Below are 72,089 nucleotides of genomic sequence, written 5' to 3'. Positions count from 1 at the left end.
TATGTGATTCTGACGGAGAGCCCTTCCGAGAACCTAGCTCTACAGCTCCAGCAGGACAATTCTCAAAAAAAAAACTTAAAAGATTAAGAGATTTAAAATTTTAAAAATGAAATGCTTTCAAAATTTTAAAATTTTGTTATAAAACAAAATGAAAAATTAGAATCAATAAATTTAATAATAGCTAGCTAGCCCAACACAATTAGACTGAAACATGTAGTTTTTAGGAAATTCCATCCTCGTGAACCGCATCACCAAACACCTAAAAGTAGTTTAGATGCATGTTATATCTATTTATTTCTGTAGCTAATATATTTTCATCTACTCAATAGTATAGATTATCTGTATTCCCTACTTTATAGTCCAATTTACTCTGCCTTAACATTATCCATGTATGCTAAAAATAATTTATGTTTGTGTTCTACCTCCATCTATCTTTGCTTGATTTTTTTTTCCTTTTATTACTTCATCTTAAAACAGATTCATACTAACACTCACTAACACAGTAAATTGCATATTCTCTCATATACACTTACAATCTCTTCCATTCTAAAAGTACAAACGCTCGTGACTTTCGCGATTACACAAACCAGATAACAAACGCGAACATGCAATTGCAATCATCGACACATACACCCGCGATCTTTCCAACATTAAAACACCCCGGTAATTAAGTGAATGTTTTTGCACGCGGTCTCAAGCATTAACATACCGCTCGCGCGATCATGAATCACTGCCGTCCAGAAGTCTCTACTTTCGATCCTAGCAGTCTAGCATCATGCCTTCTCTTTGACCATTAAAAAAATAACGCTCATATACAGTGCTGTTCGAAATAATAGCAGCGCTAGTGTTTTTTTTTTCGAGTATGGTGATTTTGATTTGAATGTTTTTCATATTCGCATCGTGTATAGTGATAAAAATTCAGTTCCTGGTGGTCGTCTAACCTATTAACGCCTACCTTTCGATTTTAATAATACCACTTTACTACCATCAGCTCACCAAATGGTACGCCACTTTTCGACGGTCCACTTGGCGCGAAATTCGACAAAGTTCAGATGATTGTGAAGGGGCCGTATTTTGAGTAGTGGTACTTTTCTCGGACTTCCTGCGTGTAAATTTGTCGTAATCAATCGTTTTCTACTCGTTGACGTTGCAATAAAATGTTTCAGGTCTTTCTAGAATTCTCTCAAAGACATAAACCAATATTATTTTGCCATCCGACTCACCAGTTTGTTAAGTTTGAGCGGATGATGTTCGCTATCTACCGCTAGTTTCACGTTTGTTTGTCCAGTGCGATTCATTGTGTATGTTTGTGACAGAACACTGTAAAAGTTCCTGAACTTCACGGTATGTTTTGCCACTAGCATTCAATCGTTTGATGATATTTCGCTCCTCGGCTGTACAGTGCCTCGAACGACCCATTTTCGTAAAATACTACAATATGCAAACTTATAATTTCGGGTTAACTATAAGCGTAGGAATATTATTCCGAACAAAATAGATTGACTCAACTGAAAATCTTGGAAACTTTAGCGACTTGAAAACCTTTTGTGGTAGCGCTGCTAATTTTGCTAACAGCTTTATATCGACTTTCTTCCAAAATGACAGCTGTGTTTCGTAAACAATAAGCCAATGGTTCCAAATGGTGGCGTGTTCTACTCTTCGTACTATAGGTCACTTACAACAACATATAATGTTATTGGAGAATAGAACGTATGGGAGTATTTTACATTAAACTCGAAAAATATTTGGGCTGCTATTTTTTCGAACAGCGCTGTATACTAGACAACACGTTCTATGGCGACAAGGCCGGAAACTCTAGTGATATGGGAGAACTCACTCACTCTAGCATCTGAACCCGTACACTGAAAGTATCAGATTCACGGTACGCGCAATCATCTAAACATAAACGCTAACATACGAATAGGCGTATGGTTATAAAATCGAATTTATACACGCGAAGTTACACATACGCGCAAACACGTTAATATACAAATGCTTGAGCCCTTCGCGATCATCCACACAACCTATACCCACCTTCTCACAAACAATAACATCCCAGTGATAAGGCGAACGTCGCAGCACTTAGAAATTTTCAAACGTTGTCTCAAACGTGAACCTACAAAATCCTGCGCTCACGTCAGCATGAATCGGTCACTTCCGGAAGTCTTTATTCTCAGTACCAGCAGTCTAGGCACATTCCTTCAATTGGACCCTCGACAATATCTCCAGTATCATTTATGAAGACAACTGAGCCTCTGATACTATTTGCGTATAAACCGCATAACACAGTCACTATTTTAGCATGCAGCGGGGTCTCTAGGATCTGGATGCTCCTCACATTACATAGGCGTAGCATTACGCTGGATAAAGACTAGCCATCTCAATCGTTTGTTTACCATTTATCTGTCAGCGTCATTCCAATCGAGCACGAGACCTGTCAAAAGCACTCAAGCAGAATAAAATCGCATCGAATTCTTTTCGAACGAGGGCCATAATCAGGTCCCTTACTCGATTCGAATGACACTGATAGATAAATGATAAACAAACGATACAGATGGTGAGTCTTTATCTAGAGGGATTCATCTAGAGGGATTGCAAAGAAAAATGAAGTAATTAAAAAAGAATTACGATCGTATGCCAACTCAGTTGCAGAAAAACACCCTTTATAACTGTTTTGTAGAAAAAACAAACAAAATTAACGCATCATAATTTTTTTTTTGTTTCATTCGTCAATACGTCAATTTGATGACTATCTTGAGTATTCGGCAAATGCAAATCAGATTGCAAAGGTTCAAACGATACACTGTCGCCATCGTACATTGACAGATTTAGGGATTATGATGAATTCAAATGAGTAAACTGTAAGCATATCTAATCAGTATACAACATTTATTTATTCATGCCTAATTTATCCTCACGCATTTCGTTAAAAGGTAAATTGCAGGTAAACCCGCTTAAACATGCAACACACGCCCGCACACACACAAATGCGTGACAGGTGACGTGGGGGCCGCAGCGACAGGAAGGACAGAAGTCCAGGGGCTTAACGACCCCCTAGGTGACTGGGCTCGTAGAATCTATCAATTCGATGATCGCCTCGTTTCTATGAAAACAGTGGCCCTAGCTGACAAAAGCTGGTCTCGTCCGGTGAATGTATGCAACCTGGAAACCCCAGACACGACAGAATGAGAGTTTCAGGCATTTTCAATGCACGGCTAGTGACCTCAAAAAATATCGAAGTTATATTTTCTCCCTTTCATAAGCTGAATGGATTGACAGTATTCCCAAATGCATCAAGGAATATTATATGTATCAGTTTGTATAAAATTGATTAATCAAGTATCAACAAATAGGGTAGATGACCTTGTCCATCTTATTAGTCAGTATGTCGTTCTATTTCATTGATAAATCTTCCAGTAATTGAATTGCGCTAATTACGAAAATCTTCGCTTCGTTCCTAAGAAGCAGTACAATGAAAAATCTGGACTGAAACTACTAACTACTCTTTGAGTTAATGCGTTGAATAGAGATAACTGATACTGCTACAACTAATGTGTTCAAAAGCATGGTATGAATATAGGTCTTAAGAAGAATTAAGGCACAGCAACCCTACTACTAGTTTAATCGTGATTTTGCATTTAAAGTGTCAAGTTTTTTTTTCAAATTGCGTGCTTTTTAAATTATCTTATGATTAACCCAAATTTTAACTAGTAGTATTTACAGTAATTGCATGGTGTATGGAATACTAAGGTTTGTTATGTGGTGTATGTTATGAGTAGTACATCCATCTAACCTTTACTAAATCAATGACTAATTAATAATGCGTTTTTTCTTTTGCTGTTTCTTTTTCGGAAACACTCGAAAGGACACCGGAATGTAAAAACTACTGCACGTATGCCTACGACTGTCATATCGCAATCATAAAACGTTCCGGCGATTAAGTTCACGTTAGCACTTGTGCTTTTATAAACGCGGTCTCAAGTATGATTGCACAAACGCGCATTCCAACGCGGTCACGTCCGGAAGCCCTAGCCTAGGTTCAGCCTTCGGTTGGTCGGATCTCAAAAAAGTCACTCTTGTATACAAGACTAACGGGCTGGCAGATAACATGGGTAGTTCCACCTACATGAAAATAACCGAATGAATAATTCGGATACTTCCAACTCGAAATTTTGGAATCAACATCAAATTTGAAATATGCTACGCATGCGTCTGACGCACACAATGTGCACGTCTGAATTTTCGACGTACGACGATGTCATTTGTACAAGCGCATCGCAAGTGATTGTAATGCAATCGCCAGTATTGTGAAACTGCGACAAAGCTCTAGTAATAGACTGGTGCCCACCCTAGGCTTCTCTGGTGTTATGCCGGCCCTGCAAGACTATACGTTTCACAGCGACGTTGCCGGGAACCCTAATGATAAGGGGAAACACATTCTCTTCTAGCATCAGCAGCGTATGTTAAAAACTAAGCATTGGAATCACGGCCCGCGCGAAAATTACGTCGATGGAGAAAAATTTCAAACTGGATCCAAATCTACAGCCACTGATCGAAGATAGATCTGTGAAGAAACCTGGGACTACATCTTGATAAATACAGACCTGCAGGTTTCTTCACGTGGATCTCTTGAAAGAGAGGAGCAACGTATTAAGGTAAGCACTCGTATTGCTATATAGGATTTTCGATGCATGTGCACCGGTCTAGTGGAGTGCACTAGTTTTCCACTTTCTAGGAGAAGTGTCAATGGAACATACCCAGTTTTCTGCTAGAAAGTGCAAAAATGGTGCAGTTCCAGTGCACTCCACTACACCGGTGTTAATGAATCGAAAATCCCACTTATCCACGCACAAACACGCTATCTCTCATACAAACATGTGCGACCCGACGAACTAGATTTACTAGATTACGCATATTACTTAGTTTTTTTTTCTTGATTAAGCACGATTCAGGCGATACTTTCAACTTCCGTCAACAAAAAATAACGTTAACGTCACCACACCGTTCCGTCAGGGTAAGTTGAATGCGTTTATTCACACGTTCCACACGTCAAAACGCTTGGTGTCGTTAATGTTATGTGACTATTCGCAATTAACTGCGTGTAACTAATTTTGACGTTCCGGTGACATGCTGTACCGCAGACGGAAGTCTCACGTATCGTGTAAGTCGTATTTTAAATCTCCATTTTCCATCTCCCAGCTTGTCTAGTCAACTAAACAAAATGTATAGATCAAAAAAACAATTTCAATTTTTAAAATGCTTTAGTAATGTATCCAACTGTTATTTCTCTTTACAGTGGGCATAATCGTCAACACAAGCAAGTCCAAATCTTCTTCAAATTGACATCGTTCTGTATACACTGGAAACACTCATCTTCGAATACAACGCAAGAGTAAATGTATGCATTATTTAACATGTTTGATTCATTATTAAGAGTCTTGAGGGACAATAGACGATCATGCTATTGACGAACAAAAATTCTTTAATATACCATGGTTGTTAAAAATTAAATAACCATAAGGGTCAATCATAAATTACGTAACGCGAAAATTCCCCCCATGTAATAAATTGTCACAAATACCCGGTCAAACCATTCGGAATTTGATTCGGAATCTTGAATGGAGTCATTATGGATTCCAAATCAAATGCAACAACCGATTCTGAGTCGGAATCGGTTGTTGCATTTGATTTGGAATCCATAATGACTCCATTCAGAAATCCGAACCGGTTCCGGAATGAGTTTAACTGGGTATCTCTACTCTGCTCCCTCTCCTATTACGTAACAAATCCTTTAAAAATGTTTTTCTTCGGTAAAAACATGTTACGTGAGGTTCTAGCTTACTCCCATATGTCACAACTTGTCACACCGTCCTAAAAGCGTTACGTAATTTATGAATGGTCCCTAAACAAACCTTAGCGGACCCTACACGGGACAAGAATATTGTCAATAAAAATATTGTCAAGACTGCTTCAATACGTCAATGCCATTTGATTTCTACATGATCAATATTTTTAAGATACCCTTACACGATCAATATATTGATCAATAATCGATTTATTGACAATTGTCATCCCTTCACTGCGGAGTCAAAAATGGCAAGGCTTTCAAGAAGACTGAATAGATTAGACTTAATTTTCCGGCAAAAAAAATACGTCGTGCATACAACCAAAAATAATATCCCTCAAGTGATTCGTATTGATGAATTGAATTGAAGTAATTGATGCTTGTATTTGACAGAGCTGGTATTTCTATAATTTGTTATTTTCTTCATTTGCAGGCATCTTTGAGAGGAAGGATATTGCAAGTGGAATAAGACTGATTTTTTCGGAGCTGTTTTATAGCGTCACCAACCGGTATAAGATGCCGTTAGAAACCTGCATTGCATCCATCAAGGTGTTGGAATTAATCGATAGCGACATTTGCTTTGCATTTGACGAGCTACGGTTACCACAGAACGTGAGCACCATTAAACTGCATATGAGAGCCTCTTATTGTTTAGTTTCTCTTTCGCTAATTACTAGATAGCCTTTCTGTTCTATGGACAATAGGGTAGCTACAACAATTATCGTACTTCGATATCTTCTAGAAAATTATTGAAAAGTTCCTTTAATGATGATGTAATTATCGAAATTAAAAGAGTCCCCCATATACAGATAGGTACCCCAGATAAGCATGTTTATTTTGTTCCTTCACTGATACTGCAGTGGTGTAACACCTAGTACAACATATTTTTTAGCTTTTGTTTTGAAATTAATCAAATTACATTCCTATCAATTGACTGTTTATCTACAAGGCAAGGACTTTTATGAGTTTTCATGATAGTATGTTTACAAGATACATAATAAAAACCAACGTAGGTGTTATTGCATCTCAGGTCAAAAATCTTTGAACAGAATGTAAAATTCGGTAGAATTCCCAATATTCTCATTCTTGTTTACGACGAATGCGAGTTTCTGGTTCGTATTCTCGTTTGCGAGAGGAAACTTCAATGCGCTTACTATTCGTTCGAACGAATCGCGCATTCGTCGTAAACAAGGGCCCTATTCTCACAGTCACATCACCTAGTGAATATAAGAAAATTTCTTTTTAGTCACCAAGTGACGTGACTGTGAGCATAGGGCCCCAAGAGTAAGGGTGAAAACTTTGAAAATAAAAGAAAGCAGTTTTGCCCAAGTCGACGTAAAAATCATTACGAAAAGCAATCAGCAGAAAGATTCAATAGAAAATAGTGAAACTGATAATTTTCCAAGTTTTCTTAGTTGAAACTTACCAATATAAATAAAAATGCAGGATAACACAATTGAATGGAGTAATTCTTTGTAAGTTCTAATAATAAAAATAGTGGTGTGAATATCACATTTCAATATTTATTCTTGTGTTTCCGAGTCATCTACAGTATTATTGGCCTGATCTTCCACAGCATTGTTGACCTCTTCGTTGTCTTTAGCTTTGGCCAGTTTTTCTGCTACCTTTTTTTTGTTATGATTTTTCTTAAATTTTTTGAAAAATGGCGGGTTAGATTGCTGTACGTTTCCGTAGAATGGTTGAGGGCGAGCGCCGTATACAGCAAATGGGTTCAGCGTTGGTGGCAAATGGTTGCCACAAAACGGACAGTACTAAACGAAAATAAAACAAATTAATGAAAAAATTCACATACTTAAGCACTACTTGCACCTTTCCGATCAGTGACGGTTTAGTACCGTGCAGCAGATCGGATAGGTGTAAATTGTGCTTAAGAATGTAAATACACACTTGAGTAACTTACAGTGTACCCTGAATTCATCGTGGGATTTGTTGAACTTCCTGTCGGGTCTTCCTATCGTATCGGGCCTTCCTTCCTGTTGATTAGGGGCGCCTTCCTTTCTGTTGATTGGGGGCTTCGTTACTGTTGGTTAGGGGCACCTTCCTTCCTGTTGGTTGAGGGCGTCTTCCTTCCTGTTGGTTGAGGGCGCCTTCCTTCCTGTTGGTTGGGGGCGCCTTCCTTTCTGTTGATTGGGGGCTTCGTTACTGTTGGTTAGGGACACCTTCCTGTAGGTTGAGGGCTTCTTCCTTCCTTTTGGTTGAGGGCGTCTTCCTTCCTGTTGGTTGAGGGCGTCTTCCTTCCTGTTGGTTGAGGGCGCTTTCCTTCCTGTTGGTTGGGGGCGCCTTCCTTCTTGTTGGTTGGGGGCGTCTTCCTTCCTGTTGGCTTGAGCCTTCCTTGCTGTTGGTTGAGGGCGGTTGGAGTCTTCCTTCTTGGCTGGTTTTTGCTGGACGATTTGTTTAGCTATTCAAAGATTCAAATAAACTGATGCTGCTTCAATGAAACTGTGCTACATTTATACTGGTTCCAATGGCATGCGATTCAAGGAAGCATGCGGAGTGGGGGATTTTTTTCACTATGTACTTGTTCGGAAATATGTGTTAGGTGAGCGAGTCGAACGAATATTATTGTTGCGACCAATACATTGTGGTGGGAGTTGAGGATGCTGAAGCAGTATGAAGAATCGATCTATCAATGTATTGTTTTCCATGTATATATATATATATATATAAGTGTCATTCAAATCGTAAACGAGAGCTGGCCAAACAAATGAGTTAAAGGCAGTCGTTCGACAGAGAAGGGGCAAGTGGTTCGGTGCTCTGTTCTTTTGATCGTGTTGGTGTGTAAAACGGTGTTGGTAAAACGTTCGGCAGCACTTTTTATTCCTTTCAGCTTTGCCAATCAAATATCCCTAAATTTTTTCCACTCCACCAATACTTTTGAATATTGACTGGAGCTACTACTGAGCGTGCCGCTCTATGCCGAACCAAATCTGTTCCAAGTACATATAGACCAGTGCTAGAGAATTCCAACTAGATTTTTTACCCGATAGTCAAGCAGAACACGCTTATACATATATGAACTCGACAAGTCACCTGCAGATTGAGTTTTTTCTTTCTCTCCACTGATGAGTAAAGCATTAACGCATTTTGCTTTGTACGTAGCTTTCCGGTGATGTACGCATCCGGTGTATGTGTGTATGTAGGTACAAGGAGAACGTCAGATATGCAATGATTGAATGTTTTCTATCTCTGTTTCGTTTATTCTGTTGAGGTGTATAGGCAGCTTCTAGAACGTACTGTGAGTCTGGAATAAGTTATGTTACTCCGGAGCAAAAAGATACTTGCTCGTTCTTACTCCGGTTTGCTACCAGAAGAAGAGAGTACAGGAATGATTTTCTCTCTGTTTGGTCCGGAATACTTCCGATTTCTCTTGGTACTGGTTCAAATCATTTATCTTATAAGAACCAACTTTATTATTGTACGTTTCATTGGAGACGAGCCATTCAATCATTTTGATGCGACGAAGTGACATGGCGCATTTGATAATAATTAAATGCTCAAAAACGTCGAAAAATATGTATTACTCAAGTTTAATGTGTGCTAATTATTTCTAGAGAAAATTTTCAATAGGACGTAAGTAACATTGAGAGCCTCTCTTTGTTTACTTTCTCTTTCGTTTATTACGACGTCACTATAACACTTTGCACTAATTTTCCAGTACATATCGAAAGCCGATGGTTTTTATTAGAATATTATGCAAAAAGTAGAGTAGTAAATGTTGAAATGGCCGAGTAATGAACAGAAGAGAAAGACCCCAAAGAGAATCTCTCATTGTTACTTACGTCCTATTGTAAATTTTCTCTAGATTTACTTTAACTGAATTTGTCAATGAAACTGACTGATATGTTTGCTTCTAAAGTTTCAGGTTTTGGTATGTTTTATTTACAATAATATTTTCATACACAATTGCACCACCTTTTATTTAAGTGTCATTCTTCCCATAACAAATACATTGCAACGAATCGTGCGCCGAATAGCGCTACGAATCTTGCTGCGACGAAAAACAATCATCGCGTCTCCTTTGGCAAAGTACGGACAACATTTAATTCATTCGTGATATACTTTATATCCATCGTACTTATTGTATTCATTTGAATAATAAAATAAATAATTAAAATCATTTTAATGTAGCAAGCGGAAAGTATTTTAAAAAATCTCCACATAATGGGTTTTATGTGCATTAAATGTACATTTATTTAGTTCATTTGCTTTAGTCTTAGGTTTCGCAAAGCACGCTTCTTCGTTTTACATTTTAAATACTTTAACGCGGTGAAGTATATTTTTTTTTTTTGTAATTATAATTTTATTGAATACAGTAGTCTGTTGGTTTACACCTAGTATCAGGACAAGGAAATATTCTTCGGATATAAGTTAGTTGATGCGTACCTTACGCTGGAGACGTAAAACTTCATACATTTTGAAGGAAAATTAGTCTCATGAAAAACTGCATAAAAAGGTTACATTTTTCTGCTTTTTCTCAAGGCTCGTGTGGCACTTCCCTATAGACTTATCCAGCAGGTTGCGCCGCTTTTCTGTTTAAATTGGGAGGCAAACAAAACTTTTACACGACGAATTGGTTGGCAAACAAACCGCTTCTTAGCTTGAGGGGAGGGCGGTAGTGTAAACATGTGTGATCTCAATGTGCGTATTTTAAACGTCAGATATTACAATGTTAATGGTCATTTTGTGTCTCTTATAAAGCTTAACTAGAGTATTGATAAAATATTGAACGAGTAATGAAGAAAAAACGTATTAACTATGTACATGTCAATCGGATAACGAGAATAGCAGTAGTTAATCGCGTTATGTCGATCCTTTCGCAAAATTACAACAATACAACCCATCATTATACAGACGGAGACGATCGATTCCATCCTTCTATATGGCTTCAGAATCTGGGTTACCACCAGGGATGCCACATTGGAATCTGTGTTTCGGTCAAAACAATCTTTACCATCTGTGATGACTAAAACAGAAAAAAATCTGTGATAAATTTCCAGAAAATCTGTGAAAAATCACAATATTTTCGAAAATCTGGAAATCTGTGAAATTTTCTTCTAAATGCCAGATTTATGCAAAAAATCTGTAACATTACAGACAAATCTGGGATACGATAATCCCGGTTACCATCATCTCTCTTCCTCAGACAGTCAACGAATGATGAGAACTGATCCACTCAAGTAACACTGTATTAGCGATATATAACTTCAAGATTGCAATATGCTGTACTAGAAGCTAGCGAACGCAGTCACCGCCACCAGGGTGCGAATACGTGTAGTATGATAGGTAAACTTTTCATTATGGAAGCTTTTCTATAGATGAGCTTTTTAGTAAGTGGAATATATTTCTACTCAATTAATATTAAAATCAATTTCTCAGCACCCGGGCTTTTCCTGGAATAACCAACTATACCAGGAGATAGCTAAAAGTATGTGCAATCGACTAGACGATATCCGGTTACTGGACAATTTTTGTGGCTCACTCAAAATTAAAAATATTTGAGCCAATATCATTCAGTATGACAAGCAAACTTTTTGGTAAGGAAGCTTTTTGGTAGATAAATTATAATTCTACTAATAAATTAATTTCTCAGCACCCGGCCTTTTCCTGGAATAACCAACTATACCAGGAGATAGCTAAAAGTATGTGCAATCGACTAGACGATATCCGGTTACTGGACAATTTTGTGGCTCACTCAAAATTAAAAATATTTGAGCCAATATCATTCAGTATGACAAGCAAACTTTTTGGTAAGGAAGCTTTTTGGTAGATGAGCTTTTTGGTAGATAAATTATAATTCTACTAATAAATTAATTTCTCAGCACCAGGCCTTTTCCTGGAATAACCAACTATACCAGGAGATAGCTAAAAGTATGTGCAATCGACTAGACGGTATCCGGTTAATGGACAATTTTGTGGCTCACTCAAAATTAAAAATATTTGAGCCAATATCATTCAGTATGACAAGCAAACTTTTTGGTGAGGAAGCTTTTTGGTAGATGAGCTTTTTGGTAGATAAATTATAATTCTACTAATAAATTAATTTCTCAGCACCCGGCCTTTTCCTGGAATAACCAACTATACCAGGAGATAGCTAAAAGTATGTGCAACCGACTAGACGGTATCCGGTTACTGGACAATTTTTGTGGCTCACTCAAAATTAAAAATATTTGAGCCAATATCATTCAGTATGACAAGCAAACTTTTTGGTAAGGAAGCTTTTTGGTAGATAAATTATAATTCTACTAATAAATTAATTTCTCAGCACCCGGCCTTTTCCTGGAATAACCAACTATACCAGGAGATAGCTAAAAGTATGTGCAATCGACTAGACGATATCCGGTTACTGGACAATTTTGTGGCTCACTCAAAATTAAAAATATTTGAGCCAATATCATTCAGTATGACAAGCAAACTTTTTGGTAAAGAAGCTTTTTGGTAGATGAGCTTTTTGGTAGATAAATTATAATTCTACTAATAAATTAATTTCTCAGCACCCGGCCTTTTCCTGGAATAACCAACTATACCAGGAGATAGCTAAAAGTATGTGCAATCGACTAGACGGTATCCGGTTAATGGACAATTTTGTGGCTCACTCAAAATTAAAAATATTTGAGCAAATATCATTCAGTATGACAAGCAAACTTTTTGGTAAGGAAGCTTTTTGGTAGATGAGCTTTTTGGTAGATAAATTATAATTCTACTAATAAATTAATTTCTCAGCACCCGGCCTTTTCCTGGAATAACCAACTATACCAGGAGATAGCTAAAAGTATGTGCAATCGACTAGACGGTATCCGGTTAATGGACAATTTTGTGGCTCACTCAAAATTAAAAATATTTGAGCCAATATCATTCAGTATGACAAGCAAACTTTTTGGTAAGGAAGCTTTTTGGTAGATAAATTATAATTCTACTAATAAATTAATTTCTCAGCACCCGGCCTTTTCCTGGAATAACCAACTATACCAGGAGATAGCTAAAAGTATGTGCAATCGACTAGACGGTATCCGGTTAATGGACAATTTTGTGGCTCACTCAAAATTAAAAATATTTGAGCCAATATCATTCAGTATGACAAGCAAACTTTTTGGTAAGGAAGCTTTTTGGTAGATAAATTATAATTCTACTAATAAATTAATTTCTCAGCACCCGGCCTTTTCCTGGAATAACCAACTATACCAGGAGATAGCTAAAAGTATGTGCAATCGACTAGACGATATCCGGTTACTGGACAATTTTTGTGGCTCACTCAAAATTAAAAATATTTGAGCCAATATCATTCAGTATGACAAGCAAACTTTTTGGTAAGGAAGCTTTTTGGTAGATAAATTATAATTCTACTAATAAATTAATTTCTCAGCACCCGGCCTTTTCCTGGAATAACCAACTATACCAGGAGATAGCTAAAAGTATGTGCAATCGACTAGACGATATCCGGTTACTGGACAATTTTGTGGCTCACTCAAAATTAAAAATATTTGAGCCAATATCATTCAGTATGACAAGCAAACTTTTTGGTAAAGAAGCTTTTTGGTAGATGAGCTTTTTGGTAGATAAATTATAATTCTACTAATAAATTAATTTCTCAGCACCCGGCCTTTTCCTGGAATAACCAACTATACCAGGAGATAGCTAAAAGTATGTGCAATCGACTAGACGGTATCCGGTTAATGGACAATTTTGTGGCTCACTCAAAATTAAAAATATTTGAGCAAATATCATTCAGTATGACAAGCAAACTTTTTGGTAAGGAAGCTTTTTGGTAGATGAGCTTTTTGGTAGATAAATTATAATTCTACTAATAAATTAATTTCTCAGCACCCGGCCTTTTCCTGGAATAACCAACTATACCAGGAGATAGCTAAAAGTATGTGCAATCGACTAGACGGTATCCGGTTAATGGACAATTTTGTGGCTCACTCAAAATTAAAAATATTTGAGCCAATATCATTCAGTATGACAAGCAAACTTTTTGGTAAGGAAGCTTTTTGGTAGATAAATTATAATTCTACTAATAAATTAATTTCTCAGCACCCGGCCTTTTCCTGGAATAACCAACTATACCAGGAGATAGCTAAAAGTATGTGCAATCGACTAGACGATATCCGGTTACTGGACAATTTTTGTGGCTCACTCAAAATTAAAAATATTTGAGCCAATATCATTCAGTATGACAAGCAAACTTTTTGGTAAGGAAGCTTTTTGGTAGATGAGCTTTTTGGTAGATAAATTATAATTCTACTAATAAATTAATTTCTCAGCACCCGGCCTTTTCCTGGAATAACCAACTATACCAGGAGATAGCTAAAAGTATGTGCAACCGACTAGACGGTATCCGGTTAATGGACAATTTTGTGGCTCACTCAAAATTAAAAAATATTTGAGCCAATATCATTCAGTATGACAAGCAAACTTTTTGGTAAGGAAACTTTTTGGTAGATAAATTATAATTCTACTAATAAATTAATTTCTCAGCACCCGGCCTTTTCCTGGAATAACCAACCATACCAGGAGATAGCTAAAAGTATGTGCAATCGACTAGACGATATCCGGTTACTGGACAATTTTGTGGCTCACTCAAAATTAAAAATATTTGAGCCAATATCATTCAGTATGACAAGCAAACTTTTTGGTAAGGAAACTTTTTGGTAGATAAATTATAATTCTACTAATAAATTAATTTCTCAGCACCCGGCCTTTTCCTGGAATAACCAACTATACCAGGAGATAGCTAAAAGTATGTGCAATCGACTAGACGGTATCCGGTTAATGGACAATTTTGTGGCTCACTCAAAATTAAAAATATTTGAGCCAATATCATTCAGTATGACAAGCAAACTTTTTGGTAAGGAAGCTTTTTGGTAGATGAGCTTTTTGGTAGATAAATTATAATTCTACTAATAAATTAATTTCTCAGCACCCGGCCTTTTCCTGGAATAACCAACTATACCAGGAGATAGCTAAAAGTATGTGCAACCGACTAGACGGTATCCGGTTAATGGACAATTTTGTGGCTCACTCAAAATTAAAAATATTTGAGCCAATATCATTCAGTATGACAAGCAAACTTTTTGGTAAGGAAACTTTTTGGTAGATAAATTATAATTCTACTAATAAATTAATTTCTCAGCACCCGGCCTTTTCCTGGAATAACCAACCATACCAGGAGATAGCTAAAAGTATGTGCAATCGACTAGACGATATCCGGTTACTGGACAATATTGTGGCTCACTCAAAATTAAAAATATTTGAGCCAATATCATTCAGTATGACAAGCAAACTTTTTGGTAGATGAGCTTTTTGGTAGATAAATTATAATTCTACTAATAAATTAATTTCTCAGCACCCGGCCTTTTCCTGGAATAACCAACTATACCAGGAGATAGCTAAAAGTATGTGCAATCGACTAGACGATATCCGGTTACTGGACAATTTTGTGGCTCACTCAAAATTTAAAATATTTGAGCCAATATCATTCAGTATGACAAGCAAACTTTTTGGTAAGGAAGCTTTTTGGTAGATAAATTATAATTCTACTAATAAATTAATTTCTCAGCACCCGGCCTTTTCCTGGAATAACCAACTATACCAGGAGATAGCTAAAAGTATGTGCAATCGACTAGACGGTATCCGGTTAATGGACAATTTTGTGGTTCACTCAAAATTAAAAATATTTGAGCCAATATCATTCAGTATGACAAGCAAACTTTTTGGTAAGGAAGCTTTTTGGTAGATGAGCTTTTTGGTAGATAAATTATAATTCTACTAATAAATTAATTTCTCAGCACCCGGCCTTTTCCTGGAATAACCAACTATACCAGGAGATAGCTGAAAGTATGTGCAATCGACTAGACGATATCCGGTTACTGGACAATTTTTGTGGCTCACTCAAAATTAAAAAATATTTGAGCCAATATCATTCAGTATGACAAGCAAACTTTTTGGTAAGGAAGCTTTTTGGTAGATAAATTATAATTCTACTAATAAATTAATTTCTCAGCACCCGGCCTTTTCCTGGAATAACCAACTATACCAGGAGATAGCTAAAAGTATGTGCAATCGACTAGACGGTATCCGGTTAATGGACAATTTTGTGGTTCACTCAAAATTAAAAATATTTGAGCCAATATCATTCAGTATGACAAGCAAACTTTATGGTAAGGAAGCTTTTTGGTAGATAAATTATATTTCTACAAAAAAATTAATTTCGCAGCACCCGGGCTTTTCCTAGAATAGCCACTATACCAGGAGATAGCTAAAAGTAGAAGGTTCTGAAATACCTTAAACTTACGTTTTTATAAGTCTTACATTCATGATCATATTTTTTAACATTTTAAACAGATCCATTGGAAACTTTAGATCGTGGGATTACGAATTGAACATAGTCATTCGGATTCGCTCTATAAATACTTTTCCGATGATTTGAGTTCAAGCAAGGAAAGGCTTGCAACAGTACCGGTAGCAAACGGCATGAGGAGAAGAAGAGGGTTAGGTACACTATATGCGCCTCTGCAACATACACTAGATCGAGAAGTTCTATTAATTCTAATAAAGGGTTGCTGTATTCCGAAGACATCGAAACATTTTATCAGCGTGTGGTTCTTTATGAGATTAAACTTGGTATAAATTGGAATTGAACGATTATCATAATTACAATCACTCAACAGTAACGTAATTCAGTAACCTAGCCACAGGAGACATTCATGTTCTTACAAACAAGTTTATACTTGTGTATATAATTGAACGAATATCCATTAAAACAGTAGCGAATCGATGCCATATCAGCATATCTCTACTGACTTAGTGGTTGTTTTTTTATTCTTTTTGGGATCAGCTATCAATTCAATCAAGTTCACTAACACACCTGGCAGTGATCTACTAATCACTTTCAAATAAACTGTTATTTTTTACATAACTTTAACGCTCGAGATTGACGTTTTGCTTTTCTCAATAGAAAGGTATTGCAATTGCTCTGAAAACCATGTGTGTGTACGCGAACACAATCTCACCATCTTTTCTCAGGATGGCTGAACCGATTTTCACAAACTTAGTCCCAAATGAAAGGTGCAACGTTCCCATAGACTGCTATTGAATTTCTGATGGATCCGACTTCCTGTTTCGGAATTACAGGGTGATGAGTACGAACACGCAGAAAATGTCGATTTTAATAAATTCTGCAATGAATGTATAAAGGAGAAAAGTTTTCCAAAATATGACCACAACTGCTTCAATTTGTAGTATTAGGTCACTAACATCCATTCAAAGTCTATTTGGCCACATTGGCCACCATCATCGGTTCCGGAAGCCCCGGCGGAAGCATCTAAATTCAGAATAACAGTCACATCGGTTTCTCGGAGATGGCTAGACCGATTCAACTAAACTTGGTCTCAAATGAAAGGTATTGCGTCCCCGTAAATGACTATTTAATTTCATCCCGATCCGACTTCTGGAGGTTGTGGCGTGCGATCACATAGCAAATTGCGGTTCAAACCGATAGTCCGATGAAAGCAAAAAAGGTAAAAATTTCGCTAAAATGTCTCTCAAACAACTTCAATTTGCTGTTCTAGGTCACCGACGGCCAACCAAACTTTTGTTGACTACATTGACCACCATAGACGGTTCCGGAAGTGCCCGGGAAAAGCTGCCATCTTTCAAAATTGACGAACTCACATCAGTTTCCCGGAAATGGTTGAGCCGATTTTCACAAACTTAGTCCCAAATGATAGCTATAATATCCCCACAGATGTCTATAAAATTTCGTACGGATCGCTTATATGGGTCCGGAAATATAGACTAAATCGTCCGGTCACATATGAAATTCCCATATAAGCCGGAACTCAAATTTTTTTTTTCGAGGGGGGACCCCATGATTCAGAAATCGAATTCGTATTTTTGATGCCAAACATCTTGAAAATGCATGAAACGTCGAGATTTTATGTTATATCGAAAATTTTTTTTTGTAAAGATCGACTTTTTGGAACTTGCCGATTTCGCACCTTTTTTCAATTCAATATTACCGTGGCTGTTTTTTCTTTTACAAAGTTTTAGAACTCGAATAATGATTTCTATTCTTGTATATAGTTGTCATGTCGTGTATAATAAAAATGTAATATATACATTTGGAAGCTTATAATGAATATAAACAACGCAAAAATTCTCATGTTCATGATTGAGAAAGGCACAATTGCACCGCTAGGTGGATTAAAACAAGTTTTTCTATTATACCTAACTAAAAATCGGACATCTAAATCCAACTCTACCATCCAACGAATGATGAGAACTGATTCACACGCGTATCATTACATTAGCGATGTTTAACTTTGAGTCACCAGGGTGCGGATACATGTGGCATACAGGTAAAATTTTAATAAAGAAGCTTTTTAGCAGACGAACTTTTTGGTAGGTAGCTATAAGCTTTTTGGTAGGTGGAATATGTTTCTACTATTAATTAATATTAAAATCAATTTCTCGCCCCCATGTCTGTGAACCAATATCATTCAGTATGACAAGTTAACTTTATGGTAAGGAAGGTTTTTAGTAAATAAGCTTTTTGATAGATTATATTTTTACTAAAAAAATAATTTCTCAGCACCCAGGTTTTCCTGGAATAAACAATGCACCAGGAGATAGCTAAAAGTATGGGCAATTGACTAAACATTATGTGGTTGTTAGTCATTTTGTGTTTCTTATGCAAAATTTAAAAACAGTTTATTTGCTCGATAATTATGGCAACTCCAGTAGTTCCGATTCCCGCCACCAGGCTGTGAGCTTTATCTAGAAAGCACTTTTAAGGTGGAAGTCTGTATTCAGTGAGCTTTTTAGTAGGGGAGCTTTTTGGTAGGTGAGCTTTTTGGTAGGTGAGCTTTTTGGTAGGTAAGTTCACAGAAGTCACAACATTCACCACCATAGATCGGACGAGAAGTGACCGCGTTCAGCTGCATCATCTTGTTTTCTTTTTCTCCAACGCGCAGTGAAAGTGATTTGCAAAAAAAAGGAAACTAAACTAATTAGCCAAACCGTTAACGCAAACAATGGAAGCGCTCCAGAAACTGCTAGCCCAGATCAAGGTTCCGTGCGCCAACGACAATGTCTACAAGGAGGAGTGTGTTTACAGCTTCGACAATCCGGTAAGGGTCTAATTTGTTGGTTATAAAATTAATTGGTGAGTAACGATTGACGATTGTTGGCAGGAATCCGCCACCGGACTGTACGTGAATCTGAGCAGTTTTCTTGGATTTGGAGAACCGTACGCCAAAGGATACGCGGAAAAGACTGGCAATAAAATATTTCTGCATCTAAAACGAGATAAGATTGAGGTGGAAGAATCACCTGAGGAGGGTCCAGAGAAAAAAATTACTCGACTGGCCATCGGCGTGGAAGGTGGTTTCAATCCGTCCGAGCAGAAAAAGTACGAATACAAAGAGCATTACAAGGTAGTGATTCTGCCGGAGGGTACCAGTTTTAGCTATCCGAATCAGGATTTACCGCTGATTGTTCAGAACTCGGTGGAAGCAGTACTGAATGCTGAAGCTGCCTCGGTTAAGCGGGAGCGGGAACAGTTAGCTGGAACATGGGACGGAGAGATAAGACAAATTTCTCAACATGCTGAGAATCTGCTACAACTGGATAACGGTAGGAAAATACCTCCGACTGGGTGGAAATGCGAACGCTGCGATTTGACCAACAATTTGTGGCTCAATCTGACGGACGGTTCGATTTTGTGCGGGAGAAAGTTTTACGATGGTTCCGGTGGTAACGAACACGCATTGAATCACTACCGCGAGACCAATTATCCGCTGGCTGTGAAACTTGGAACGATCACTGCCGACGGGAAGGGTGATGTGTACAGCTATCAGGAGGACGATATGGTCGAAGATCCGTACCTGGTGAAACACTTGGCTCACTGGGGAATTAACGTGGGTCAGCTGGAGAAGACGGAGAAGTCCATGATTGAATTGGAACTTGATCTCAATCAGAAGATAGGCGAATGGGGTATTCTTTGCGAGAGTGCTAGCAATTTGAAACCGATTGCTGGTCCCGGGTTGACTGGAATGCGCAATATGGGTAACTCATGCTATCTGAACAGTGTGGTGCAGGTGATGTTTACGATTCCGGATTTCGTCCGGCGGTATGTGGATGGTGCGCAGGAATTCTTCGAAACATACCCGGCTGATCCGGCCAATGACTTTAACATCCAGATGGCGAAACTTGGAACGGGGTTGTGCAGTGGAAGATATAGCGTTCTGACGGAGAATAGTATGGATACTGTGGATAGTGAAGCGGGAATTGCTCCTACCATGTTCAAAGCATTGATAGGCAAGGGTCATCCGGATTTTTCCACAAAACATCAACAGGATGCTCAGGAGTTTTTCCTCCATTTGGTTAACATACTGCAAAAACACAGCCGGCACCAGACTGATCCAGCCGAAGCACTTAAATTTAGTATCGAGGATCGTGTGGAATGCTGCTCTAGCGGAAAGGTGATGTACAACCGGCGCGATGACTGGTGTCTTCCGCTACAGATCCCATTGAACATGGCTACCAATATTGCTGAGGTGAAGAAGTACGAAGAAGACCTAGCGTTAGCCGAGAAAGAAGGTCGCCGGTTGGATCCGGAAGCTTTGGTACGTCCAAAAATCCCACTCAGCGCATGCCTAGATGCGTTTGCTCAACCGGAAATCGTAGAACAATTCTACAGTACGGCAATCAATGCTAAAACAACGGCCAAAAAGACTACCAAATTGGCCACCATGCCGGACTTCTTAATGCTTCACTTGAAAAAGTTCACCCTCAAGGAAGACTGGACTTCGGTCAAGTTAGACGTAGCTATCGACATTCCGGAAGTGCTAGATTTAGAGACACTGCGGGGAACTGGTAAACAACCGACTGAAGAAGAGCTTCCAGAACTGGTCGGCAAAGCCCCAACTCCTCCGCCAATGGATCCGGCCGTGATGGAGCAGCTGATGGCCATGGGTTTCCCTCCGGAAGCATGCAAACGTGCAATCTTCTTTACTAAAAATACCGGCGCAGAGGCGGCTACCCAATGGATCATGGAACATATCGCCGATGCTGACTTTGCTGCTCCGTTTGTTCCACCGGGAACCGACATCGGCAAAGACAAAGCTGCACCGGCATTTATACCGGATCCAATGGGACTGGAGATGCTGATGGGGATGGGTTTCACCGAACTGCAGGCCAGCAAAGCTCTGAAGGAAACTCAGAACAACACGGAACGAGCGGTCGATTGGATCTTCTCCCATACGGATGAGCTGGACAGTTTGGCGTTGGGTGGTGCACTGGAGGAATCTAACGCGCAAGCAGCATCCTCAAGTGGGCCACAATATCGTGATGGACCTGGCAGTAAGTTTGATTATTCATTATCTAACTAATCAGAGTTTGTAATCGAATTTTTTTTAACGTGCAGAATATAAACTGGTGGCATTTATTTCCCACATGGGCACCTCTTCGCAGGTTGGCCATTACGTGTGTCACATCTTTAAGGACGGTCAATGGGTGATTTTCAACGACAACAAAGTGGCGATCTCACAGAATCCTCCCAAGGAACTCGGCTACCTGTATCTATATCAACGGGTTTAAAACTCACCGCTGTAATCAAGGAGGACTTTCTTTCAACAGTTTTGGTAGAATTTGCTCTATGTTTCATTTGTTCTTTGCTCTTAAATCTAATTTCTAACTTATTGTCAACAATAATAATTAAACGTCAACATGATTCTATGAATTAATATTGAAGCTATTTTGTGAAGAATTTGTTTACTTAGCAAGTTATTTACAGGTGATTCTCAAAGGTTTGCGTGGTTCTATTTTACCACAGAAGATCGCCAAAGTTTGTCACATAATACGTTGCTCGTTTCTGGACCTCATCTCGTACGGCATTGCCTCCGTAACCTGAAAATATGCAACGAGAAAGAACGTCAGCGAACTTCACCAACATTCCAGTAGGCTTCTAACTTACCAATGAAGTAATCTGCAGGTGGACTAGCTTCCAGATCTGTCATTCCATCGCCAATCATCATCACCACCTTGTTGCTCTTGAAGCGGCTCTTAATGATGTTGATAGCCTCACCTTTACCACCGGATTTGGAGGTAACCTGGTTGGTATCGAAACCGGCGTAACTTCCTACAATGAAAACATAAAACTGTGACAAAGGGAATCCCCTACCAAGTTCGTCCAATCACATACCGTTGAAGTTAAAATACAGCTTGTTGGCAAAGAGATTGCATAAAGGAATCTCCAGCGCATCTGCCACCGGTTCAATCAGACAATCGAACCCTCCACTGATGAGATAGATTTCGGCACTGTTTTGTCGCAGTTGATCGATCAACTCCCTTACACCAGCGGAAATTGTGCTCGGGCGGGTTTTGAGGAACTCACGAATCTGCCTTTGCGAGGGTTTGATAATATCGAGTCGTCGCTTCAAGGCTTCCTGGAACGTCATACTGCCACCCATAGCTTCTTTAGTTCTATTAGAAATGAAAACCAGTTACTTCAATTTCTCAAACAACCACAATACAATAACTTACAGTGCAGCTACCTCGTTGCCTTTGCCGCAAAACTGCGCCAGCTCGTCGATACCTTCCTCGGTGATGATGGTCGAGTCGACATCGAAGCAAACGATTTGTGCTTTTTTCAGCATCTCTCGTGCCTCTGTCGTTCGCTTGGCTTGGTCTGCTGCTACCACCGAGAACCGATCGTGTGTCATTCTGATCGACTGCTGCAGCTGCGATGGATTAGATGAGTTCGACCCGATGCTTCCGTTGGACACGCTGTGCGCCGTCTGTGTGTGTTTGAGCAAGGGTTTGAAGATGGGAGGCGCTGGTAAACTGTTCCGTCGGCCTGCTGCAATGTCAACTCCAGCCACTCCGTTGGCGAGTGTAGTGGAGGCTCCGCTGACCGTTGACTCGGTAGCCGATATAGCCACCAAACTGCCGAAGAGTGCACTGCGGATTGCGATTGGAAAAAAGACGAAATTTAAAAATTTATCCGAAGTTTTTTTGTTTGGTTGGCAATGTTTATTAGATTTTTTTAAAATTTTATTTTGTCATTTCAGAAAGGTTCCGTATAATGCAATAAATGTTTAATTTGGAAAAAAATCGTTAAAAATGCAAGAACAGACGGGACCGCTAAAGACCGAGATGGCAGCGAGAAGAAAATTGGCTTACTAGCTCCCCAAATTTTGGCCATTTTTACGCGGCCTACAAAGCCTCCAACGACGGATGTGACTACATGAACCACAAAAATTTGATGAGACTAAATGAACCAATCGGAGGTGGCGAACTCGGGGTGTTTGCTCAGGCGGGATTATTGCCGGAAGTACGTCGGCATTATTGCCGCTCGGAACAACTGTTAGAGACTTTGTCAGACAAAGTCAACCGATAGGAGCCTCCAAAACCTTGTAACGTTTGGAGAACACGGATAACCAACTTTATGAGCATCTAGAAGACGCTGATTTACGGCAATAACGGCTGCCAAAATAGTTGCTGGCCGCCAAGCTCCCTGATCATGAGAAGCGTGAAAGAGTCCACCTTGGAAGGGGTCACGGTGAAATGACGCTGCGTACGCTGACGAAATTCCTGGTGGATATTGTGAAACTCGCCTGCGAGGCCAACGTTGACGTAGAATTCCATTCAACACAACCCGAGAAAAGTAGGAGTACTAGAAGGGTAGTTTGTACCATCATAAAGCGAAGTCAGCAGTGCGGCCATCACAACAAAATGGTGTAAGGGAGCTGAAGCCGTGCTTTCAATGTCGTTGCACAAACGAATTTATTGAAGCTGCACAATGGAGCAACCGTTGCTAATGATCCGCAAAATCCACGTTATGTGTGCCTCAACGAACACAGAGTAGTATAAATTTAAAATTCGCTGCAAGCAGTTCCACAATCCACTGTGCATCCAGTCGGATACGAAGTTGAATTAAGTGCACACATCAGGATCAAGCACTATGGAAGCACCTTCGTCTAGAAATTTTTAAATCGACTGCGATGTTAGTTTCTGGACGAAGGTGCTTCCGTTACGCTGGTAGAGAAAAGGCTCACCGATCTCTTGAGCACATCCAGAGTAAAAGAACACCTGATCATCAGAGGAACTGGAAACGTTTCGAGAGTGAATTCATTTGCTGTTGTACCGGTGCTAAGATTCTACACACAGTCGGAAAATTGATACTACCTTGATGCTACCACATCAAAGGTTGTCCAGCGAGGGTCTTGCCGATCGAGTCATATGACGGACAGCTACAATTGCTTATCGGAACGAACAATATTCAGATAGAGGCAAAGGTGGGCACCCAAATGCAGCCAATTGCGGTTAGAACTAACCTCGGAAGGACGGTCTATGGTCCACGGCTATCCACCACGGTTGCTGCCATCTGCCTTTTGAACGCGAACAGCTTACTAACGTGGCTACTATCAAAGGAGTAGCAATGATTACCTACACGAGCTGCTACAGAGTCACTACCCGCTCAAGAAGTACTGGAGAGTACCAGGAGAGGCGTCGGCGATCGGCTCGAAACTGGTTTGATATGATTCACGTATAAAAGAACTGAAAAACCGACTCAGGGTAAATCCAAAGCTGCAAGAAAATATTTGAAAGCAAATCGTAGAGTACAGAAAGAAAAGACACATATACTGCTTCCGATCAGGTCTGATATTCCGATCACCGTCATTCAAAGTCCGAAGAAGCCTGAAAAAGGTCGCCTTGTGTGGGACGCTACAGCAACGGTGCAAAGAGTATCTCTAAATTCGCTGTTGCTGAAGATGTCAGGCATGCTTGTCTCGCTGACCAAAGTTTTCTCTGGCTTTCGGAAATGGCGGATTGTTTCCGATAACGACTCCAAGGTAATATTTCATCAATTGATGATTCGCGCCGAGGACAATCAGAAGCAGCGGTTTAATAAACCCGGCAGAGTTACCAAGTGTTTACATCATTGATGTAGTGACTTTCGGATCGATGAGCTCTCCTTACTCAGTCCATTTTATCCAGAGTTTGCTGCACAATATCCCGACAGTGTGTCGATGACCGATGCTGCACCGGTTTATTTCGGACGTGACAAGTAACCTTAGAAGAAGGAAGTGCTAGCGATGATCTGGGGTCGGAATAAACCAGTTCTCATTTTAAACTAGGTTCGGCGAGGATGTGCGACTGACAGAAAGGCTCGCCGCAAACTGTACTGGGTTTTTTCGATCCTCCTATCGCCGAGGACACCTATCGCCGTTCACTACCCACAGAAAATACTTAGATTGTACCTGTGGCGTTCCAACTGTCATTGGGATCAGGAAATCGTCCCCAATTCCTAGGAGATTTGGAATCAGTAGACAAGATGTTGAGGTTATATGTATTCCCCTGTCAACTCGGTGGCGCTAAAGTGGACTAAAATTCCACATATTCACCGATGCACAGCATATGGTTGTATAGTATATTTACAAGCGGTTATCAAAGAAGATATCCAGTGTAGTCTGATGATGTACCAGGTTACTCACACTGCTTTCTGCAAGGAATCTCGCACCTTATGCAGCATGCTTCATTCGAACCTTCACCGATACAAGCTGTTTGTTGCTTTTCGAATTGGTGAGATACAAGAGTCCATGAAGGAGCCAGACTGGTGCTGGATTCGGACCGAACTCAACATCGTGGACGTACTGACGAAATCCGCCATTGCAAAACGAACGAGAGTGGTTCAACAGACCATCGGTCCTGTACCGTCTGTATAGGAAATTTAGCCAACGCAAGTATCGACGATCAGAGAGATTGACGAAGAAGTTAGAGGTGTTGCTCTGTTCCACAGAGTGATTAACATTGAACTGACTTCTCGCTGGACCAAACTATTTCGAGTGGCAGCCACCATAGTGAGTTTTATCGCCAACTGTCACTAACCAGTAAATTGAAGCGCAACATGATGAGAAAAAGTAATCCAATCTACAAAGTTCAGCGGTATTGGACAACGAAGTTGTGCTACGCATGAACGGCAGACTCGCATTCACATTCGACATCCTATAATCCTGTCGAGATTACGTAGAAGTTGATCCAGAACTATCACAAGGAATTAGGACACTTTAATTCGGAGACCGTATTTAACATGAGGAGACAGCGGATTCAGATTCCGAAAATGAGAACGGCAATACAAAAGGTAGAATGAAAATGCATCTGGTGCCTTATCATAATCACAAAAAAGCCTCCCTTCCAGTTCAAAGGGTTACTTCGATCTTTCGGTCCTGTGGGTCTAGATAACCAAGATCTGGTGGAAATCATAGTTAGATGGTGTAAGGAGAAGTCTTGGGTTGCAGGTTCGTGAGCTGTTGTACTCCCACGCGGAACTTTACTCCGCCCGGAACACCACACCTGAGACCAAATGGTGCGATCGGTGAAAGAAGCGATGCGATCACTCGACGATGGAAGAATGCTGACAAACGAGATTATGGTTACAACACTTCCGTAGTCGACCGTAATGATCATCACGTGTCTATTAACATACTTACCGCAATACACGAACCAAACCGAAACATTAATGCCGCAGCATTTGCTGCGAGGTATGGATTTTGATGCAGACGGCGAACAAAGGACTAACAGATCCAGAATCAGCTCTGCCGAACATGTAAGCGATCTCGACTTCTTGCAAACTGCATATGGGAGAGGTCTACTAAAGAGCGCCTTCCGACGATCAACCATTAATCAAAATGGTGCGATAAACATAGCCACTCGAGGAGGGCGACCCGGTATTCGTGGTCGACGGGAAGAACCGGAACCATTGCAAAACAATAATCTTTCAAAAATAAAATAGCAGTTTTACGCGATGTTAAAAAAAAATTGATCGCCGCTCTAAAAAAAATGGTTTTCCACAGGTTATTAAAAAGATTTCATAGGTGTCTCGGGTCAAACTATAGGAAATAAATTCCAAATAAATCAAGCAAGAACCGTGTCTGAACTGAATCTCCCAATTTAATCACAACCTGTATGAATGAATGGAGCAGTATACACTTATCAAAGGACTTAATATACGATTATAAGAGCCCTTAGTCTCGAATCTTCTTGCGTTTGAATCAATTCAAACTATTATCGTTGAAATATAGAAAAGGAAGTGAAGAGGATCCAAGGATCACCATGACCCATTTATGGTCATTTATGGTAGAAATTATGAGAACACGACAGCAGGAGTAACCTGCCATATTTTGGATGTATAGGAGGTATGTTTGCATGATGTGGTGAAACAGTATTTCGGTCAAGGAGACGCAAGGGTGAGCTAAGCTCTGCTTTTGGAATTATCCTAGGAAAGGAGAACAAGGAAAACCCCCGACCATACAACAAAATTGACAAATAGTACGAAACAGGGGCCCAATTCTCACAGTCACGTCATTTGGTGACTAGAAGGAAATTTTCTTCTAGTCACTAGGTGACGTGACTGTGAGAATAGGGCCCTAGGTTTTCTATGGCGATATTATCAGTTCAACTTTCCAGGCAGGCAGGTATGGGAAAAATACATTCGAAATTCATTCATCTGTATGCATCTTCTGATACATCTCATGCTACCAACCGTTGTGTTTGTCTCACGAAGTAAACGCCTGGAAGTATACACTGAGCTTGTCGCAAAGCTCATTAGTGATAGCAGCTGTGCGGCACTCAATTGACTCCCGTTCGTTCTAAGTCGGAGAGCCATTCTCTCAATATTATCTAAGAATGATGTTTGGATGTGAGTGAATCAGATTGGAATATTATTGTTTTGGTTTGCGAGCCACTCGATGAGTCTAATCTTGATTCAATCATCATATTCAATCATTGAATCGTTCAATCGGTTCTCTATCCTTTGTAGAGGTAATATATGGGTAGAAGTGCAAAGGTAAAATAGCTCAAGATGCAGGATTTTTTATTTTTACATGCGCAAGCTTATCGTTTAACGGCTAGCGTGACCTACAAGTTACTGACTTTATTTCTTCTGTATCATGTTGAAGTACTTTTTACTATTTCAGTAGGGGAACCGGGGGCAAGTCCGACACCCTAAGCGCAATCATTTTTCTAAAATACCACGAAGCTCCAAAAATTGCATATTCTGTGCATAATCCTTGTTTAGATGGTTCTTAACAAGATATAATTTTTTCAGTGTTTCAAAAAATTGGATTCATTAAAAATTATTGGTTGCCAAAAGGAGAAAAATAACATTTTAAAAACGCTGCGGGTACGACCGACACCCCGAAGTGGCAAGAGCGACACCCTTGTTAGCTTTCTTTTTGTCCAATTTTTTCATTAAAAATGTGCTGTGTATGTGTGATAAAGTGTAATTATGTGTATATGAGTATGTGTGATGCAAATTTATGCTTTCTGGAATATCATCGCGTAGCAAGAGGAAAAGCATACGAATGTGTGGTGTGAATAAATAATGTTCAACACTTGGTTTTCCACATTAATCTTTTTTAGCTTTATTGCCGCTTGTGAAGCCATTCTAAGAAGTAAGATCCGTTCTGCAAGAAGAATATATCCCCTGTTACTAAGATTCATTCACTTAGAAGTAGCATACCCTTTTGTAGTGAGCTATCCGGTTTTCGTTATGATTTTTCGGAACTCTGTTGATCAACAATCCGGCAGAATAGATTAGAATGTGCGGCAAAATACTGGTAATTTTCAAAGCTTTTGTGCTGTTAAAACCTTAAAATGTTTCAACTAAAAATAACATCCAAGTGCGCATCAACTTTGCTTTCGCATATTTTGTTTATTTTGTGACGTTGGATGAATCTATATGGCATATATGTGTATCAAAATACTCAAAATAATCGTACTAATGATATCCTGTTATTATTGTATGATTTAAAATTTGATATCTGGGAAAAGCTATGGGGTGTCGGACTTACCCACGGAGTCGGACTTGCCCCCCATTCCCCTATTCATTAATCTGTCTATCTTTTGTGCAGTTAAAATATTATCGTTACAGTTGAAAACTGGAAAATCCTATCAGCGACAATTCTCTTTTGTTCAATGCTAATTCACGACGTCGGGAGTAGTGTGTTCCATTGCTAAAAACAAAAGAAAATACGATTGTGTCTGGTTGGATTTTCCAGTTTTCAACTACAACCACAATATTAAACAATGGCTTTGGATATCATGACGCACATGACATTCAAGGTTATGAAGCTCAAAAATAGTGTACGAGGTGTTATAACGACCAAATGGTAAATTTGAAAAAAAAATACATCAAAACATCTAAAATGATCCCAACGGAACATATCTGTAAATAATATTAAATCCTAGTCAAACCAGCCACAATCAGTTTTAAATGAAGCAATGAGCCGCGATCGGTTGTTTTATTTGATTCGAAATTCTGACAGAAACCTCAAGCCAGCTTAACCCTTGTGAAGGCAAGCTAAAATCCTAACATTAAAGGGCAAGCCGGGCCTCTCAGGGCCATCTAAATTCAAGCTCCTTTTTGCCGTTCTCATATAGAAAGGTTATGCAATCGGTCGAAATTTCGACTTTTTAACCGAGACCCGCAGGTCCAAATCTCTTATACCATTCGACTCAGTTCGTCGAGATCGTAAAATGTATGTATGTGTGTGTGCGTGTGTATGTATGGATGTATGTATGTGGCAAACAATCTCACCGATTTTTCTCTGAAGTGGCTGGACCGATTTGTACAAATTTAGTCTCAAATGAAAGGTGCAGCCTTCCCATCGGTCGCTATTGATTTTTTTATTGATCCGACTTTAGGTTCTGGAGTTACGTGTTGAAGAGTACAATCACACAGCAAATTTCCATAGAAACTGATACCACCATGATGTACAAATGATGCAATATAAATTAAAATATGTGCAACATTACTTGGCTTTGCATGTCTAGATCATTAATGACCCACCGAAGGCACTTCGACCACATGGGCCAGCTATGGCGGTTCTTGATGCCCCGGGGGAACTTACCAAGTTCCTAAGATAATGTCATACCTATTTCTCAGCGAATTCTTTACCGATTTTTACAAACTTGGTTTCAAATGAAAGGTACAGCATTCCCATTGGCTGCTGTTGAATTTCTAATTGATCCCACTTCCGGTTCCGGAATTATAAGATGATGAGTACGAACACGCCGCAAATCCCGATTTCAGCGTATAAGGCGATGGATGTAAAAAGGTCATTTTTTCCAAAAGGTGAGTACTCGGAAGATCACGTCGACTGTCGATTGGTTCTGAGCTCCATTTCGTTTGAACACGACCAATAAATGTTTCTGGGTTGCTATTAATTTCTTCTGATGCATAACCGGAGTACCGGAGTATTCATATTTTGCTGCATCAGATTAATCGTCGGAAGCAATATCATTCACATTTTCTTCCTCGCTTTGCAAATCAGTTTCGGAATCGTCTGCTGTTGAATTTGCTCGAATTTCTTCCATTATTTCAGATTCTTTGAGACGATTGAAAACATGGGTATATCGTCTTATAGCCTTTTCAATTTTTTGTTGCTTTTAGATCCTACAATTTGAATAATTACGACAACTATAACACAAAGAATATACAACAAAACCTATTTTAATCCACCTAGCGGTGCAATTGTGCCTTTCTCAATCGTGAATCACGAGAATGTGTGCGTTGTTTATATTCATTAAAAACTTTTAAATGCATATATTACATTTTATTATTATACATCACATGACAACTATATACAGGAAAATAAATCATTATTCGAGTTCTAAAATTTTGAAAAAGAAAAAACAGCCACGGTAATATTGAACTGAAAAAAGGTGCGAAATCGGCAAAGTCCCAAAAAGTCGATTTTTACAAAAAAAAAAAAAAAATCGAGATAACATAAAATCTCGACGTTTCATGCATTTTAAAGATGTTTGGCATCAAAAATACGAATTCGATTTCTGAAATTTCATGGGGTCCCCCCTTTGAAAAAAATTTTGAGTTCCGGCTTATATGGGAATTTCATATGTGACCGGACGATTTAGTCTATATTTCCGGAACCATACAAGCGATCCGTACGAAATTTTATAGACATCTGTGGGGATATTATAGCTATCATTTGGGACTAAGTTTGTGAAAATCGGCCCACCCATTTCAGGGAAACTGATGTGAGTTCGTGAATTTTGAAAGATGGCCGCTTTTCCCGGGCACTTCCGGAACCGTGTATGGTGGCTATTGTAGTCAACGAAAGTTTGGTTGGCCGTCGGTGACCTAGAACAGCAAATTTAAGTTGTTTGAGAGACATTTTAGCGAAATTTTTACCTTTTTTGCTTTCATCGGAGTATCGGTTTGAATCACAATTTGCTATGTGATCGCACGCCACAACCTGTAACTCTGGAACCGGAAGTCGGATCGGGATGAAATTAAATAGCCATTTACGGGGACGCCTTACCTTTCATTTGAGGCCAAGTTTAGTCAAATCGGTCTAGCCATCTCCGAGAAACCGATGTGACTGTTATTCTGAATTTAGATACTTCCGCCGGGGCTTCCGGAACCGAGGATGGTGGCCAATGTGGCCAAATAGACTTTGAATGGATGTTAGTGATCTAATACTACAAATCGAAGCAGTTGTGGTCATATTTTGGAAAAATTTTCACCTTTATACATTCATTGCAGAATTTATTAAAATCGACATTTTCTGCGTGTTCGTACTTATCACCCTATAATTCCGGAACCGGAAGTCGGATCCATTAGAAATTCAATAGCAGCCTATGGGAACGTTGCACCTTTCATTTGAGACTAAGTTTGTCAAAATCGGTTCAGCCATCTCTGAGAAAAATGAGTGACATTTTTGGTCACATACACACACACATACACACACACATACATACATACACACATACATACATACACACATACATACACACACAGACATTTGCCGAACTCGACGAACTGAATCGAATGGTATATGTCACTCGGCCCTCCGGGTCTCCGTTAAAAAGTCGGTTTTCAGAGCAATTGCAATACCTTTCTATTGAGAAAGGCAAAAATAGACAATAACGACAGAGTTAGGTTATGTTGTATCCAAATAATTGTCAAGTAGACCACAGTGGGTGAAATAAAAGTATTTACCCAAAAAAATATGACACACGTCATTATCGTATGCTATTTTTACATTTCTTAGAAAAGAAATGTATAGAATTCGCTCAAACTTTCAAAAAAAAATTTCTTATAAGAAAAGGTAAAAAGATAAAATCAATCAAAACATGAAAAAAATTCCTGTTAATATGAAGATGGACTCATCAAAATGTTTTTTTTTTCAGATAAATATTAATGTATAAAACCCGTGGTATTCCTAGTAAATATTGCATGCACACCGGGCCTGCCAGGCCCGGCTTGCCTTTTTGTGCATGTAAAAAATTCAAACATAGCTGCGCATCACTCCATAGATGAAAATTTCACAATTCTTTATTTTTACTGTATCGATTTTGTTGGCTATTTTCGGCAAATTTGAGACTAAGAGAAACGAAAGCAATGAAATTGAAAGACGGATAGGTATTCTAGAGCGCTTTCATTCGCTTTCGTTTCTCTTAGTCTCAAATTTGCCGAAAATAGCCAACAAAATCGATACAGTAGAACCTTGCGGCAATTAAAACATAGTAACATATAAACTAGTTGGTAAAAAAGTAGATAAAAATTCGATTTCTGCTAGCTGAGCTGTGGCATTAATTGCTATCAGCCATCCGTGTGTGCGGAACGAAAAAATCAATAAGTAGTTCAATCATAATAGGATCGGTGCGACACCGATAGCTTGGTGTCGATTGAATGCATACGTCACGGCTTGATGCTAGCAGAAAGGGAGAAGAATGATCGCATGGTCGTTCTAGGCGAGGATTTGTGAAGAATTGTTTGCCGGCGTCGGCGGTAAAACATGATGATGAGTTATGTTCTACCATAGACCATGCGGTAGACTTGGGTGCAACGCCCAACTCCTACTCTGCAGAAGGCAAAGAATTCTTCACATTTCCTTTCGATCATGCCCATATGAGCCTGCCTAGTTCTAGTTTTCCGTTCTAAGTTTATAACTGATTCGCTCTAGAATACCTATCCGTCTTTCAATTTCATTGCTTTCGTTTCTCTTAGTCTCAAATTTGCCGAAAATAGCCAACAAAATCGATACAGTAGAACCTTGCGGCAATTAAAACATAGTAACATTCTTTATTTTTGTTATAGATTTCAAAGCTACTTATCAAAATTTCCATGCCCAAGCTTATACTGCATACACATTTTTTTGTAACTACAAAATTGTAACGTGCCGGGCCTTTGAGACCCGGTTGCCTTTTTGAGGGTTAAATTCTGAATGTGCTTTACTGGAATGAAACCAGCTTCTTCGGTAACTACCGATCGAGCCAACCCCATATAGTTTAAAAACTGTTTAATCGCGTATAAACACCCTTAATTGCTAAATTGGACAATATCTTTTGACAAACTGAGTTTTATTAGATTCTGAGATGATTATGACTTTCATTGGTTTAGTTTTCGATAAAAATACACTAAAAAAATCAGTTTGGACAAGAAAAAGTTTGTTTCAAATAACTTTTTTTCTTGAAAGTGCCCAACTAATGACTAATTTTGCGAAAATAACTCCTACAACTTTTTTTTTGTAGGATTTGTTATTTTTAGACAATAGCCATTTGAAAATAATTGGTTAAAAAAGTTTGACTCTCTCAAAAGCTTGTCTAGATCATTTTTGGAAAAACAAAGTATGCAAAGTGGCTTTTTGTGACAAATTTCTCATGTACAGAAAGTTTCATTAAAATCTGAGAGGGTGCTGCCAACATTTGTTCGAGTTGGCGCGAAATTCGTCATATTATGAATGGATATGTCATAAAAGATGGATCAACTGACCTGACCATTAAAACATTTCTGTTGGAAAAGCCTTTGCACTCCGTAACACAATTAAAACTACTTTTAGAAAAATACTAAAACAAGATGGTCTAATTCCTATGGCTCAATATCATTAATATCAAGTATATCATGTAGAGCTTTTTTTCTCGGCTTGCTTTTTTTCATTATAGGACTTATCGACTCTCCAAAACAAGGTTATTGGATGCGTGGTACGCAGTTTTTGAACACACCCTTTTATTTTTACGAGCACTACATTCATTTGCTTTCACACATAAATAACTAGCATAATCCATAACAATAAATGAAGAAGTTAACATGATTTTGTGAAAAAAAAAATTTGGCGTAAAGTAGCCCCCTCGTGGGGGTGACTTTATGCCAATTTTAGCTCTTTAGATTTCACGTTCAATCTCGATTTTTCAAAAGTTCTTTTCAATGACTTTGGAGGTACTTGTGCCATATGTAAAACATCGAACAGTTTCAAATTTGAAGTTGCGTGATCGTAGTTCTTGAGTGTAATGTACAAAACGTTCTATTTTTGGCGTAAAGTAATCACCGATGACGGTATTTCAAAACCCACTCGTCAAACTCGTTCCAAAAACAAAGATAATTACAAAGATATTGATATCCGTCATTATCCCGACGAACTAGTTATGAAAAAAAAATCAACAGGCGTATTTTTGGAGTCTACGTTTTTATGTACAACGTATCCAACACTTAAATTTATTTAGCGCAGCTCTGTCTACAAATCAATATAATCTTAACAATAGCAAAACAAACTTTAATTTCGTTTTTACTCTTAATTTACTATAATAAACAGCTGTGCGACTGCTACTACGAGGTAGAGGCGTGCGCCGCGCCGCCGATTTCAGGTAAAAATCGGCGGCGCGCCGGCGTCGCGCCGATGTGCTTACTACTTTTACATGCAATCGTCGGCGTGGCGCACACCTCTACTACGAAGGGTGAGGAAATTACGCTCCGTAGCGGTATAATGAATTTGTTTATATAAACATCGCGTTAGCCTCTTAAAAGAATTAATTTTAAATTTAACAATTTCTATCGCTTTCCGAATGTGACGATACTATCTCAAATCATTTCCAAAAGCGACGTCGAGTCCTTGCCTATGAAGCAATGATTATTATAGAAGTCATATGTCACAGACACAGTATTCAAACTGTGCTATATTTTAACTATGTGACATATCGTTATACTATATGTTTTTGAAGGATCTGGATCAACAGTGCTCTCTAGCACCCATGTTACCGCTTAACCTCTATCGAAATAAAATAGATGTTGTATTTGATATCGCTAAGAGATTTACTCTCAGAATCTTCCTTCCGACACGTTGATTAGCGTCATCAAATTATATTTTTTCCTTCTAGTGTAGAGAATTGCAGTTTTGTAGGCACATGATTTCTATGCAGTAATGTAACATTACTTTGGCCATGAGTTTTGCAGATACTATATGTAGTCATGATTGCTGGTTGGTCGCTTTTTAACTGGACTGCTTTTTAGTTGGAACTCCACTAGTTGGACCATTGTCCAACTAAAAGCATCTGAACGTCAAAATTTCATGGGAAATTTACTTTGACAACTTACACTACTAACGTATCCTTTGGACTTTTCGAAATGCGTCAGTCGGTTCAACTGGCGAATCAAAATTCGTTAGTTAGATAGAGGCTGTGGCTCAAGCAGCGAATCAGGACTGCAGATTGTTTGCCACACCATTCAATTAAAATACTAATATTACACGCACAGAAATGTTGTTAGGTTGAATTAATAAAATTGTTTGTTGAATTCAGCGGGATCTAAATAGTTGAACGGAACGTGCGCACGTATTTAGAATAATCCGTAACAAAGCGCTTTGTTGCCTTTTCGTCATTGACCAGAATTATGCAGAAAACATTCGCAAAATGTTTATCAAAAGCCTCTACGGTTCATCAGCCTTGGGTTATAATATCAATATATCGATCATAATAATCAATTAATATTTCTAATCGATTTGGTACTAAACTTTTGTTTGCCATCTTGAAATAGATCGCTTAGCATGTTTTATATAACTCTTGGCTGTTTTTTCGATCATTTTGGTGATCAGTCGATTATTTGCCTTAATTAAGCATATTGAGCACATTGAATTAACAAATCGATTGCTTATTACGTTACTACGCAGTTCACTTGGGTTCGGATTAAAACCCCTATAATTGAAACAAACAGAATATTTCCAAAAAAAAAATAGAGCCAAACTTTACCAAAACAGTTTTGAGACGAAACTAGAAAAACAGAAAGAATTGTAATTAAATAAAAAAAATCGGCAAAATTTTCAGAATCCTAGAATTTTTGACTGCAGCCCTGACCCACCATTTTCACCCAAACCCGATGGCTGCACTGCATCAGTCATCAGCTGATTTCTGTATGTGAATTTGTATCACCCGTCACGCTGGCATAACGCCTCGCCTGACAGCACTCTGGTGTTGAATCGTGCGACTTCCTTCTCGCACCCGCTGCGAGTTGATTCGATGAAATCACTCAGTCTCGCTCTACCAGCAGCACCAGCTGGTTGTTAGTTTTGTTTTGTCACAGCTGAAACAGTCAAGTAGCTGTAGTAAAATAGCAAGTGCGACGTATAGGTTTTGCGACTCGGGTGGTGGTTCGGTGGTGAATCTGTTTTTCCATTTCCATTATTAAAGTGACATTAGTGTGAGATTAGTCAACCACCAAATCAGTTTCATATTTCATCATCAATAACGAGAGCAGAACAGAAAAGTTGAACAGCGAAAAAATTTCCGCTGCGTCCGATCGATTCAGTAGTAGGAACTGCGGCAGAAACAGTCAGATGGCCATCAGCATGGCTTCGGAAGGTGGAGCCCCGGAGAATTTTCACATCTCGTACGGAAATGACGATGACGACTCCAATTTGAGTGTAGGCTCCGTACGATGTCCCCTCTGCAGCTACTCCAAGCGCCACTTTCACTGTAGAAACTGCATTCGAAATGGTGACTTTCTGCACTCATCTCATCATCTGCTGGAGAGGTAAGTTTACGCAAAAAGAATGTTACGTTAGAGGTATTTTTTACCCCTAATTTTTCCTCAGGTTTTCGGAGAAGCAACTACGCTACAAAAATCTCAAATCCGCTCACGTAACGCTGGAAAATAAATGCGTCCATTTGATGGCCCGTCGAAGGCTAAGCTGTCAGCTGCGAGCTGAGATTAAGGCAAAGTCGGAGAACATTGCCAACATTCGGAAGCTGATGGCCGAGAAGAGGGAAAATGTTTCACGCTTGCACGCGCTGAAAAAGGAACTACACGAGTCAAACCGAATGCTTGGAATAAAACTTCCTCGCTGTGAGGATCAGGTGAAGGTGATTGGCGATTATGTTCTTTCGAAGCTGGAGAAAAGTGCACTTCGGCGGGAATCACTGATGGAGCTGCAGAAACAGCTAAAGCAACTTAAGCGGGACGATATCGAAAAGCTGATCAAATACATTTTTCCAGTTTCGCAAGCTATCAGCAATAAGAATAGTTTTTCTAGCAGCGACGGAGAGAGTAGAAACACGATCAATGAAATTTCTGAAGCGACCAGAACAGCATACGTACGAGGAAAGTGGATCCTGCAGGATAGTTTCGGTGAAAAACAGCACATAATTGTTGCTCCGGCATTGCCTGGTAATGGAAACTATTCCGCGTACAACGACTGGGCCACGGTTAACCCGGCCACGGATGTATCTTCTGTAGGTAAGAATGAAGACCCTACGAAGAATATGGCCAGTAGAAATCCCGCACACACAATAGCTGCCGCGCTTACCTACACTACTCAGCTGGTACAGATTATATGCTTCTATCTTGACATCCGCCTGCCGTACAAAGTCTCCTATAATGATTTTTGCACCACAGCTCTCTCGGAGACACAGTTCAATCGGAAGGTAGCTCGTTTGAATGCAAACATTCTCTACCTATGCTACACACAAGGTTGTCGTTTAACTGAACTTCGTCCAACACATACTCTGGAGAATGTCCAGCGGTTGCTAAATCCGTCCCATGCGGATTTGGGCCGGCTGGGACCGATGGACAGAAACTTCTGCTTGAACGAGCAGCTCGATGCAGCGTTGACGCAGCATCTGGGCACAGGTGAAGATTCCGACTCGGATGGTGAGTTATCTCCTGACGGAACGTATTGAGTCCAAATATCATCGGTGTTTTTTTTTAATTTCAGGCGAATCCAACTTACAGCACGAATGGGAAGCGGTTCCAAACAATCTTCCACCGTCGGTGGAAACAGATACTCTACATCTGACGGGAACTGCTGGAACCGGTGCACTGCCCTACAGTAATACTCATCGATACCAGGCACACCATCATTATAACCACCACCCACACAATAATCCAGTAACGACGACGAGTCTCGTGACCAGTGCTGTCGCTTCCGTCACCTCGTTGTGGAAGGGTTGGACCGGGAAGTAAATGTGATTTCGGGCTTTCAAGGTGGACGCAAGAGCACGCGTAACATGTGATAAGAAACTGGAAAATAACCGGATTACGTATGGCTCCCATTCAAAGCTGAGCAGATGAATTTAAGGCCTGCCTGGTCTCTAGCCACTATATATTTTTTTATTTCCTTGACATACCGATCAAATAAAACTAGATTACATTTTCTAATAGCGAATAAGTTCTTGATTGGTTAATAATTTCGAAATTCTGAGTCTGAGGTGCAATACCGTAGTAGCTCCGAATTTTCGCCGAGAAGGTGGATACAAGAAATGTGAATGGCGCCACCAAGTAATATAGTAAGCTAGAACTTATTTTGGCGAGAAGGAGACTTCTAAACAAAAAGGAGATGTTCCGAAAGCAATTAATACGCTGATGTCGAACTTTTGTCAGGCGAAGAAAACGAGACACATTGCTGATACCAGAATAAGTCAACGTACTCGGTGGCCTCGCTTTGATAAGATTTGGCGATTTTAAATGTGTGAATGGGTTTTGAAATAGAACTATTCTGGTAGCTTTTGGCTACCTTTTGGTTTTTTCGAAGGTAAGGATTGCTCGTCCCTAAGGTAAGACTAAGAATGTTTTTTTATTAATTCCCAAGGCTTATTTTATATGCGCTGGCATGTTGCGCGACATGTTTGTATATTTTGGTTATTCTGAGTAAAGCCAATTGGAGAGAGACAGAGAGGCTACCTAGAATTGGTCGCTACTCGGGCAGAGGGTGTGTGCCCATAGATAGCACTGGACGTAGGGAAAAACGCTTGTAAAGCGAAAGGTTCTATCAATAAACAATTGAATATATTTTGCTTTAGCTGGGTGTTTCTCGGCGTTCACGACACATGCGAACCATATGGACGGTTTCGCTAAGGCGTGTACCGAGCCGAGGTAGTTAATTTGAATGAGCTAGAGATAGGTGATTAGATGTATTACACCACCCTCCTTTTGGAAGAATAATGTAACTAAGTGAAATTATTCGAAAAAAACTTGTAGCTTTTGCTTCTCTCCAGATAGCTTTTATATTTTGGATGTACATTTGTGGTATGTGGTTTTTTTTTTATAATCTGATTATCCTGTTTTTATGAACAATTTGTTTTAAACCTGTGGTATCTTCTTGTATGGTAATATTTGGATGCTGAATTGAAATAACTGTGTACGGGCCTTGGTATACTTTATCTAACTTTCTTCTATTTTCGTTCTGCAACATTACCTTATCTAGAGGTTTTACATCAATTGGGTTACTTATTTTCTCTTGACTTAAGTTTCGTATTTGCTTTGTATTATCTAATATTGCTTTTGTTTTTTGTGCTGCTAAGTGTAGTTTGTATTTTAGTTCTGCGTGGTATTGGTCAAAATTGTATATGGGTTGTGTGTGAGTGTTTTCGGAATACATGAGATTTTGTGGGATGTTTGCCTGTTTACCAAATACTAATTCAAATGGTGTGTATTGGTGGTTTGTGTGAGGTGTCGTGTTATAACAGAACGCATAGTAAGGCAGCCAATCATCCCAGTCCGTTTGGGCGTGATTGATAAACTGTCTTACGTATTCATTCAGACAACGGTGATTCCTCTCTAAACCTCCAATTGTTTCTGGATGGTATGCTGTAGAAAACTGATGGTTGAGATTTAACAATTTATTCATGTGTAAGAATACTTCATTTTTGTACTCTGTTCCCTGATCTGTTCTAATTAATTTGGGTGCGCCATATACAAGGATACAATTTTCGACAAGTGCCTTTGCTAGCGTATTTGCTTGTTTATCAGTAATCGCTTGGATTATTACATATTTTGACAGATCGCATTGTATTGTTATGGCATATCGGTTACCACTGTTTGATTTTGAAAATGGACCGATTGTGTCTACTGAGATACTATCTAGTGCTTTAGTAGGTGTAGGAGTATGTATGAGGTTTTCTTTAGTTTTGTAAGTATGTTTATTCTGTTTACATTTTAGGCAATTTTTTACATATTCTCTTATGTGTATTTTCATTTTTGGCCAATAGTATTGGCAACGAAGTTTTTTATATAATCGATATGATCCAACATGACCGCCTATCGGTGTGTCATGGTTGGCTTTGATAATTGCTTTTTGTTTTTCAGGATTTTCTATTATTTGCTGGCGAGTATATAGAATTATTGATACATTCTTCAATATTTGTTGGCCTTTATCTTTAAATTCTTGAATATTCATATCCTTAAGAATCTCACTATTTAGCGCTAGAGCTAAAGTGGTAATTTTTTTATTGTTTGCCAGTAATTCCACATTTTGTAAAATGTGACCTAGGTTTTTTGATAGCTTGCTAGGGACTGTTAACGCTGGAGTCAATTCCCTCTTGTAGCTTTTATCCATGATTTGTATATGGATTTTGTTGTTTTCTTGTGTTAACATTAATTTTGGGAGGTTATATGCCTCTTCATTGTTTAGCGACTCGTAGATTTTGAGTTGATCGGGCTCAGCATCATTCGATATCGCGTCTATATTTGAATTTGTTTGTTTGCGAGTATTTGCTCTAGTTTGCACCACGTATAAATTTAATTGTTTTAATTTTTCAGAGTCGATATTTATTCTAGAAAGAGCATCAGCACCTACATTCATTTTACCTTGTACATATTGTACCGTAAAACTGAATTCCTCTAGGTCTAGTCTCATTCTAGTTAATTTAGATGATGGTTCTTTCATTGAAAAAAGATAGACCAACGGTCGATGATCAGTTTTAACAGTGAATTTTCGTCCGTATAAATATGGTCGGAAATAGTTAATAGCCCAATGTATGGCTGTTAACTCTTGTTCTACAGTAGATTTATTTGCTTCGCCTCTCGTGAAGGTTCTGCTGGCAAATGCTACTGGTAATTCAATATTGTCATATGTTTGTGCTAGGATAGCACCACATGCAATTTTGGAAGCATCTGTTATTAGAACAAATTCTTTGTTAAAATCAGGAAATTGTAAAATTGTTGGGGAAATTAGTTGATTTTTAAGCATATCAAATGCATTTTGGCATTCAATATTCCAAACGAAGGTAGTGTTTTTCCTTAATAATTTGTTCAAAGGGTTTGCTATCTGAGCAAAATTTTTTATAAAACGCCTGTAATAATTACAGAACGCGACGAATCGTCGTACGTCATCTGCATTTTTAGGTATAGGGTAGTTGCAGATCGTATCAAATTTGGATTTATCTGGCTGAATTCCTTTTTCAGAAATGTGGTGACCTAAATAAGTTACGTCAGCTCGAAAAAAATTACATTTGGATGGATTTAATTTTAAATTGTGGTTTCTTAATTTCTGAAAAACTTTTTCCAAGTTTGCAAGATGATGGTTGATTGAACAACCGATGACTATGATGTCGTCAATATAGAGAAATGCGCACTCGGGACCTAGTCCGCTAAGTGCGATTGACATCATGCGTTGAAAGCTATTCGGGCTAATATTGAGTCCGAATGGCAATCGTTTAAATTGAAAATGTCCGCGTTCCTGTAAGGAGAATGCGGTGAATTCTCTAGATTTTTTCTCGATTTCTATTTGGTGGAAACCGGACTGTAGATCTAGAGTAGAGAAATACTTTGCTCTGCCAAGTTGGTCAAGAATGTCGTCAATTCTTGGTAGAGGAAGTTTGTCGGCTAGTAATTTTTTATTTAGTTGCCGAAAATCTACAACTAGTCTCCATTTCTTTTCTGTGCTAGTTGTTTTCTTTGGAACAAGCATAATGGGTGAATTATAATTAGAAACAGATGGTTCTATCACATCATTTTTGATTAAGTCGTCCACTTGACGGCACATTTCTTCACGCTGGCTATGCGCGTTTCTATAATTTTTTATATATACTGGTGATTTGTCACTCAGGTGTATTTTTTGTTTATAGAAATTGTTTGCAGATAGTGTGTCGTCCTTTAGGTGGAAGATATCGTTATACTTATTGCATAATTTAATAAGGCTATCTTTTGCAGATGCCGAAAATTTTTTTAAATTGAGCTCCTCTTGGAGAGCATCATTTCGTTTAATATTCCGAGAATCAGTTTCGCTGATCGTCGCCAATTGAAAATTGGTTAAATGTTCATATTGTGGTAACAAATGTTTGATTAAAACGGGTTCGTTATTGGTATTTACAATCTTTATATAAGGAGATTCTTTATTTACAATTGCGTTGCTGCTAAATACTCCAGGAGCGATCTCTGAGGCAATTAACACAACGTCTCCTTCTGGATTAAAATTATTAATTATTCTATATGTTTCTGCTCTAGCTGGTAACCAGGTTGAGCCACCTAGATTATTGTGTATAGGTATATCTATATTTATGTTATGTACATGCATTGACAGCAACCATGCATCATAATTTATCGAGCATCGGTATGTTGCCAAAAAATCTCTTCCAATAATACCATCGGTTGGTATAGGAAAATCATCGTTAATTATATGCAGAGTACCCTCAATAGGTGTGTCTTGCATGTAAAAGATGCATTTGGTAATTCCATGGCTCTGCAGTTCACCAGGAATAATCCCTTTTAGTTTGTATTTGCGAGTTGTATCTATGCTTGTACCTGGCAAGATACATTCGCTTTTAATGAGTGATATGTCAGCTCCTGAGTCGACCAGGAAAGTGCACATCTTGCTCGAATTGTTCAATTTGAGCTTTATGAAATTCGAGGCAGCTACGTTTAATGTGTAGACTGCCCGTTTCCTAAAAAAAGATGGTTGGGCGGTGGTTGGATTCGGTCCGCTGTTGGTTGATCAGGTAGGCTGCTTGGTGCTGAGTCAGTGACATATATATATCGTCCCTGACCTTGCTTACTGCGGTAATTGTTATGCTGAGGAGTCGAATTATTTCTTCCTCGTCCTCTGTTATTGTTTTGGTAAAATTGCTGCGTGTCCCCGTTTGTGCTAAATCGGTTAGCTTGTGTATTATTAGGAGTATAGTGCTGCATGTTACCATATGTGTTATATCGGTTAGTTTGTGCATTGGGACGTCGCCTATCAAAATCTCTAACACGTGTATTGCCACGATAATTTCGTGTGTTGTCAACACGATCGTAGTGTTGACGGTGCCGGAAATGCATAATTTGTGCATTTGGTACGCTGTGGCTTTCGTGCTCCGAGTTCTCCAATACTTTTTGTGTGGCTATTTTTATTGAGGAAAAATTTCCTGCTTTAAGTATAGTACGTGTTTCATGGTTTTTTAAACCGTGAATTAGGGCATTAACTCCAGCTTTTGTAGCCATTGAAGCTGCTACATCACCTGGAATTTGCCTTTCTATATAAGTGTTTTGCAGTTGAAGTGTTAATTCTTCTACTTCATCACAAAATTTGTTGAGAGGTCCTCGCTGTTGTGAAAATTTCAATTTAGCGAGAACTTCATCTGGGGTTTTGATTGATGCACAGCGGGCTTTTACATCCGCTGTAAGTGCATCAATTGATACTAAGTTAATGGGTAGGCCAAGTCTTGCCTTACCCGTTAATCTAGTTCTAAGGAATTTTATTGCCATCGGCATATGTTCTGCCGATGTCATTTCTTTTAGTAACTGAGCCGAGTCGATAAATGCCTCCAACTCGTCAGCAGTTCCATCGTACTTTTGTACGATGGCTGTCGCAGTTTTAATATCAAAGTCAGGCATTTTTGGTTTACCTGCCGATAGCCGTCTGCAAAATATGGCTGTTTTAGCTAGAGTTTTTAAAGTAGTTTTCTTTAATATTGTTGTTGTATCCAAGATCTCTAATGATGCTTGGTACTTTGTTTTTAAATTTAGAAACTTATCGCATTCGATGTTCCACTCTTCGTGCGATATCCGATGTTTTAATTTATTTAATTTGCTTTTGTATTCATTATAGAGATCGGAAATTTCTTCCTTTTTCTCTAGAATACCTTGTAGGGTTCTAGCCCTGCCCTTGCTCTTATTTAAATTTAGCTGTATCCTGCAAAGGTGCGAGTCTATTTCTCGTAACCTTTGCATGAGCATGCAAAAACAAATGCGTATGTTAACTTGTCTATCTGTTAGTCTGTTTTATCTCTAATTTATGTGCATTCTAAATTTGGTCTATACTTGCAAGCGATTTCCTTGCCTTCTTAAATGCTTGGCGCTTGACGTATCTTGTGTACGTTTGATAAATTGTGAATATCAGTTGTATGGAACAAATGGTCAGTAATAACCAGTACTTCGTATCTTGGTTATCTTGCCAATTTGCGTGCTGTTCCAAGCTATTAATTATATTTATTTGCGGATCTCCGCTTACTGTCGGGGATTTACTTGTTCTAGACCCCATTTTTTTTTTGAAATTTAATGTATTAGTATCTAATAATTAAAATTTAACATACAGTATATAATAATTTAATATCCATACATTCGGTGAACAGGTTGTGGTGAAACATTTTTGGGAGGAATTTGTTTTTGCAATCCCGACTATATCTCATGTCTTAAGAGCAATTTGGAAAATGGAAGGATCAAAATACATTATTTGGATTGTAATGTATCTTTAATAGATCTGCTTTGTAGTGTATCAATTTTGATAGACTATCTGATTTTGGTATAAATTACACTGAATAAGAACAAAAGCTAAAATAGAATCCTGACTTTATTTTCGTCGGATTATTGTACTATTCCTCAACAGAACAACATAGTGTAAATGTATTGTCAAATCAAAATAATTTTAACTAAAATCTTCCAAAATATGATTGTTTTCAAGATGACTTAAGTTTTGTTTAAAGGAAAAAAAAATCGTTAAGGTATTTCCTTTTTCTAAGTTATTCGTTTTTTTTTTTTTTAAATGCGCGTAAAATTTTCTGTCACTTTTCTGTTGACGTCAGGGCGATATTCTGAACCGTTTGAAAACTACACGAAATAAAAATATACAAATTATTCATTTTTGTTTGGTTTTTGACGTAAGTTCAACAATGCTGTTAAAATGAATCTTGATTTGCATCTTCTCCGGTGACATCTGTATTTCATGCATTGGAAAGAAAACAGCGTTTTCTGTTCATCGAACTCTTACCTCCGGATTCTGCTGCTGTTGCTAGTATCACCGTTACTCTCCGACAGTCATGCACCCAAACCGTCCGAGTAGGGAGAGGTACTGCTACGTGTCGAATTAATTTGTAACAACTCGTGGGCCTGTGGCGGGTGTGTAGGCATGTAGGCTGGTTCGGTCTGCCTGTGCGTTGCCCGGTTCTCGATCCGCCACCGGCGCAGCTGGTTTCAGTGACGACGGGGCCATCATCGGCGGCGGTGGTGGTGGCATAGTTACCAAACTGTTGCCGTACAGCTGCTTCACTTCCTCATGGTGTTATGCGGGTGTCTCCGTTTTCTTGGTTCTACGTGGCACTAGTTCTCTGTGTGGCACTAATTCTTCTTCGGTGTGGATGATTTCACACGTTTGTTTCATTGCCAAAAGCAAACTTGCATGCTTATCGATCACCAATCAGTAGTCTGAATTTGTTGCCACTGTCAAACACTTGAATGTCCTTATCCAGGTATAACCAGTTATTTCAAAACGTCACTTGTTCGGAATCGAACTTTTCTCGATTCATAGTTCAAAAAGAATGACATCAACAAACCGATCACGTTCAGGATCAACTTTAACTTCTCGTAAACATCCTTATAACGAACTTTTATCACTCCTGTTCAAAATTGATACATTCACATTTCCAAGTATATTATTCAGTTAGAGGCTATTTTTCTGTGGCACCCTTGCTCGATTTCATGCAACTGAGTTTTTCGTTTGTTGGTTTGCACCGTTTTCACTTTTTCTTTTTCACGGTCGCCATCTGGTAGCTTTTGGCTACCTTTTGGTTTTTTCGAAGGTAAGGATTGCTCGTCCCTAAGGTAAGACTAAGAATGTTTTTTTATTAATTCCCAAGGCTTATTTTATATGCGCTGGCATGTTGCGCGACATGTTTGTATATTTTGGTTATTCTGAGTAAAGCCAATTGGAGAGAGACAGAGAGGCTACCTAGAATTGGTCGCTACTCGGGCAGAGGGTGTGTGCCCATAGATAGCACTGGACGTAGGGAAAAACGCTTGTAAAGCGAAAGGTTCTATCAATAAACAATTGAATATATTTTGCTTTAGCTGGGTGTTTCTCGGCGTTCACGACACATGCGAACCATATGGACGGTTTCGCTAAGGCGTGTACCGAGCCGAGGTAGTTAATTTGAATGAGCTAGAGATAGGTGATTAGATGTATTACACTATGGTTAGTGCCAGTAAAATCGTAGCCGGCCCTAAAAATTTGCAGGGATATCTGTCGAAACAGAAGGGCAAGTTCCGTGACTACCCGTTGAGAAGTCAAAAAAAATGTTTAAAAATCGTTCAGCACGGGTCAAACGATGGACGTCTACTTGCTATTGTAAATTAACAATTTTGGTAAGTTACCAGTTTCCAGTTCTTGCAGGTTGTTTGTTGAGCAAAAGTTTAGCTGGTCTCTCGGCATTCGTGCTACATGTCCAACCCAGTGGCATTGTGGCGCAGCCACGACACGTCTTATTATCTCGCGGCTAACATCGGTATCACACGTCTTTAGAGCTGCAAGTTGCATGAACTAGTCGACAACATCGTTCCGTACTCCATCCATCCCGTTTTTCTACTTTCAAATAGCTTTCCGCACGTCGTCTAGCGAAGGTTGATCCAATGCTTGTACTCCATCCTCAATCCTTATTCAATTTGTACTTTCTCTACTCTAAGTGCTCATTTCGCAAGTGCAGTCCTGTACGATCTGTCAACAGATTCCGACAGTCTTTGAGACGACGAGACAACAGATCTCAGTCGTTGATTATGTTGTTTATTTTTTAAAACGTCCTTGCAGCGTTTCTGGCAAAACGTCCGTAAATACGTTTGCCCACATTTCTCACGGCGAAGAAGTTTTTTTGTTAACTGGCCTTAGCTCACCTGTTCTGACGTGTAGCCACTGCAAGCAAACGGCTACTAGAATGGTTTTTCTCGCCCGTCGCTCTTTAGCACTCAATACCAACCCAGCCATTCCGTTGATTTCCACGTGTGGTATCCAATACCTCTGTGGCTGTTGTAACACGCCCATATTCATCCTGTTTTATGAAGAAATTTTTTTTCTATTCAATCAAACTGCACAAAATTTTCTGAGTTTGTTATAAAATAGAATTAATGCTTTCTCGAAATTTGATTACCCCTTGTTGAATAGTGATCCACATTTATACATTCACTATAAAAAATACAGAATTTCCCAAAAATTGTTTGAAATGAAAAATAATTTTCAAATTGTATCCAAGCTTGCTTACAAGTCCCGTATAGTGGTTGCTGGCTGATCGAAGCGCCGACCAGTGGCAAGTTGCGACTTGCTGTTGTCATTTCAAAGCGACAGTTTAATTTCTTACACAAGTTGAAAAGTTTACTTGTATGCCAGTTCGCAGTGGTGCGGTCAATGCGCACTTTAAAAGCGGGCATTGATCCCTATGCGAAGACCGCCAAGTGAAATTTGTAAGCGGCTGGTGATAGCACAGACTAACGGACATAGCACTATGAGGAAATTTCCTCAAAAAACATCGATCCGACAATTTTCCCAGAACACTAGCTCCGTTTTTTTTTTTATCCACGGTCTCAAACCCTCATTTGCTGGTGGGTTACCCCTCAGGTTTGGGAACAATTTTTCCTTAGTAGTCTATCCCCCATATGATTGTTCACCATAATTGCAAATGTTGCCACAGTCCCTGCTACAAATATATTTAAAATTTCCGTTAAAGCGGGCGAAGCCTTGTTTTCGAGTGTTATGTATGTTAGTGTGTGATGATAGTGCGCGAAGAAGAGCATCACCATTTTCGACGCCATTGCGTGGATCGGAGTGCATTTTTCTGCGGCGGCCATTCAGCGGTGACGAAAACTAGGCGGTCATCGTGCAACGGCAGATTTATCCCGGACGCGGGGATTCCGAGCGGAATTAAAGGGAGTAGAGTGCATGATATTTGGGTGGTATTTATGACCATTTTGTTTTTGGCAAGTGTGTCCCTGATAAAAGTTGGTCTCGAAAGTTCCGCCGGATTTTTCGCCTGTTGCTTTCTTCCCATCTGCTTTCTCGCTGTTGCAGTATGCCTGTTCTGTAAATTTTACGATTTCACGAATTAGTAGTGTGGAACGTCGAGTCGATCAGTCAAGGTAGGCCAAGTGCAGTGGTTCAAAGTGGCAGAACTCATATCGCTGCGTAAGCGGGAATACCAGATTGTGAAGGTTTTCGACAGCGAGCAGCTTTTTCTCCAGAAATACGACCAGGAGACTGATAGTGGGCAAGTCAACTTTCGGCTGCATGGACTTGAGGAAGTTTCCAAGGGTTTTCTTGTGGGTCGGAGTAAGCCAAGAGGGTGAATGTTTTGACGTTTCCTTGAAAAATGAGTGAAGCCAACATAAGCTGGCTTTCTGGCTCGATTATTTTCCAAAAATGACAGCGAGCGCGCTTTAAGCAAGGTTCACATTGCTACGAACGCTACGAACCAATGTTGTTGATTCAATTCAAAACTTGTCGAATGTAAACAACGTTCATTTTGATATGTTTAATTGTTGCTCGGGTGGTAAAATCGTTAGGCTGTCAACACTGGCAAAACGTAAACAAGAACGAACACTGAGTCGCAGGGTTACCATATTCACAGATTTTTCTGTAATGTAACAGATTTTTTTTCACAATTTTTGATTACAGATTCTTTTTTACAGGTGACAGATTTTTGGCATATTGATGAAAATTTCACAGATTTTCACAGATTTTTGAAAATGTTGTGATTTTGCACAGATTTTTTGGAAATTTATCACAGATTTTCACAGATATTTCTCCTGTTTAAGTCATCACAGATGGTAAAAAGACTTTTTTGACCGAAACACAGATTTCAATGTGGCATCCCTGCTGAGTCGTCTTTTTATCAGCCGTGATTTCAACAAATTTTAAAGACGCGTTTTGCTTGTTTTTAATTTTTCTTTGAGATTTTTTTTAAAGGCAGTGCTTTATAAAAGAATGCAGTGAAAAGTTGTTTGTAGCGGTTGAATCAGGTGGTGTGTCCAGTCATAGGCAAGTAAAATCCTTTCCATTAAAAAGACTCAAACTAACATGCGCTCATCGAATTTTTGTGTTAGATTCCCAAAAGATGTCGAAATTTTCATTGCTTGGGCAAGATCCATCGAAATTTTTACCGGTCAAAAGATATCAAAAGAAGAGGTAAAGTTTGCTAGAATTTGCGGCAAACATTTCCGGCCAGAGGAATTCAAGGTTATCGGAAAAAAACTATTGATTGATAAATCAACCATTCCAACAGTTTTTCAAAAAAACGCGATCTCTGAAACGTAAGTTTATGTTGATTAAACAAACCGAAAGTTTGACTTATTTTGTGCCATCTTTTTAGGGAATACCTCGAATTCGTGTATGACGATTCTCAAGTTGATGTAGTATTGAACACTTCGACTTGTAGCTCAAATAGAGGGTATGCTTGTTTCATAATAGTTATCTTTTTTAAAACCTTTCTTGTAGGCCCAGACGTGCGTATGTAGGAGATATTGAGAAGTTTCGCGAAATATCAACCGATGAAGCTCTGCAAGTTTATAGGAGGTCCAATGCGAGCCAAAAGAAAAGATTGCGGGCATTACAACAAACTAATCGTCGTCTCCAACAGCGAATCGCTTGTTTGGAAGATCTTGTCGACCAAGCACGAGATAAACACATGCTTACCGAGAATGCTGCCAACCATGTGCATTCGGTAAGATTTGTTGGGTTTTATTTTTTACTAGTATGCAATCTCAAATATGTTTCGCAGTCCTTTTGAGGGAACATGGAGCTTGCTGAGAGAGATACAAAATTTGAAGTCCCCAAGAAAAGGTCAGCGGTACAGCAACTCATTAAAAACTTTCGCAGTAACTCTTCATTTTTATTCACCGCGTGCATATGAGTATGTTCGACAGGCATTGGGAAACAGAATCCCGAGTCATAGATCTATCATTGGATGGTACTCAGCCATTGAAGGTGATCTTGGACTTACCGCCGAAACAAAGTCTGTTCTGCAAATTAAAGCAAAGGCATCCTTAGAGCAAGGAAAACGCTTTTTGGTAACTCTGATGATGGACGAGATTGCCATGCGTCGACAGGTGGTGTGGGACGATATCAGAAAGCGATTCAGCGGCACAGTCGAGCTTGGTGGATTCATTGAAGACAATGCAGAAGAATTGCCAATGGCCAAAGAAGCTCTTGTGTTCATGGTCACTGGTGTCGCTGAGGCTTGGAAATTGCCCGTTACCTATTTCTTAACTGAATCTCTCAATACAGATCAGAAGGCATCTTTAATAGAAAATGTTATTTCGTATCTATCAGATATCGGGGTTACTGTTATAGCATTTACTTTTTATGGAACTGCTGAGAATCTGGCGAATAGACTTGGAGCGTGCTTGAAATATGGTAAGACTGAAAACTTTTTTTAATCATCCAGTTACCGATGAACCCATTACTATTATAATGGATGTTTGCCATATGGTTAAACTAGCAACACGCTCGGTGTGAAACAGGTATTTAAGACGGATCAAGGTGATATTGAATGGAAGTTTTTCGAAAAGCAAAATGATTTACAAAACACATATGGGCACAGTTTTAGTGGACGTTCATTGGATCGTCATATACATTTTCAGAATGAAAAAATGCGTGTAGATTTGGCTACTAAACTGTTCAGTAATAAAGTTGGTGACACCCTGGATGATCTCCGTAAGACAAATCCATACTTCGAAAAAGCTGAATGCTGTTAACTTCACCAGAATCATGAATATGTTTCGACGTTTTTAACAGCAAAAATTTGCACGGAATAGGGTTTAAAGAACAAATGAGAAAAACAAACATGGTACGGAACAAAAAATTATTCAAAGCAACGGAAGAACTATTCACCACAATGAAGATCTTACAGAGAAGACAAGATCAGGGGCCCTATTCTCACAGTCACGTCACCTAGTGACTAGAGTAAATTTTGTTCTAGTCGCTAGGTGACGTGACTGTGAGAATAGGGCCCCAGATGATGTGGAATGAAATACTGACGTCGGTAAATAATACAGGTTTTCTTGGTCTAGTCGTGAACTGTCTGAAATATATGGCTACCGTTTTAATCAAGATCACTTAGAAACATTCTTCTCCGCAATACGATCACGAGGAGGAAATAATTGGTTATTGTGTCATATATAAGCTAATGATCTAAATATTTCTAAGATGCACTTTCCCAATCAACACTTTTAGTTAAATAATCGTATCAAAAGCTAGTCGATTTGAAAAAAATGTTTGCCTAAAAATACTGACTGGGAAAGCCTGTTCAAATGTCCGTATTCCGTTGTTATATCTTTTTTTATTTGTAGGTTGTAGTAATAACCCTACATGTATGCAATTCAAAGCTGCATATAAAAGGTTAATAGTAAACAACGATGTACACTCATCAGCTTCCGAAAACTGTCATGACTTCAACGAGATGCGTATCATATCGAGCACGCCGTCGTCGGCGGTAAAACATGATGATGAGTTATGTTCTACCATAGACCATGCGGTAGACTTGGGTGCAACGCCCAACTCCTACTCTGCAGAAGGCAAAGAATTCTTCACATTTCCTTTCGATCATGCCCATATGAGCTTGCCTAGTTCTAGTTTTCCGTTCTAAGTTTATAACTGATTCGCTCTAGAATACCTATCCGTCTTTCAATTTCATTGCTTTCGTTTCTCTTAGTCTCAAATTTGCCGAAAATAGCCAACAAAATCGATACAGTATGTTTTCGGTGTACACCCAACGCTGATATCTTCGAAAGTGAAGCTACCTGAATTCCGTCATGCCGTCGTTCCGTGGTAAGATCTTCGAGTGGGTAACCTTTCGCGACACCTTTCAAATTCGCATTCACAATAATTCTCAGCTGACCGTCATGGACCGTTTCACCTAATTGAGCTCATCGTTATCAGGAGACGCATTGCAGGAGATCAGTTCCGTGGGATTGTCAGCCGTAAACTACAACGTTGCGTGGGAAAGGGATGATCCATAAATGACGTAGCATTTTTTGAGTGATTTTCAACACCCCCCTCCCCCATCGTAGCATTTCGTCACAAACTTCTATATACCCCCCTGGTAATTACGTAGCTTGACCGTAACCCTCACCCCCTCGTTGTCCCCGTAAATATTTTAAAAAATCCAAAAACGATGTTAGTTAGAGTAAACGGGTATGATTCTCGTGACATCAGGTCAATCCCTATTCCCCTTTAAAAAAGCTACGTAGCATGACATGACCCCCTACCTCCCTGTCGTCAAACATCATCACAAAATACAAAACTCCCCCCTCCCCCATATAATGCTACGCCATTTATGGATGGTCCCAAATGTTAACGAACCGTTATGAAAACAAGAAGTTAATCGTGAAAGCTCATCTAGACGCACTTTTCGCCATAGAAGGGCTCAAGAGGGAAAACTATGAAAAACTCAACAGTCTCATCAGTGAGTTTGAAAAAAAAAATCTTTAAATGCTGGACAAGATTGGGCAAAACACCACCGAGTGGAGCACCATTCTCGCATATATGTTATGTTCCAGGCTCCATTCCGCCACGCTGCGTCAGTGGAAAACTCATCAAAATTCGAAGGATGTGCCCACTAGACTGGTTCAATTTTTGACTTTTAGCTGTTCCCAGCACAGTCTAATAACTGCGAGTTTTGCAAGCAAGCTGCAGTTCCGTGAGTCTCCTACATATTTGTCGGTTCAAGGGATTGGATTAGCTCGATCGGTTACCACCAAATTAGTTACTGCAGAGGTCGGTCCTAGGTCTAGGATCATTTCGCCATTCACTGAAGAGATGCAGTTCCATGTGCTGCCGAAGCTGACTGTGTTACTTCCGACGACGAGTTGCAATCCTGCCGAGTGGGATCTTCCAGATTCTACGTTGATAGCTGACCCCAGTTTCCACGAGCCTAGCCAGGTCGATGTGATTATTGGAGCCGAATATTACAAGGATTTGCTGAAAGATGAGCTATAAAAGGCTTCCAACGGCACCGACTCTACAGAATACGATGTTTGGGTGGATAGTCTCGGGAAGAGTTCCCAACAGTACATATAGCTAGGCATGTTCACTGGTTCACGTGTGCTCGACGGCGGAGATCGAAGGGCAGCTCACCAGATTTTGGGAATTGGAGACCTATCGAACCGCCAGCACCAATTCCGTCAAAAAACCACCTGCGAATAGTTCTTCAAGGAGACTACAGTAAGAGACGAGAATGGCAGATTTGTTGTAGCACTGCCAAGGAAGGAATATGTTATTAGCAAATTGGGAGATTCAAAGGCAATTGCTCTCAAACGGTTTATGGGACTCGCACGACGTTTTGCAGCTAACCCAGACCTGAAAACGGGGTATTCCGAGCTTATCCACGAATACCAAACTCTCGATCACAAGACAGGATACCGCTGCTGGGAAGACATTTTATTTACCGCATCATGCTGTTCTAAATCCGGACAGTACCACCACGAAACTTCGAATAGTTTTCGATGGCTCTTGTCGAACATCAACGGGCATTTCTTTGAACGACGGCTTGATGGTCGGTCCCGTTGTTCGGGAAGACCTCCTCAGCATCACGTTACGCTTCCGTATCCACCGTTTTGTAATAGTACCCGACAAGATGTGCCGGATGGTCCGAGCTTAGGCAACGGTTCAATCTCTACAACGGATATTGTGGAGAGATTCTATCGAGGAGCCAACCCGCCCATTGGAATTGACCACCGTTACCGTGTCTGTGCCATATCTGGCCACAAAATGCCTACAAAAGATTAGCCGAGGAAGGAGAAGAAACGCATCCAGATGCCGCTAAGGTGCTCAAGCAGGACTTCAACGTGGACGATATGCCCTCAGGTGTAGACGACGTGAAGGATGGAAGAAAGCTGGTCGAGCTTTTACAGTCAGTAGGATTTTCACTCCGCAAGTAGAATTCCATCAGCAAAGTGCTGCTACAGAACGTGTCTGAGCAGCGGATTAGAGAAGAAGACATTGCATCAGGTGACTTGGAGGAGAAAACCACCACGTTAGTCCTTCAGGCAAGCACTACCAGTGAGATCTTCAACAATGGCGATGCACAGTTAGAAATAGCCGCGGATCTTACGACGCAGGCCTTTCGTGCATTGTTGACGCGCTGGACGTGGAAAACCCGGGCTGTCGCAAAGGAGAATCCGTTGTCTGTGGGAATCCGCTGTCAAATCATTTAAGACACTCTTCAAACGTACGATTGGCTTGCATACCTTGGTGTACGACGAAATGTGGACAGTCTTGATTCAGATTGAGGCAATTCTGAACTCAAGACCGCCCACCCCTTCCCGCCCTACGCCGCGATCGTCAACGGGCATGGCCAGTTCGCCAGTCGGTCCCATCATCGTAGTGGCTTCGTCGTAGTCGTCACAGATTTATCTGCACCCTAGAGATACCAAGGAATGTCATCTGAAGACACAACGAAAAAAGAAAGCAGCTCATCGCCGCCAAGGGGCGATTGCGGAGGCCAAGCGGCCAATAGACCTAGAAAAGGACGATTTTCCTGGTGAATGTGGAACGTGTCAACGGCTCGATACTAGCCGGATGGTTCAGTGCGACGAGTGTATCGTGTGGTTTCACTATGAGTCTCCAAGACTATCCAAGACCGAGATTTTCGCTGTAATGGGTGCGAGAGGAAATTGCTGGAGCGGAAAAAGCGCGGACTACATGTTCAACTGAAGCGCTTCGAACAGCAACAGAAGCAACAGAAACAGCTGGAACAGGTGGAAGATCAGCATAAAAGTCTTGAACAACGGTGGAAGTGACGTAATTTGCAACAGCAAAAGCAGGGACGAATCGACCAGTCACAGAAGAGAGTGACGCAGCATAGTTCGTTCTCGGAAGTCGGATCTGATTATCGTTTAGGTCAAATTCCAAAGCAGCAAACAGTTGTGTCGTAGGGTATACCGAATGTGTCCAAAGCAGCATAGTATGGACCCGATGGCGAGCACAACCGTATCCTGTAGCAAGGTCACTTCAAGGGCATCAAAGTATTCCGCGAAACTTCGTGAACTACAAACGAAAGCTTTTGAAGCGAGGCAAGCGCTGGAGAACAAAAAACTGGAAGAGCGGCTGGCTCTAGAAATGCAATTGTTGGAGATAAGTGACTCCGAACAGGGACGATCGAAAGCTGCGGCAAAATTGAAGATTGGCTTTGTAGAACAGAACAGAACTGAGAACTTGACAAAGGATGGACTCAAAACTGTGGATGAAACGTCTCTGTCGGAGTGAGAAAGTTACGAAAATCGGTATTGGTGTCGACTCAGAATGGCTTGCTAAGAAGTTGTGTCCAGGGAATACCGTCTGGTATACAGTCGAACTGCGATGACGTACCAATTACCAATTACGAGAGGTCATCTTGAGGCGCGACAAACGGTGAAAGATCTACCAAAATTTCGCAGCGATACGGAAGATTAGCCACGATTCATCACAGCGTACATGAGGACATGCCAGATGCGTGGTTTTCGAAACGATGAATTGCGGAGAAGTGGATTCTGCTAAGGATGATGCTTGGAGGAACGCCTTTCCAGGCCTTCATAGCTGTGATCGTGTGATGAGAATGTGTCCGACAAAACCTATCCCCTCCTACCTGACCACCCGATTCAATCTAACGTGAACAAAGCGAAAATATTTGTTCATAACATAAAATAGCTTTTTTTCTAGGCTGATCGAGGACTAAAAGGAGCGAAAGAAATGAAACTAGAAGACATGATATTTTAAAGAAAATCAGTCATGAAACACGCGGAAGGAACGTTAAACTCCTGACAGTTGGTCTAGTTGTTTGTCCTATTTTTTTTAATTCGTTTGTTTGGCACGGCTCAAAACCCTTGATTTTCTTTTGATCTTATCTCCGGTTCTATTTACTCTAGAATCAAACCACAAGATGGCTTTTGAAGAAAATTGTTCAAGGAATCTAGAAAAAAATATTATTTTTTGCCGGCAGTGCTGCCAACTATGCGATTTTTTCAGTTAAATATTAAAAGTTAATTTTTCTCTAAATACATATATTTCAATTTTGAAAATTTTAATGCCATCGCGTTCTTCAGACATTTTCACATAAAAACACTTATCATCCCAATATAATATGAGCGCATCCTGAGATACACCGTTTTGAAGAGAAAAAACCGCAATTTCCCATATAAAATCGCAAGCGCACAACACTAAAAAACCAACTTGACTATTCTGAGTTCAAACATAATTTTTTGTGAAGAAGGCGAGAAATGATGATAAACTACGTTTTTGGTTTGCTTCTAGCAGATCAGGGTCGATTTTTATGACCGTTTGAAGATTTGCTCAATTTTGGCCAATAAAAATGGATTTTTATATGAGAAAATCGGAGTTTTGCACTTCAAAACGGTATATCTCAGGATGCGCTCATATTATATTGGGATGATAAGTGTTTTTTTATGAAAAATGTCTGAGGAACGCGATGGCATTGAAATTTTCAAAATTAAAATATATGTATTGAGAGAAAAATTAACTTTTAATATTTAACTGAAAAAATCGCATAGTTGGCATCACCACCGGCAAGAAATAATGTTTTTTCTAGATTCCTTGAACAATTTTCTTCAATAGCCATCTTGTGGTTTGATTCTAGAGTAAATAGAACCGAAGATATGATCGAAAGAAAATCAAGGGTTTTGGCAATTTGCTAAAACGGGGGGTGCTCCCATGACCCGAGGGGTGGTTAAATTGACACAAAAATTTGGGTTTTCATATATTGGCCCTAGATGAACAATTCCTCCAAATTTGGTTCAAATCCGTGAAGGTCGATTTCAAGTTTGCATCTTGTTTTGATCACTTCGCGTGGAATGACCCATATTTACATGATGTAAACAATAAAAATAAACAATTAATACTAAGATCGATCCCGTACGCGCGACTTGCCATGGCGCGCGGAGATCCGTTTTCGTGTCGGGGAAATATTTGCATCCACGTCAACTGTATCATGGGGGTCATTCATATCTTTGTCGTCGTAGCACATGTCCGGGTCATCGTCGGGGTTACTGCCTTGATGTTCGCGATCAGGTGTTGTCCCTAACTTCTTTCCCTTTCGGGTCACGAGCGTGAACCCTCCGTCATTGCTAGTAGCTCCCTCATTGATGATATGAGCTGTTGAGTTTGTAGTACTTGACGCGGCTTTCGCAGTTGTAATTATTGCTTGAACAGCAGCCACAAATTTGGCAACCGTTTGTGGCTCAGGGAATGATATTGGAGACTGATTGTTGGTATTTCTTTCTGTAGATGAGCTTTTCTTAGCGGTTTCTGGGCAGGGTTGTCCGTAATGTGCCGTTTGTTCGCAGAACTGGCACGTGTTAGTTTGTCCTTGATATGTACATAGAGTTCGCTGTATAATGGTATCACCCCCTTCTGTTGTGTACTGCAGGGTAAGGTAGGAGGGAATGGGCTGGTCTCACCACAAAAACACCATTAGAAATACCTGGAAAGTAGTTTCTCCACGTATCCTCCGTAATGGATTCCACTTCTCCGAAATACGACATGAATCTTTTAATGGCCACTTTGCAAGTACGTGGTGCCAAATCATGTAATTTAACTTCCACGTTTCCGTTATCCATATACACAGAGATCTTGATTTTAGCGGTATCACAATCCAGCACGTGTTTCAAGTTGTTTTGCGAAATGAATCTTTTCGCCTGGGCGAATTTGTTGAACGTTATCAGCACCGCGTGCCTGACGTGCTCCAACTGTATGAAGCTGACATCCGAAAACCGAAGCTGCATTTTCACCTTCAGCAAATGTTCCACATCACCCATGCTCGGTCTTATGCGGAAAGACCGAAAGTCAATGGCCACCGTGTTGGCCCGAAGAATCACATTTTGTTGATGAGACTCAGTCATCTCTTTAGATCACCACACAAGAATAATAGTAACGGTTCCCTTTGTTCTTCAGACAATGTACACAAGAAAAAAGCAACTGTTTGCGCTGGTTTGGGTAGCAGCAGAGAGCACACTGGTATTGTGACTGATGCCTTTGGTGGTTGAGAATAGACTGAGTTGTTTGTGCTATGTTTATAACTATTTCGTTTTTCTTAGGTGTCAGTTAATATGGCTATCAAACTAGAGTAATAATTATAAATAGTTGCTTAACCTCATCCAATGGAAGATGAGGCGCCTATGTTTCGAAGTTCAAATGTATCTATGTAATGCAGTATTAGAATAAGTTTCAAATGTCATTGCTCTTTAAACTAAAGCGAGATATTTTTGCTTACAGTTGTAGTTGTCGAATATTCTGTCGAGTTCTCCAACGAACATTCGTTCGAATAACCCTTATTAATGGAAGGATTATTTCTTCAATCATCGCTATGACACGACATCGAGAAAATCAGCTACTAAACACAATTCGTATTGGCCGATTGAAATGCTCTTCTGTTTCATCCCGCCAATAAGAAGCATCTACCTTAATTTTGTATATGTATAGCGCGGCTTCCGCAGGGATAAGAGACAATTGTCTTATACTATATTAAACACAAATTGCATCCTCCGCACATATGATTAATTTTTAATTTCAAATTATCAATCGAGATTGACATAACTTAGCTCTATTCGAAACATTAGCCTGGTACTAGACGTTATATTATTTTTAAAGTGTTTCGGGTAGTCAAACTATTTACTCAAATTTTTACTAGAATTTGAAAAAGTGGATCTCTTCTAGAAGGGTCCTTCGATTTGACTCATTCAACAATTCAACACCCCAAATATGTCGACCGCCTTTATGGAATTTAGTATAGTCCAGCTCAATCTACAATCGATTAATACTCCATAAATGCATAATAAGAGTGACTACGACTATAAAGTTCCACATTGTACTCACTCTTAGCTATCTAGGCGAGGGTTTTGGGACACGGATGGTTCTGGTATAGTGATGAACGTGATGCACATCAACCGGAAGTGATCTTTATATTCCGATTCGGGACTCAAAAGGGCAAAATACTAAATCAAGGAAGATACTTCAGTGGCTAAAGATTGACTTGACAAAGATGGCCAGAGTAGCTTATGAAGATTATTATTTATTATTCCAGATGTGATTTATGGAACACCAATTTCTCCACAGTCACAAATTGCCTGCCAGACGCTGGAAACGGCAAACTTCAACTTGTAGTCGAGATATTCCTGTCTAGGGAGTTGATAAAGTTAAAAAAAATCAGTGACACTCCGGGCCGAACTAGGCGCTTAACCTTCAATATGACCCCAAATGAATTTTCAAAATGCGATAACTTTTTAAGTTTTGTACCTAGAATTTTAGGATTTCTTGACTTTTCCTCTTTCATGGAGAGCAACGATTTCCAATAGAGTTCAAAATTTTCGCTCATTCCTGAAGGGCTGTACAAAAAAAGTTACGAATAAGGTGTTAGCGGGTCATATTGACCCCTATTTCGAACTCAGTTTTAAAACAACTTTTTACACCAAATATATATGAACTGGTACTTAAATTGTGTGTTGGAGTTTCAATTTTCGGTTTTTGGTAAATATTACCGTTTTTCACCTTATTGGTCAGTGGGAATCGGAGCCGAATGGAGTCATGTTTGGCATCCATAGATGTATGCAGAACCGTCATCATAAATCACAGGTTTATTGACATAATACTAATAATAAACACAAACAAAACAAAATTGAGAATGTATATAATAAATTTGTACATGATACGATCGATCTTGGATGTCCCGCATTACGATTCCTGTTACCCGACTCTACTCGGCTGGCGCACCTTGATATTCCAACACATTGGTCCTCGCACACTAACTCAGTCAACGACGGAGCTCACCTGAAGGTGACAGGTAACATCTTGGGTACGACTGTCCAACTGTCATCGCGGTGCGTAAGCAAAAAGATTCTATTCGTCCCAGTGTATGAAGCCAATATTAAATTAATTGTATTTAAAACTAATCTAAGCTAGTGCTTAAAAGTGCCTAAATAACTACCTTATTTCTACACATAAAAACGGTAAGAATTTAATCTAAAATTACTTTAAAATTACTACTTACACTACTCTTAAAATTAGGTTAACATAATAGCCAGCTCACTAGCAGAATTCTCCATTCGCTCCTTGCTACGATTCGGTAAGAAATATGAACAGAACTAAGGCGAGACAGGATATTATAAATTGAATTTATTCGAACAGCTTATCGACCAAAAACATGACAGAATTGCCTGATCGTATTCGAATAGACGAAAGGCAGAAAAGGACTAAACGTGATTAATTTAAATATGAAATATGTTATATGAAATTATAATGTGCATACCACACAATATTTATACTTACACATATGAGTTATATATGTATGTATATTTAGTTACGGTCTACTTATCTAAACTTATAACTATGCGAAAATGCGAGATAAAATTATAGTAAAACTTATTGTTTTCTCGATAGGAAAATTATAATCTCCCATTACAAAACCGGAGCGTTTTATTGAGGATTACGATTCCGGAAACTACCTTCTGACAAAGGGTTGATCAAAGTCAACAATTCCGATGTCACAATAGTACAATAGTATACCGCCGGAATCGGAAAACACCGGCACCGATTCCCACTGACCAATAAGGTGAAAACGGTAATATTCACCAGAAACTGAAAATTTCTAGAGAAAATTTAGAATAGGACGTAAGTAACAATGAGAGATTCTCTTTAGGGTCTTTCTCTTGTGTTGTGTTACAGCATTTAGCAATCAACTCTTTGCATAATATTCTGGTAAAACCATCGGATTTCGATATGTACTGCGAAATTAGTGCAAAGTGTTATAGTGACGCCGTAATAATCGAAAGATAAAGTAAACAAAGAGAGGCTCTCAATGTTACTTACGTCCTATTCTAAATTTCCTCCAGAGTTACACTCCAACATTTAACCCTTAAATGCGCAATGCTGTTTTAAAACAACATTGCGAAAACCATCTCAAAATTATCATAGTGGTGTATTAAAGCTGTGTGACAATTTTCAGAAACTTTGAAAAAAATTGGTTTGCGCCTTTAAGGGTTAAGTACCAATTCATATAGATTTAGTTGAAAATGTATCTTAAAACTGAGTTCGAAATCTGGGTCAATATGACCCGCCAACATCTTATTTGTTACAAAAAGTTAACACCTAAAAAGTTTCTTGAATGCTTGAATATGAATAAAATATATGTATACTGTTTAATAATATCGTAAAACAAATTCTGTATAAATTAGATAAACCACTATCGAAATTATTATTTCAAGAATAAATTATAGTATTATTGATATCTGGTACAATGTTTTTTTACACTGAGAACTATTAAAAAATTTCTTCCGATTCCAATTACAAAATAGATCGGTTGTCTCAAATCCCCAGTACCAATTTAAATTATGCATTACATTTCCACGCCACCTTCAAAGCCAAATCCTGGCCACAGACAAGGTGCAGCCAGGAAGGATTCATAGTAATGAGTACGATCATAGCACTAGCCTTGCGATTGTCCTGGTAGACTAATTCCGATTTTATTGAAAACATCCCAGACAGTGGATTGCACTGGCGTTGCACCTTTTTGCAAAAGTGGTAATGAACCACTGCCCCGGAGTTTTTCAATGAAACTTATGAAACTAACTTATGACCATCGGATCGATCTGAAACATATCGGAAAATGGAAAGCGAAATAAATAACTCCAAGCAACGGCGTAGCCAAGAGAAGGTTTTGGGGTTTAACACCATACAACCCCCCTCCCCCTCCACCACACCCAAAAAAAATATTGGATTGAAGTTGAAAATTTATTGATGCAGACTGATTTAATTCAATATTACAATAACAATTATCTGATCCGTAGATTGATAACCTGTTATTGTAAACATCATGAGGATTTTTGATAAATTGTCGGAATGGGGTCCTGATATGTAACTGATCTATTGGCTTGATTTCACAGTTGTCTAATAGCATCAATATCTAATTCCTGCCTGAAAACATTCCAATAGAAAATTCCAGAATTCTGTAATCAATCATAATCCTCAGATTTCTTTTCAAATTGAGCTCGCTTTTGTAGAGATGTACTGTAATTAGGATCTTTATTTAATAGGAAGCGAATTTAAACTCTAAAAATCGTCAATCATACTGCTACTTTAAAATTAAAACTAGTTTAAAATTTCTTAACAAGTTGAAAATTCGGCAGGACCCGGACCTCCCGGATCTTTCTCCATGATCCGCCGCTGGTTTCAAGCGATGTTTCAGTATCACATAGTATCTCAAGATCGTGGCTGTCGATCCGTTGTATGTATGTTCAAATCGTACTGAACATGTAATATTCATTTCCACCATTGTATTGAACATAACCAGCCATGGAATCGTAGTCTGGACAAATGAGACAAGCACAATTGCACCACTAGGTGGATTAAAACAGGTTTTTATTTTGGGAATGCGTCGAGTTGAGACGAAAACGTAATATGATTAATAACGAGGATAACACTTTCCGAATGTAGAGAGAAATTTATGAAAAATTACGATTTCCATTCGACTCTAGCAGGTTCTGATCGATTTTGATGAGCATTTGATTTTTGTTGTATGTCCAATTATATGTATAGGTCAAGTGTTCAAAAACAGTAATTTAAGGTCAAGATAGCATCATTTTGAAACCGCCGATTTCGGAGGTTTAGTATCTTCGATGAGTCTTACAAACGTTAAACAGCGCATCATTTGATAAAATAATTTTGACGGTATATCGTCCAAGAAGTATTTATGGTGAATTTTCTCAGGTTAATATTCATGACTACAAAAAGTCTCAACAAATTCGCTAAAGATACGATCTCTGTTACTATTTTCTGAAAAATTAATTCTGCATAATTTTAAAATTTCAAAAATTACGGTTTCGGAATTATGCCGTTTGGACAGTAAGATCCATTTTCACCAAACCTCTACCAAACCGAATTTCTGGCTACGCCGCTGACTTCAAGTAAGTAGAAACAAAGTTGTTCTACAGTCGTTCACAAGAAACTTCTTCGAATGTTGAATATCTATTATAATACATTGAAACCCCGATTTTAACAGCCAAATATGAACATATGTTTGATGGGCTCTAGCAGACGAACAAGACTGAATTCGAGTAAATCCTTTCTTGAGTATGTTTTCCGTATCATGAAGATGGAAATATGCAAAAATAAAAAGTTCATCATAATCAGAAATAGTTATCAGACTCCATCAAGGGACGGGAAGAATATTTTAACAGCTTCAGTTTATTATAAAGAAAAAAATGCCCGATTTAGTCAATGTCCCCATTTTGTCAGCCTAAAATACACCATGAGATTGATAAAAATGGGTCTTTACTGTATGTATTATTCACTGTGTTTCACATTAATAGGTACATTTCGATTTGGGGTTTTTTATTGCATCGAACTACAACAATGTTTAGGTAGCTTTCAAGGGGTTATTTTATAGACTTCTTCCAAAATTTGGCGAACCTATTCCAATTCGTATACCAATTAATTGGTATACTTATGGGTTTATATGTTGCAGATAGAGAAAATACTGAAATTTTCAGCTTTTTTCCTACACAATATTACAAAAGCTTATTAAACAATTTTTCCTAATAAGTTTGTAAAAATTATAAACTATTTGAAATTTTTTTAATAGTTTAATTTTTTATTTAACCGTGATTTTTTTAATAAATAGTGACCATCGCTTCACAACGTAGTCTATTTCTCATGGCTTGCGGTGAGCACGATCTCTCGAATTGCTGAACTGAAATTATGGAATAGAAATTAATTTATAGTATTCTTTACACATTTAACTCGCCGCGCAGATAGCTCTGAATTAGACCCGCTGGTGCCCTAAGACGATTTCGCTAGATTTTCAGAGCACTGTGCAACCAGTGCATTAACGCAAGTGACGGAAGGTTATCGAAAAGATTCGTGAAAATGAAAATTCCAGTAATGATGATGATTTTCCCAAACGGTTCGTTTTCGAGAGGTTTTTATTTGTTCTTTGGCATTAGGATTAGCGATAATAATTTAAATCAAGGATACTACTGGGAAGTCACCTTTAGAAAAGTCGATGTCGTAGTAAAATTTGGAACTATGCACGCATGCACTTCAGAGATAACGTGATAGCAGGAGCTGCGATTTCATTTCAACGCTTATTTGTGAAAAGGGCGATACTTACAAATGTAAACATAGGGCTTTTTTCATACATGCGAATGAGGGCTTTGAAACGAACCTAAAAATTTGGATTCTACGATATTGCTTTCTTAAACTACAGCAAAAAATACAACAGGCGCAACTGTATTTTTGTTTGTTTATTTAAAGTTTCGCCCTCCACGCTCCATGCAAACAAGCAGGGCGATACTTTTTTTGCTGGCAGTTTAGAGGCGAAACTGTTATTTTCGTATTTTTTTAGGATTATCAAGCTGATACCAGCTGTAAATAGTAACAATGATCGCTATTGAAAAAACCCGGACGAAATCGGTGGTGTAAAACGGTAGTTATTGTAAAAAAACGTGAGGGCGATACTTCAATGCTGATAGGTGTTACCGAAAAAGTAAACAATCGCCAAAGGGACTATATACTATATATACAATCATTTTGTCAATTTCAATAGCAAACACAAATTTTAATTTAATAATTTCAAATACTTTATGAAGTTTTGGGTTTCGATCACTGAATCATGCAATCTAGGATGTAAAAAACACAATAGTTCTTAAATAGGAAATAAAACCAAGTCTGGAAATATTCACTGTTGATTTTCTTTGAATGGTATCACTGCTAGTATCGCCCTTTTCAAGAAAAAGCGTTGATTTCTTAGTTCTCAGTCGCGTTGGAAATTTGAGTAAAGTATAAACTTCAAATCGATTAAAAAAAATTTCGGTTTTTTTGGCTCAGTACAATATATAACCCCTTTATGAAAATTCAGTTTTCCCACCACAATTTAGATATTTTATTAACAGAGCATTAACAATAATTCGATGGTATGTCTATTTTATGGGTCATTTTTTCGCTTTCCCATTGATTTGGTTTGAGATTTCTATGTTGACTGATGTTGTCCTATGCTGATTTGAGCGATTCTCTGAGTCCTGCCATTATCCCATGTAGTATGTGTTATCAAAAACATCGCGAAGCATCAAGTTCTAAATGTTCTCAAACGATATAATATCCGAAGAGAGTGATAAGAGTTATAAGAAATGTCTCATCACACTGTTAGGTGGATTAAAAGCGTTTTTACCATTCTATTAGCGTTTTCGTTTTTTTTCTTGGTGCTACACCGGTGTAGTGCAAAGAAAGAGCTAGACTGATTATACTCAAGTTTGAATGAGTGTAGCACCTACTACACCGGTGTAGTGCACTGTCAAAAACGAAAATGCCATAAGATTCTCCGCAGGCCTACCACTGAATAGTAGGCGTCGATATAAATTACTTTTGACAACGACAACATTCAGTAGGTCGATCAACACTTTCTATATTTTCATACGAAAACGCAACAAAATATTTAATATAGGAATCACTTCAAAGCCGTTTCTCACCGGTTCATACTGATGTGTTTCGTCCGTAAGGTAGTTCCAATACTTCACTGTTTCAACCTGGTCAGGTACTGCTAATAATCACTTTTCAAAGAAACCAAAAAAACTCGTTTGCTACACGTTTTATACACGAGAACCCGTTCGAACGGAATTATACGTCTTCTTTTAGGAAATTATGGTGAACAACTGATCGCAGCCATCGATTGGCAACGCTCTTTATTCCGGTATTACTGGGTCTGATAACACCTCCAGTCATCCGACCAACACTATATCACCAATTGCCGCAAAAGGGAGAAGGGAGTGCGCGCACGCTGATCGGCGATAATACATGTATGTACATCCGAACAAATATTTTGTTTCCATCCGAGCCGCGTGATGGGCTGGATGGCAGTTTATATGACGACCGATGGTGAACATCAAGTGCCGGAGCGCCTTGACCAAGGGATGTGGACTACGGGATCGTCTTTTGTTTTCGAAAACACGACTGTGAACATCTATTTTACATGCAGCCTATTGCATCATCCGAGTGCATGTGTTTAGCGGCACACGCAGAATTTATTGACCGTAACGAATGCTGACGATGATAAGTGATTGTGTTCCTTTGGAGGGTGTGTACAACTAGCAGCCTTGACGATTAATAATAATACCGCATTGCCTTAGGCAATTGCTGATTTAATTGTAACTCGTTACAATTCAAAGGTCTTTGAACTCGTTTTTAGTTTGTTTATAGAATGACTAATCATAAAACGGTGCGCATTGCAAGGATTTGGGTCATTTGGACATCGCAACAAGTAGTGTGGAAGGAAGACATCATTTCGTTATCATGCTAATTGTAACAAGTAGCCTTTGCCTTGGCTCAACTGTTTGCTTCGAGGAGTGAGCAGAATAAACAAAGCAACCGTCGATTTTTCCATCAGGTCATCTTCACGGTGTTGCGAAGCAAAGATTTATTTGTAAAAATTTGTTAGGTAGCGCTTTGACCATTGTAAATAAAAAATAGATGAATAGGATTTTACGAAGCATGTTCTGTCTTTGCGAGTTTTATTTTTGGTCGCTCATATTTCCTCAAAGGTAATTTCATCCAAAACAAAACTTTCGTTTTGAAAAATCTCAATTTAGAGCACCGTTGACAAACAAACAAATAACTGATTGATAGAGTACCAGACGTAACACCCTCAGCTGATGACGAGAGAGATAATTTACACTCGTACAAATCCAAGAATATTTTCCACTTGCCAGTTGTTTATTCGATTTAGCAAAAATATCGCTATAGTTCTGCTTGGTGATAGGTATCACTTTTGGTTTTCTATCCCCTGTTAGGGCGACTTTCTGATTGGTTTAAATTGCACACCTCCTTCCTTCATTCGCGGTTATCCCGTTGCGATCAACCAGGGATTAAGTTTCACTCTTCATCGTCATCATCCAACATAATGAGTTAAGATGCCACAAACATTGCACCAGCCGCGAGAGGCTTTCACCGTGTTCGAGGGGGGCTATTTTGCGATTCGATGTTTATTGTTTGCTTGAACCAGTCAACTTTGCAGTGTACATGTGCCGCTATTCTATCACAGTAGGCGATTACTAGACAATAATGCATAGGTATGTACTCACCGACGCGTGTTCCTTCGATAAGGATGTTGTTGATGATACCACGAATAATAATAGTTGATGTTATTGCTAGTCAGTCGGAGATAGTGTCGACACTGCTGATGCATTCGCACTACAGAAAACAATCGCGCACTTGTTTCGGTCTTCTGACGGTAGTCTGCTGAGCAAATAAAATTTCCATCCAGTGCAATTGACGCTTAACTACAAAGTAACTGCCGACTGCATATCGGATATTATCAGCAGTCTGTGCGTTTCGGTTTCGATGTGTGTATTGTTGTTTCCTTTTCTCGCTCACTCGTTGAGTGATGCGGTTACCCTAGTAACCGGTATAAATAAGTGGTGTTGAGGCGCATTCTTCCTCTCTATATGTAGCCTGCCTTGTTCAATTTGTTCGTATGCGGTCGACAAGTTGAACGGTTTTCAAGGTTTCCGTGGTAAATAGAATACAAGGAAGACATGGGAAAATGACACAAACTAGTTAGAAGGTAGAACTGTTTATTGTGAGTTGAGATATAGGAAGAAAGTACTTGATATTGGAGTTTTTATAGGGGAAACCGGGGTAGGTTGATTCTTTTCTTTGACTAGTTACATGGATATTAAATTGACAATTTATTATCTTATCATAAAATGAAAATAATTTGATTATTCGACCTAGGGTTCCCAAATTGGCTGAGAACAAACAAAGGACACGTTCAATCAAATGTTAAAAAGCATTTAGAATACTGACACTTTATTAATTCGACAGTTTTATTTGGCTATAACACAAGGTCCCTAGTAAATACAAGGTTGCTTTTGCCGATAAATTTGCCCAGAAATTGATGATTTGACATGGAATTTGCAGATGCGGACTATAAGCCAGAGTGACCGGAAAAGTGTATATTTTATCTTTAATTAAGATTCACAAAGGCCCAATGAGGTTCTTGCTAGTTTTTGGCAAACTCCCACTACAACCTGTAGGTAGTACACCGGTACCATGACAATAAAGTGGATTTCGTTCATAAGGATATTAATTCACACAACTGCTCTTAATTCCGTCTAATAAAAAACCGCAGTTATCAAGCGGATGTTAAAGAAAACAGGAAAGACACTCAGGACGCTGCACATACAATTCAATGTTGGAACAAAATGCCGGCGAGGTTGGCAGGTCAGTGTCGGGTTTCCGACGTGAATATGCTGAATTAATTTTTTTCTTTCTTCTTCCATCTTGCACAACTTTTATAAGACTACATATATCGAGGCAAAACTTTCAAGTTTCTTTCACATGTAATTAACATGTCAAAGATTTTGAAATATGTGTAGGTTTGAAACTAAAATGAAGGGTATTTGGGATAAAATAAAGGGCGCCTCCCTACATCGTCGAAATAAAGGACATGTCCTTTAAAATAAGAACGGCTGTCAACTCCAACTTGGTAGGGGAACATGGGGAGACTTGACCAGGTTTTCAGCTAAACCTGCATAAATCTCTAAAAAAGCCTTCAATCCCTCAAAAGTCATAAAAGAGATATAACGTGCAAAGTTATTTTACGTGTTCATGATTTTTTGCAGAATTTTTACAAAAGTTTTTCTGTGATCGTTTTTGACATTGAAAATGTCTTACTGCACTATCTGTGGCAGGGTGTCATTCTAAAATCAAAATCAAACGGCGTCACGTTTTTGCGTCACTATTTTGAACGCTAATAACTTTGTTATTTATGAACGGATTTCCGTCTGGTTATCACCAAACAATTCGGAGTTAACTGAAATTATGTTTGATTGCTATAGTGTTTTTGTATTTCATTAGCACACTATTAAAAACAAGCACAAATGAATAGATCTCGGAAAACGTGAAAACTCCCATACATCAGTCAATCTATCGCCGGCAGAGCCGGCGATAGGGAGCACCTTAGAGATTCAAACGAACACGAAAAGTTATAAATAAATGTGCCGCGTGCCTGTTTGAATCAGTTGTTGCTCTTTTGCCAGACAAGCAACACCGTGCCTATAGCGTCTCGTACGACAGATTTGAGCACCCAGCACACTACGCTTCTATGAATGACGTAATCCTCGACTATTTAAAGAATACCAGTCCTCGAGCGAGTTCATTCTCCCATCGAACGTCGGGCCGTAAAGAACAGCAGTAGCAGTCAGGAATGTTGACAATGCGCTGCGATGAGTGCTGCATTTGATCACTGCTACCGCTAGGGTTGGGGACGACGACAGGTCTAGGCATCCAGCGGCCAAGCGCTCGTGATCAGGGTTACCATATTCACAGATTTTTCTGCAATATCACAGATTTTCTTCACAATTTTTCATCACAGATTCTTTTTCACAGCTGACAGATTTTTAGTATTTTGATGAAAAAATCACAGATTTCCACAGATTTTTGGAAATATTGTAATTTTTCACAGATTTGCTGGAAAATTATCACAGATTTTTTGTTTGTTTTAGTGATCACAGATGACAAAAAATTTTTTTTGACAGAAACACAGATTTCAATGTAGCATCCCTGCACTAGAGTTTATAAACTGACAAAACACATCGACGGTTCTCAAATTTGGAAAGCCGATTATTTTGAGCTTCGTGGGACACCTTGAAGCTCGGTGTATTTACAGGAGGAGTTGGGCTTTCCATCCAAGTTTACCGCATGGTCGTTGATAGTACATAACTCATCATTATGTTTTACTGCCGACGCCGCGAATTATATAGCACACTACATTTTCAATGTCACCGTGGTCGTGTCCTGCACACAACTCTTTAATTTTTTTTGGTCAAGTCTCCCCACTGCGGGGAGACTTAACCAAGGCCTGGGGAGACTTGATCAAGAAAATTTTGAAAAATCATAACAAAAAATAATAACATAGAACATGCTGTAATTTTTTCTATATTGTCGATATCCTTATGAAACAGTAAAAAGTACAAAAGGGTTGCCTTTCATAAATTTCGAAATTAAATGTTTAATGAATTTCTTTTTAAGGATTAACTGTACTGCTTACATTGCATGTTCACACGTTACGAAATTAGCCCTACTACTGCTAACTTTGTTTACTAATACTAAAATATATAGACTTATTTTTGAAGTGGAATTTTCTATGGCGTGATTAACATTAACAGTAGATACCAAAGCACAGTAAATCAGTCTACTTTCTACTTCTGCCCAAGTCAGACGTACAATCGAACCAAGTGAACAACAACTAGCAACCTCTCGATCTAGTGTGCATTGTCTCGAGAACAAAGGAAACTTTTGATTCATTCTTGCCATCATGAGTAAAGTTGACGAAAAATCTCTGCTCCGACCCAACACAGCGGTCGTTGACTTTAAATTCTGTTCAATAAGATTGAGTTTTCGTGAAGTGGAATACCTGCTGAAGGCGAAGATGCAGCTTAAGCTCAAGGAGGTTATGTATCTACAGTATCATCATCTTCGTAATATCGTACTCATATCATTCAACACGTTAGCACAAGCCGAACGTTTCGTTTTGCAGAACAACTTAAAGCACGTGGCTGAAAGTGATAAAGTTGGAATTAAGATTCCCGTGTATAAAGAAAAAGACTACGTGGATGTAAAGCTGTAAAATACATGTCGCAATACGGAGAAGTAGAATCCGTTACACCTGATACGTGGAGAAATTTCTTCCCGGGTACACCTAACGGTGTTCTTGTGGTGAGGATGCCGATTGAAAGACCTATCCCCTCCTACTTGACTATAAAACTCAAAACCCACGAAGCTAGTATTAATCAAACTACGTTATGCACCCATGAGGGGCAAACTCCCACGTGCAAGTGTTGTAATCAAACAGCACACCACGGACAACCTTGCGCGGAAGATACAGAGGAGAATTCATCTCTACCGATTGCCAACGAATCCACGGTAAACCAACCCAAAAAAGAGTTTTCAATACCAATACATGAACCACAAACGGTTGCCAAATTTGTGGCAGCTGTTCAGTCCATATTGACAACTGCCAAAGCAGCATCCAGCACCCCAAAAACCATTGTAAGCAACATCGGTGAAGAAGATGATAACAATGACGACGGATTTACATTGGTCACCCGTAAGTGCAAAAAGCAGGAGTGCACATCTGGTCGCGAGCACCAAGGCACTTTTAACGATGATGACCTTGATGTGGAGGACAGGAGAGAATTAAATGGTCCCCATGACGCAGTAGGCGAGCTGCGAAAGGTCTACGCTCGCAATAAAAAGTTGCGCGCTCGAGATCCAACGGACAATCAATAATATTTGTTTTTATTTTTTACATATTGTAAGCGCATGAAAGATCCACGGCTCCGTTAAGCTACCGCTATGAGCCGTGTCAAATAAACGACATAAAAAAGCATAGTAAATATCAGGAATTTTGCATCTTTCTTCAGCTAATTGCCACTTGTTCAAGTCTCCCCAACATTAGTTATTGCGTTCAATTTCATGCAAATTGTATAGTAATAACTATTCCAATGTTCCAATTTATGTAAACTCATTTCACTGATTCATAAGGAATTTGATGATATATTAGTACATTAATAGTAATTAGTAGTCGAGTAGATATGTTCATTCAAAGTTTGATAAAAAATTGCATCATTTAATGCAAATTCAATAATCAGGGAATATTTTCTGTAAACAAAGGATTTTTCATTTCAAACTTTTAAAATTACCTTAAGTAATCAAAACAAGTATAAAAATATTTTTGAAAAAATTAAGCTGCCATTCCCAAAAATAGAATTTTGCGCTTGGTCAAGTCTCCCCATGTTCCCCCACATTGTACATCAGTTCAGTTCTGATCCTTAGGAAAGTCTTCAACTGGATGTAATAAGATGAGATAGAAGCTTAAAAAAACGAAGTAAGAATGTGCAGTTGTGTTAGGGCGAGATTGAGGTTAAATCGGGTGGAATTTTTGCCAA

The 72,089-nt window shown here is 39.1% G+C and overlaps 3 protein-coding genes and 1 long non-coding RNA gene across 5 annotated transcripts; 3 read left to right on the top strand and 1 right to left on the bottom strand.

Annotated features, from left to right (window-relative positions):
- Positions 1–3,870: 3,870 nt before the first annotated feature.
- LOC131693825 (uncharacterized) lies at positions 3,871–6,481 on the top strand. Its single transcript, XR_009306338.1, has 3 exons — positions 3,871–4,655; positions 5,297–5,398; positions 6,279–6,481. It is a non-coding gene; the product is annotated as an uncharacterized LOC131693825 (long non-coding RNA).
- A 12,280-nt stretch (positions 6,482–18,761) lies between these two features.
- LOC131693153 (ubiquitin carboxyl-terminal hydrolase 5) lies at positions 18,762–21,609 on the top strand. Its single transcript, XM_058980747.1, has 3 exons — positions 18,762–18,993; positions 19,057–21,226; positions 21,291–21,609. Exons 1-3 carry the CDS (start codon positions 18,898–18,900, stop codon positions 21,461–21,463), a joined length of 2,439 nt encoding a protein of 812 aa, XP_058836730.1. The 5' UTR covers positions 18,762–18,897; the 3' UTR covers positions 21,464–21,609.
- On the bottom strand, positions 21,520–67,499 carry LOC131693155 (phosphoserine phosphatase). 2 transcript variants are annotated; one of them, XM_058980749.1, is made up of 5 exons: positions 67,221–67,499; positions 22,409–22,825; positions 22,068–22,348; positions 21,840–22,004; positions 21,520–21,772 (listed from the first exon to the last, which is right to left on the bottom strand). In XM_058980749.1, the coding sequence occupies exons 1-5, from the start codon at positions 67,322–67,324 to the stop codon at positions 21,690–21,692; spliced, it is 1,050 nt and encodes a 349-aa protein (XP_058836732.1). In that variant the 5' UTR covers positions 67,325–67,499; the 3' UTR covers positions 21,520–21,689. The 2 variants fall into 2 exon arrangements, with proteins under 2 accessions (XP_058836732.1, XP_058836733.1); XM_058980750.1 differs by lacking the exon at positions 67,221–67,499 and adding an exon at positions 65,613–65,846.
- On the top strand, positions 36,208–38,314 carry LOC131693154 (beclin 1-associated autophagy-related key regulator). The gene is made up of 3 exons (XM_058980748.1): positions 36,208–36,692; positions 36,754–37,808; positions 37,873–38,314. The coding sequence occupies exons 1-3, from the start codon at positions 36,496–36,498 to the stop codon at positions 38,118–38,120; spliced, it is 1,500 nt and encodes a 499-aa protein (XP_058836731.1). The 5' UTR covers positions 36,208–36,495; the 3' UTR covers positions 38,121–38,314.
- Positions 67,500–72,089: the final 4,590 nt, after the last annotated feature.

This window comes from Topomyia yanbarensis, chromosome 3 (assembly GCF_030247195.1).
Source record: "Topomyia yanbarensis strain Yona2022 chromosome 3, ASM3024719v1, whole genome shotgun sequence".
NCBI classification, from domain to species: Eukaryota; Metazoa; Arthropoda; class Insecta; order Diptera; family Culicidae; genus Topomyia; species Topomyia yanbarensis.
This window is presented reverse-complemented; position numbering and strand designations above follow the sequence as displayed.

Bases quoted from the DNA above. Each gene is read 5' to 3' on its own strand.
- LOC131693153 (XM_058980747.1), top strand. From the start codon at position 18,898: ATGGAAGCGCTCCAGAAACTGCTAGCCCAGATCAAGGTTCCGTGCGCC. The intron at 18,994-19,056 runs GTAAGGGTCTAA...GATTGTTGGCAG, and splicing joins TTTACAGCTTCGACAATCCG to GAATCCGCCACCGGACTGTA. The intron at 21,227-21,290 runs GTAAGTTTGATT...TTTAACGTGCAG, and splicing joins ATATCGTGATGGACCTGGCA to AATATAAACTGGTGGCATTT.
- LOC131693154 (XM_058980748.1), top strand. From the start codon at position 36,496: ATGGCCATCAGCATGGCTTCGGAAGGTGGAGCCCCGGAGAATTTTCAC. The intron at 36,693-36,753 runs GTAAGTTTACGC...ATTTTTCCTCAG, and splicing joins TCTCATCATCTGCTGGAGAG to GTTTTCGGAGAAGCAACTAC. The intron at 37,809-37,872 runs GTGAGTTATCTC...TTTTAATTTCAG, and splicing joins TGAAGATTCCGACTCGGATG to GCGAATCCAACTTACAGCAC.
- LOC131693155 (XM_058980749.1), bottom strand. From the start codon at position 67,324: ATGCATCAGCAGTGTCGACACTATCTCCGACTGACTAGCAATAACATC. The intron at 22,005-22,067 runs GTATGTGATTGG...TTTTCATTGTAG, and splicing joins GCTGTATTTTAACTTCAACG to GAAGTTACGCCGGTTTCGAT. The intron at 21,773-21,839 runs GTAAGTTAGAAG...GCATATTTTCAG, and splicing joins ACCTGCAGATTACTTCATTG to GTTACGGAGGCAATGCCGTA.